Here is a 72,089-nt window from a genome sequence, read left to right as displayed (position 1 = left end):
GTCTACTCTGGAGTTCCCCAAGGAAGTTATTTAGGCCCTATTCTTTTCAATATCTTCATTTCTGACCTCTCTCAGTGTTTGGCGGGTGCTCCGCATCTGATTTATGCTGATGATCTGAAAATGTATCATATTGTAAAGGATATTTCTGACACTAATTATCTCCAATTAAAGTTAGAACATCTAAATTCTTGGTGCGAAACGAATAAATTAGATCTTAACGTTAAAAAATGTTATGTTATTAGTTTTTCACGTAAGCGTTCAAACCTCTTTCAAGAATATTCACTTCAAAACTCCACTTTAGAACGCGTTGACCATATTACTGATCTAGGTATTATTATGGACAGTAAACTCAATTTCAATTTTCATTATGATTCTATTGTTTCTAAAGCAAGCAAAATGTTAGGTTTCATTAAGAGGAGAGCCAGAGAATTCAACAATACTGAAGTAACTAAATCGCTCTATTGCTCCCTTGTTCGTTCTGTTCTTGAATATGACAGTATTATTTGGGATCCGGCATTTTCTGTACACAGAAATAAAATTGAGTCGGTTCAAAAACGATTTTTATTATTTATTTGCTTTGAGAAGCCAATATAACCCCAATGACTTCCACAATATTCCTTCATATAAAATTAGACTTCAATCCCTGAATATGTTGAGTATGGAGTCACGCCGGCCTTTGTTGTCTTCTTGCTTTACCTATGATGTCCTAACAGGAAAAATAGACGTGGACTTCATTAGAGACAAAATTATTATCAACAACGACGTCAGACCTACCAGACATACTAAATTCTTAAAAGAATATACGCATAGGACTGAATATGCTAAAAATGAACCAATAAATAGATGTTGTACTGTATTCAATCGTTTTAGTCATCTTTTTTCACCAGCACTTACAAAATACACCTTCAAAAAAAAAATTCATAATTCACTACTGACCTAGTAAAATATCATATGATAATTATATGATCTAATTATACAATTATTAAATCATATTAATATTAAATACCTACTCAGCATAAATGATAACATAATAAAATTCTTTCTTTTTATCTATTATTTATCTATTATTTTTATATGTATCATACGAGTATTACATTTGTGTAATAAATTCATTTAATGTTTTGTTAGTGTAGTAATTCAATTTAGTTTATAAGTATGTATAATGTATATTTTTGTTAATTTTTGTAAACTATGTAAATTTTTGTAATTATGTAGCATCTTGTTTGGTGCAAATTAAAATAAAATAAAATAAAAATTATTTTGAATTCTTTTATTATTTTAATTTAAATTTTTTTTAGCTCTTTTGTTGTTAAGAAATCGCTGTCAGTGGTATTTTCATATTGTTTTCTCATTATTTTTGTAGAAAAACTTTGTAGAAAATCGAACGAATTTCTATGATTTATTTCATGAAGTATGTGCTGATTTTCTGAACTATCTATCGTGCTTAATAATACGGTTGACTTCTTTTCTTCTGTCTCTGTGGTTATCTGGTATGTTATTGATCTTTCAGGCCATGCTTTTCTTGTAATTGCGAAAAACTTTTGCTCCAAAACTATAATTCAGAATATTTGAGTTCTTCTGCAATCATTCCCCTATAAATTATATCAGCGGGATTTTGTTTTGTGCTTACATAATTTCACTGATTTCGTTCTGTATTTTCCAAATTAGATATCAAACGATGATCTACATATGCTTTAAACAATACTGGATCTCCCTTTATCCAAGACAAAACTATTTGCGAATCAGTCCGTAGGTATGTTTCATCCAACTGTATTTTACGAACATCTTTTAGCTTTGTGTTTAACTCGGCTGCTAAAGCTGCCGCGCATAATTCTATTCTAGGAAAACTTAAAATTTTCATTGGAACAATTTTTGATTTTGAACAAAGCATCTTATGATTTTATTATAATTGTCAACTGATCTTATATATGCTACTGTTCCATACGCCTTTTCGCTTGTGTCAGGAAATATATGTAAGTAGTTAAATTCTTATTGGGCTTTCGTCACTAAATATTCTACATTGAATTTATAATTTTTGAATAGAACATAATCTATCTTTGAGCGTTCTCCATTCATCTTGCAAATCGGCACTTAATATGTCATCCCAGTCATACTGTAATCGCCATAATTTTTGAATAAACCTTTGCAATGAGAACTATAGGATTCACTAATCCAAGTGGATGAAACAGTCTAGCTGTTTTAGAAACTATTTCACGTTTAGTTAATGCATTATCTTCTTGTGATTCTAGAGTGCTAAAGAAAAAGATATCCTGCTGTGGATTCCAAGCTAATCTTAAAGTTTTGATGTAACTGTCTTCTTCACCTTCAAAGGTCTTTTCTATCTCTCTTAATCCTTCTGGAATATCGTGTAGTACTAGTTTTTTACTAGAAGCCCATTTGTGTAGGAAAAACTTTGCAAATTTTAACATGTTTGTTAGCTGTTCTTTTATTTGTATCAACTCTGTTGTTGAATTACAGCCGGTAATAATATCATCTGCGTAAAAGTCTTGAATTGCTTTGATACCTAATGAATATTTGATACTTTCTTCTTCAGCCAACTTTGTTAAATATCTAGTCTTTGTTAACATCGTTTGTTTATTTCTTCCACTTCCCAAAACTTCATTAATTGATTATCTATATCTTGATTAGTTCTTCCAATAAAATTTTCTTAATGAGTCTGAACTTTTATAGCACCAATTACGATCTATCCAAACACTGACAACTGCAAGATTGGTAGTTGTGTTCCTAATTTTATTTGTTTGGACCTTATTATCTCGCTGTATAATTCTTGACCCAATAATAAGTCTATCGCTGTAAGTTGGGATCTGCTAGTTTTGTGTTGGGAGGCATGTTCCAATTAGAAATGTCAATAAACTTCTGTGAATGTTTATTGGTAATTTTTTTGATTTGATGACATGTGCTTCTATGTCTGCTTCATAAAAGCACATGTCATTTTGATTTGATTGTAATATTCACTTTATTAGTAGACATTTTTTTTAAGTTACCTACTGCATGAATATTCATCTGGTTAATTTTTTTATTCAATTTAAACGATTTTGTAATCTTTCTGTAATTTACTATCCTATCTGTTCATTATTTTTTTCACAATCGCTGCTATTAACTTTCTTAATATTACATATTTTTCTTCCTTCTCATCGTTTGAATAATCAGAATTCACACTTTAGTTGTTTTCAATTCAAATGCTCATTGGAATATTTATAAAAATGCCCTTTTCTCAAACAGTTACTCCGAAGAGCCAATCTTTTTACTTCCAGCTGCCTTTCTTCTGATCTTGCATTTCTAAGTTTTTGACATTGATATTTCATGTGATTTTCTTCACGTATTATACATTTTATTATATTACTGTTAGACATCACCATACTAATTTTTTTTTGTTTTTTCTTGTTTTACTCCCAACGCTTCTAACAATTGAAATCTTGATACAATAAATGCAAAAAATTCCGCTACAAATAATAATTCCCTGGGTTTCTGCAGACTTGGTTCAAAAAGAGCATGTGTTTCCTTGTCTATTTTCTTTATCAAAATATGATCCCATTATCTAAAAACTTCTATGTTTATGTTTTCTAACATCAAGATACTATCCTTTATTATGCCAAAAAATTATTTTAGTGATTTAGCTGAACCCGTTATAACTGTTGGTTGGTTTAGCATCTTTTCCAATATGTTTGACACCAATAATCGCGTGTTATTATCTCTGTCACTTAATATTTGCCAGGCTATTTTATAGTTCGATTTTGTTGCTGGCAGATGTTTTATTAATCGCTCTGATTCCCCACTTAAATTGGAGTTAAAATACCACAGTTTTTCTGTTATTGGAACTTGCTTCATTCCAATCACTTGCATAAATAGCTCTTTGAATTGTAGCTATTTATTGCAGTCCCCATCAAACTTGGAATTTGAATTTGTGGTAGTTTTGCCGTTAGATTATCTTTAATTCTTGTATTTAGTTTACCATCATCATTTTTGTTTTCGTTCAACATACGTTTCATTCGTATTTCATCGTCATACTCATTATATTCACTTCATAACCATCTTCATCTGGATTTTCGATGGCTAAAAATATTTCTTCATCGTCATCTTTAAGTTTCTTCCATTTTAGCTAATTAAAATTCCTAGAATTGAACTATCGTTTTATTGTTTTACAATTAACAAAAAAAATATCGCTTCGGATTTTAGTTATTACTTTAAAATTCTTAGAATTGAAATATCGTTTTGAATTTCTGTTTAATAATTTTATTGCTGTGTTAACATAGTCTTTCAAGTTTTAATTTATATATTTAGAACAGGGTTCGAAGAATGAAAAATATGATATATTCGCGAATGATAAATTAGACAAAGAATTGCATTTTATTTTTCATTCACGAATTTTATTTTTTTTTGTTCATGAATGCAAATCAAAAACTCATGGATGACAAAAAAAAATGAGAATTAAATTTTTTCATGATTTTATCATGATTTTATTTCATTCATGATTTTATCAAAAATTAATAATTCAGATTAAATTTTGTTATTTTTTTTCAGTTTTATTAGAAACTATTTTATAGACTTAGAATTTCATACAAAAAAACGTGAACGTTTTATTTTTCTACTTTTCAGCTTTTTAAATTCTGCTTGTCTGTTTTTTTGGAAAGGAAATTTTCACATTTCAGCTTTTAAGAAAAATATGCTGAAAATTATAAAAAAGTATAGATATTTGTTTTTTATGAACAAAATAGAAATAGGGAGATACCTAAGACTTTACTTTTACGGAAGTAAGTTTCTAGTAAAGATCCATTTATATGATATGAAATTTCAGTTTCTTTCTTTAAGGGTGTAGAAGTTTCGAAAACGGGAACATGAAAAGAGGGAAACCATAAGCACTTATTTTTAAAATTTTTGAAGAGCGATACAAAAATTTAACGAAAATAAATGAAAGACAAAATGATCAACATCATAAGCATCAAATTCATCAACATCATTTTTAAAATTATTTGAATACTTTTTAAATCCTCAAAACATCAAAATTTCAATTTTTTTTTATTCTTTTTTTACGTTTTGTTTTTAATTTTTATTTAAAAAGTCACTTTTTAATTTTTATAAAGTAAAAGAAGTAAAGTAAAATAGTTTTTAATTATTTGATTTATAAAGTAAAAGAAATTTCACAAAATAATTTTATTTCTATTTAATAACAAAAAAAATATTCTGTCAAAATTTTAGATTTATCGATTATCCTCATCAAAATTAATTTGTTCAAAAATTTCACTATTAAATGTCATTGATTGTTGTTGATTTAGTTCTGTGTTTTGTGACTATATACTTGCGAGTGCAATAAAGGCATGTTCTACATTTATCGTAACTTACATATTTAGATATATAAAAGCTGGTCATGGGCAGTATCGCTCATTTCATTGATTCGTTTTGAACGTTCAATCGTTCATTTCGTTCACTTCTCTTCTGTATATATAATTGCATGTTTTTTTATTATAATTATGGCTAATGTCTTTATATCTAACAAGTCCCAATACTCAATATTTTTTACGAAATATTACGAATTTTTGGCTTTGTTCCTGTTTTTTTCTTTAAATGCTACTGATCGTGTCATATTTCTTATTACTTTTTTCTTTTTTTTACGTAAAAAAGAGTTTAATATTTTAAAAAATCTCAGGATATTATACACTTTTTTTAAAAATCTTCCCATTCTATTGCACGAAAAAGAAAGAAAGGTAGGAGGAAGAAAAAATGATAAAAAATTTGAAATTCATATTTCAGTATGGTTTCAAATGTTAATGAGGAAGGATGTATGATTTTTCAAGCACATTTTGTATTTCCCAATAAGGTAAATTGAGTAGTGTCGGCTAACAAAAATGTTAGTAAAAGTAATATAGGTTGATACATTTCAACAATTTGAATTATCTCATTTCGGTTATTTATACGTTAATTATAAAATTGTTTCAAATAATTTCAGTTAGTTTTTAAGTTATTAAAAATAAATATGTATGAATCTTAATAGTAAACGCAAACGGACAAAAATTTACATACTAATGTAAATTAGTATGTAAGTTAGTATGTACTAACCTACTACCTGTCATTTTACAATCGGAGTTTTTGAGTCATTTGCTGAGATAATATTTATTTCAAAAATAAAAAAGATATTCGAATCCGGTCATAAAAATATATTATTGTCTTTTCCAAAACCTTTTCAATATTTTTTTAATCAGGTAATATATTAAGTTTTAAAAATTTTTCTCACAAATAGAGGTAAAATTTAGAAATGTATAAAAATTTGTATTTAAAAAATAATATTTGATTGTATTTTAGATATTATTTTCTAATTCCCTCTTCAAATTTTTTTTAATTATATTTTCAACTTGATACCACAGTTACTTCAAATATCTTGAGTTAACTTACCCTATGAGAAAAAAAAACTGTTCACTTAAAAATAATGAAATGCTTTCAGTAACATATAAAACATTGAAGGCGAAGGTTGTACTTGTTGTTTTTTAATTAAACCTTACGCTAAGCGCTCACATACTAGAGTACATTATGATAAAATGTATAAAATAGCCATTTATAAGTTAGCTGAGAAAAATATTAATGAAGTTGATGAATTAATTCATATTACACAGGATCCTGAAGAAAATAGTAACCCAACTCATATACAATAAGGTCAAGAAGCAACACGAAGGTCACACCTAATATTATTAACAAAATTAGAAATTAGGCGCTCTTTATATGAGGCACGTAAAAAGAATCCTAATAGCACAGTTAAAAAAAATAAGTATTTAAAAATGAAAAAGGAATTAAATAAACTGATTATTCAAGTAAAGAGAAGTCATATTACACAATAATAAATAAATTACACAATAAAAAATAAAGAGGATGAAAAAGAAGAATGTATTAAACCAAACGATAATGTTACAACCACTGACTTAGAAACTGAAAGTATTCTAAACAAATATTTAAATGAAATTGGAGAACATATTGTAAAAGAAAATAGTCCTAATATTGTGCAAAATTCTGTACGAAATATAATAATTCAAAAAATAGTATTTTTCATACCAGTTACAGAGCATGAAATTGTTGAAATTGCTCTGAGTCTCAACAAAAATACTGCAAAAATAAAGGGGATGATGAAATAACAGTTAACGATATTCAACAGCGAATAAATATTATTAAGAAGCCTTTATTTAATATGGTAAATTCATGTCTCACTAATGTAATTTACCTAGAATGCTTAAGAAAGGCTGTAATTTTACTAATTTACAAAGATGGGACATAAAACGGAATATGGTAATTATAGACCAATACCACTTCTTAATTCAATTAGTAAAACATATGAGAAAGCTATCAATAAACTAATTCGAGCTTTTTGCGGAATCAATATGGTTTTGAAGGAAGTGGTACTGATTCTGCTGTGAGGGTAATACTAGATCACATTTATGATGTTGTGGATGAAAGGTCATATGTTGCGGGAGTATTTATTGATCTCATTAAAGCGATATAGTAAATGACAGCCGACTACGGGATGTTCTTGAAGATTTGGGTATTCGAGGAACAGCAATTAGTTTTTTTAGAAGTTATCTATCAAATAGAGTATATCGCGTACGAATACGTACGAAGTGGTACTTCAATGTTCTCTACTAGGACCACTTTTATACGTATTATATGTTACGAATCTCTCCAATTGTAACATACAATCAAAATACACAATATATGCAGACTAGACAAACTTAATAGCAACAGCAAAACCATTGATGAATTGGAACACGTTTTGAATAAAAGTCTTAAAAATACTTACATCGAATGGTTTAACGGAAATGGACTCAGCATAAATGCTCAAAAACCTAAAAAAAGAACCATAACGTTAATATAAAGGTGAGTAATACTATAACACAAAGAGTGGAACATGTAAAACATCTTGGTATCAACAAAGATGAACATCTGAAATGGGACAAACATATAAAACAGTTAAAAAAAAAACATTATTCCGATAACTATGGCTAGTAACAGCATAGCAGCAAAAGCAGCCAAATTGATATATAATGGGCATATATCGTCGAAAATTCACTACAACATATGCAGCTGGAGTCATTGTACAAAATTTCATATCGATCAAATGGATATAGTTATGAAGAAAGCGTTAAAAAAGCTTTATAATTTGAATCAGAGGTTAAGAACAAGGGAATTATACATAAGAACAAGTGAGCTGAATATAAGTCAACTCATCTATTTTGAGAAGTGCAAATATGTGTTCAAAATTATAATAAAGTTGGGTCAAACCAATGGTTTGTATTGTAGCACTTTTCCCTTCAACAAGTGAAAATACTGCTTTTAAAAACAGTCAATGTATATCTACCACACTATTAAAATTATTTTCATTTATAAACGAAACTATTTCTAGGATTGCATATATTTAGGATGAACGATTTATGCAGTCTTTGAAATAAAGCAAAAATTAATATAAGCAGGGGTTAACATAATGCTCGATTTTAAGATTTAATTGTGTGAGTTAAGAAAAATAATTATATTTTTTAATGTCATGGAATTTACCGTTAACTTTTTGCGTTTATAGAAATTTGAAAAAACTTGCGGTTTCAGGAATATAAGGTGTCAAAAATGCAAATTTTACAAATTTCAAGAGGCCATAACTTGAGAGGGGGTGGAGATGGAAAAAAGTTTTCTTCTAACGAAATGAACTACTTGTTAATGTCTAAAAGCCCCTAAAATTTTAAGCTTCTATAGGCTGGGGTCTAGAAAAAAAACAACATCAAAAATTTGGAAAAAAAGGACTTTAGATAACGGTAAATTTGAACGGCCATTTTGTTTTTCTAAAATTTAACTTTAGTATACCGCGATAGGGGAAGCAAGCCAGTGCCTTTCTGCGTTTGCAAAATTTCAAAAATGCTTATGGTTTCATTGCAACAAATAGTTAAAATAGGCCATTTTTAGTGCTTTGGGGGGGTATAACTTCTAGAGGGGGGGAGATAGGTAAGAATTTTGTTGTACGAAAATAAGTTTCTAGTAAAGATCTATGTACGTATTAAATTTCAGCTTTCTATCTTTAAGAATGTAGAAGTTTTGTAAACAGACACACGGACAGACGGACGGACGGACGGACAGAGTGAAACTAATTAGCACTTTTTTTCAAAAAATTTTTGGAAAAGTGCTAAAAAAGAATCATCGTTATCAATCACAACAAACCGTGCATAGCACAAAGGGCATTTATTGGCCCAGAGCGATTTCAAATATGAAATTAAATGGTTTAAAATGCAGTGCAATAAGATTGTACAACAACTTACCAAATTTAATAAAATATTATAAAAAATTAAATGACTTCAAAATTAGGCTTAAAAAATATTTAAAAAAATTAATATTATTATGCAGAATAAAAATAAAATAAAAAATAAACAAAAATAAATAAGCGAGAATATGTTTTGTAAATGAACGTGAGTTTTAGTTTTTTTTTTTTTTTTTTAAATCAACATTTTATTTTTATTTTATTTGCAATACGAGTACAATGCGCTTACAATTTCAGACTCTATTTGTATTGTGTTATAAACAATTATATTGAATATTAATCAATGTTTCAAAAGATAAATTACATTCTAAGATTTAATTTATATTTAGGGAATTCAATTTTTTACATAACCCCGATGCAATGATAAAAAAAAACAAAATAAAATAAAAAACTTATTGAATTTAAAATTTTAATTTTAAAGTTATTTACAAAATTTGAAGTTTTTTTTTCCCGTTTTTTTCTTCTTTTTCTTCTTTTTTTCTTTTTTTCTTTTCTTTCCTTCTTATTTTTTTTTTTAAATTGAACAAACAAAAATAAACAAAAAAAAAACAAAAAAGAAAAGAATTATTCCAGCAAGGCTTGAATCAATGGATTTGAAGATATTTCACAAGAGTTTATAAAAATTTCTTATCTGCAACGTATTATCTCCTGGAGCGTTTGCATTCCACTTATTTCGTGTAGCCTACTTGTACTATAGCAAAATGGTTTATGATAAATTAATTTCAAACATTTATTCTGTTGTATTTGTAATTTATTCAAATGTGTAGCAGCACAAGCTCCCCAACCCTGGCAGCCGTATAGTATAATCGGTAAAATAATTGTTTTGTATAATAACAGCTTTTTTTGTAGTATTAACACTGAATTTCTGCTAAGAAGTGGATATAAAAGTTTGATAAAATGCCTAATTTTCGTAATTGTTTTATTTGTATGCTGTTTAAATGTTAGACGTCGATTTAAAACAACACCGAGGTATTTAATATCATTTTGCCAAAAAATCTCTGTATTTCCCAAAAGCAAATTTCGCTGAGGTAGAAATCAAAAAGCTCTTTTACGTGTAAAGAAAATTGCTTGAGTTTTAAATTCATTAATTTGAATTTTCCATTTTTTAAAATAACTTCTGACAATATTATAGCCATTTTCTAAAGTTAATAGGGCATCATTTGCCAGTAAAGCAGAAGTAAAAATTGCAGTGTCATCTGTAAAACTTGCAATATTGCAATTATTTGGCTCATGAATGTCCGATAAAAATATTGAAAATAATGTTGGGCTCAAGCAAGAGCCTTGCGGCACACCAGCTAATACTTCGAACTGCTCTGAGTGAGTTTTAGTAAAATTAGTTCTTAAGATTAGTTTGTAGATCTTAATTTCTTATACACAATTTTATACAAATTGTCTGAAATTAAATAAATAAATAAATACCTATTTTTTAAAGCTCCTAACAAAACTAAAATTCAAAACTGTGGATGAACACATAAAATTAAATTTTGCAAATAACGAAAAGGTTTAAGCAAGAAGAAAATAATTTTATTTTAATATACATATGTTTGTAAATACGTATGTATTAGAATTTAGCAAGTTAGGAGTTTTCACTCGAACAATAAGAAATGAAATTTGAAGCATATACGTACATAAATTGTGTATAGATATTTTTTTAAAAATTTGCTGACGAAACACTGTGGCAAAAAGGAATAATCGCTAAAATCGATTATTCCTAATTTACATAGGAACAGAAATAAAAATTTCCGTAATTTTTTGTCTTCTTTTTTTTAATTTCTACGAGTTATTAATAAGATTAAGGTTCAAAAGTGGTTGGTTAGATTGCAGAACTAACTTCTACTTATGATTGTAAATTTTATTTTTTATTTTTGTCTATTTTGTAGAATTTAAACGACTTTAGCCTTTATTCCAAAATTTTTTTATGTTTATTTAAGAGCTAATACCAAGCTTGTTGCTTTTTCCAAATTGTTTCGAACAAGTTCAAAATACTAAAGTTTATTTAAGTTTTTGTTCCAAAGTTTTATTTTTAACTAAGCTAGACTTAAGCGACTAGGACGAAATAATGTTAAGTCTATTAGAAAACTCTCACTTCTTTTAAAATAGTATTTTTAATAAGGCGCAATTATGACCAAATTAAAATATATAAAAGATGATTACAAATAGAATATACATTATTACAAATTATATTTTACAATATTTACAAGTTATAGTTCTTTTATAACTATAAGTCTTCAGCGTTCCATAAGATCCTTGTACTTTTCATTACTAATACTTAACGGCTGATTATTAGCTGCTTGTAATTCGCAAAAGTCAACAGTTTTTATTCCTCTTTTTTCAATATTAATTTTCTTGAAAGGTTTTGGTCTTTTAGCGTTGTTTTATATAAAATTTTTCCTATATCGTCCTTCGTGAATCGTAGCCATTTTACATTTTTCCAAACAAATTTTTCAAATGTTCGTCATTTCTATTTCTCCACATTAATTTTGTTTTTAGAATTGACGAAAAATTTACAAAATCTGGCTGTTTCATTTCAACCACTTGGAAAGGCTTTTTGCTTCCAGCAGCCAACAAAACCAATCCTGAGGATGATGGATTTTGGCCGTCGCCACTTTTTTCTTTTTCTCAATAAGGGCATGATCACTATCACACTCCATATGAGTGTACCCAGGAACTAAAAATTTGTGATCAATTTGTGTTATGCTTTTGCTATTTTGAATAAAAATTTGAAACATTATTGAGACAAAAGAATTTTTATTTTGTCCTGGGCACGAATCGCTATAAAAAGTAACAGTTTTTACGTTAGAATTTTGATATAAATTGTTTAGATGTTAAGATTCTCCTTTCTTTCTTTTTCTTTTTGTTACGTGTTTGCTTTCTTGTTCAATAAATAATTCATCATTTTCATTGATGTCAATAAAATATATTTCCTCTTCTGACTCTAAAACAAAATCAGGATCCTGTATAGAGTCATCTGAATCAAAATCATTTAGCGAATGAGAATTATTTTGTTTATTTTTCCTTTTATACGCTTTTCGTAAATGAGGCATAGAATCTGGATTTAAAAAACAGAAACTAGTGAAAATTTCTGAACGAACAGGAGGATCGTAGAAATTTTTAATAAAAAATAGATCACCATATGAATTTTGAATTGGCATATCGTTATTATCTAAAGAAATTTAACACAAAAATATTATTCTATTGTTTCAACATTATGATGGAAAACCAAATAAATTACATTTTTTGGGCCAATGCTCAAGATTATCGGATGTATTTAAATTATTCTTCTTTAAATTTTTTAAAATTGGTTCCAAGAATTCGAATCTCGTATTTTCTATTAACTTTTCTAAAGATTTTATATTGTATTAATTCTTATTTTAACTTTTCAAAAGAATTCAAAATAAAATTTGACTTACGAGCTTCTGATGATTTTTTATTTTCCTCAGCTTTAATTATTTCTAACATACGGCTTCCACGAGAATAATTTTATACTTAAAAAACTTTTACTTTTAAATAATATCAAAAATACAAAACGCTAAACTCAACATATACTTCACTATATCACTGGTAAAAATGGCTAATATCTACTTTGGTTTAACAAAATTTTAATTGATAATTTACAATAAAAGCTAAACCTACTTTGATTTTTATTTTTCAAAAATTTTACATATAGGAATACCAACCTAAGTTTATATTAGCGAATAGTTTTTAAATTTTGCAATTTGGAATAAAAACTAAAGTAATTTTTGTCTGTTGTTCTTTAAGTATCTAAGCAACAATTTTGAATAAAATTTAATTTTGGAATAAACGCTTAAAAATAGTTTAGCTATTTTGACTAACTACGTTGTTAATATTTTAATGATAAAATATATATTAGCGGTTATTCCATATGTTATTATTTTCTTTTCAAACTTTAGCGATTAGGAAAATTTTTAATAACTTGGCTAAATTAAATTATAGAAATACCAAAATTTTTTGGAACATAGATTTGAATATGGAGAACATTATACCATAGTTATATCATTTTTCGCTAAAGTCGACTTTGGCGATTATTCCTTTTTGCCACAGTTTAATATTCAAAACAATAATAAAAAAGCATTGATATTCAGATGCAACAAAACATCTGATGTCTTTGAAAAAAGTTTACATTTATCTAAGCGTATTCCGATTTTTCGAACAAAAAATATGTGAGATCATTATATTTTTGAACATTGTTTTTTTTTTTTTTTGTGTTTCTAATAATATAAAGTACAAAAGAAAGACTTATTTTTGTTGTTCAAAAACTTTTACAGAAAATATTAAAATAGTAATACTATTTTGGGGATAACACCTTCCAATATCAGATTTTTCTGAGATTCTACACGTAAAACCCTATCTAATTCCTTTTTTTCCATGTCTCTAGCCCTTCTAGAAGTATCCGTACTTTTCTCGTACTACATTGTAAGTATTATGCCTATAGTTTTGAAATTATATTCCATTCTGTATGTGAAATTTTTAAGTATATTTTTACCGACCGTATTGTGTATACAATAGGTAAGTTATGTGATGGCAACAAATTTTGCATATCGAGTTTTCGGTGGGAATGCACTTCTCCATAGTAGAGAAGTGTAAGTAAACTATTTTTGGCAACCTGTCGGTCCGTCGGTCTGTCGGTCTGTCGGTCTGTCGGTCTGTGTGTGCACGCGTGTATCTCAAGTTCTGCTGAACCGATTTTGATGAAATTTTATATGTAAGTTTATTTCCACCAGGGCACGGATTGATCAACTTTTGGAATATATCAGGCCTCGGGAACTGCAGCTTTTAGCGGGCCTGTTTATCATTTTTGACCATTTTGAAGAAAATATTCAACTGATTTACTTTAAATTTCATATAGCAGCTTTGCTCGACCGTCTGCGAAAATTCCTATGTTTTGGAAGGAATCAGGCATTGGCAACTAGACGTTTACTACGGGCCAAATATACATTTTTGTGTATATAAAGAGAAATAATTGACCGATTTCATTGAAATTTAATATTTGAATTCCTCGTATTAAAACAATGAATATGTAAATTTTTTGGAAAGATCAGGGCTCGAAAACAGATTTACGGGCCGATTTTACATTTTTCGCTATATCTACGGAACGAATTGATAGAATTTCTTGACATTTGATATTTGAGTTCTGGTTATTACCGAAACCAACTGGTGGACATTTCAGGGAATTCAGGTAGCACAAAACGAAACTGTACTAAGAGCCAAATTTACATTTTTCTAGGTATGTAAACTATAGGCTTACTAATGTCCTAAAAATTGGAAAGAAGTATTTAACAGACATTTTTTTAATATTCTGTAGCACTTTCACTTAACTAGACAATGCACAATGCGGTCGGTTATGTGCTGACCACATCAGATTTTTTTTTCTTTAAAAACACACTCGTAATATAAAATTAGATGTTTTTTTTTCATATATAAAAACATGAAACTCAAAATACTAAAAGCTCTTCAATATAATTAGAAACAAGTAAAAACGTTTCAGTCGGTATAAACCGATTGAATTATACCCTGCACCTTTTGTTGTTGTATAGCAATTACTCAAACCTGTGAAACCATTATATAGAAACTTCACGGATATGTCTGACCAGTAACTGGACACACAACTGCCAAGTTTCATGAATCTGACTTTATTATTTTTCCAAATATTTAAAATTAGCTTTTGGAGTTGTATGGCAAGTACCCGAACCTCTAAAGCAATTCCACTAAAACTTCACAAATTTATCTGATCTATAATTGGACACACAATTGCCAAGTTCTGACTTTATTATTTTTCCAAATATTTAAAATAAGGTTTTGGACTTGTATGGGAGCTACTCGAACCTGTCAAGCAATTCCACTAAAATTTCAGAAATATATCTGACCTATCATTGGACACATGATTGCCAAGTTTCATGAATTTGACTTTATTATTTTGCCGAATATAAGAAATTTTCTTTTGAAATTGTATGACAGCCACCCGAACTGGTGCAGCTAATACAAAATTTTTAAAATTTTTAGAGCATATGTAGAATATAATTCGACACATATATACAAAATTTTATATTTATACGTTAATTAGTTTTTGAAATATTTAAAATACACTCTTTGAGTTGTATGGCAGCTACCCGAGCCCGTTGCCGAATTAGTCCAATTACAATAGGGTTCGTCCTTGGCACGAAACAGACAGCTTGTGAAAGTTTGGTGTCGATTGCATTATTCATTTTTGAGTTATCGTGCGATCGGACGGACGGACGGACATGTCTAAATCAACGCAGAATTTTACGCTGAGCAAGAATATATATATATGTTCATACCGCAGATGACTCCTTCAAGTAGTTACAAATTCCATACCGAAGTTAATATACCCTTCACAAAGTGCAGGGTATAAAATGTAGATAATTAAGCAAATGATTAGATTAGATCTAATATTTTTTGACTCCTTTTAGATCTAATATTTTTTGAGTAATTTATTTTAGAACCTAGCTTTGAGGTATGTCGCTTAAAATCGTAAATTACCGTAGACATTAAGCTCTTTAAATTATTAACTACTGCAAATATTTCGTTACTAATTAAATTCCATACACATATGTATGTATTTGACTTCTATACTGCATGCCAATAAAAAGCGTAAATGTATAATTAGTCAATACGAAAGACCATATTATTTAAAAGACAACCAATCTAGGATAAAATTGTTAATAAATAGTATAGTGTTTCCCCTTTTTTTAGCGACATTTACTGAGCTTAAATGAAGTATGTATAACAATTAACCAATTATTCTTAAAGAGGGAGTGGAAAGGAAGATGAAATCAAATATAAACAAAAGAAAGAAAAATTAACGAAGTAGTGAAATTTCTTTTTTTTTTAAGAATCTGGTTTTTATGTGACTTATCTTATGTTAAGACGACATTTGTCTACATCTGAATAAAAAGAAACTTATACATAGATATAATCAACAATGTGTTTGTAAATTTTGAACAACTTTGATTCTATTTCTTAACTTTCAATTAATGTCTTTATATCTAACAAGTCCCAATGCTCAGAGAGAAACTTGAAAGCACGACCTTATTTTATATGGGTTTTTTTAAATCGAAGTGGCTATTTTTTGAGAAGAAATATTAAAATAAATTCACACTTATTATAAAGCAAGTAAAATTTAGAAAATATATTTGAAAAATCAAAAAAATATATTAATATTTTCATTGATAATTATTTTAAAATTATAAAAAAAGCGGAAAAACAACAAGCACATCCTTCGCCTTCAACGTTTTATGTGTTACTGAAAGCATTTCATTACTTTTTAAGTGAACAGCTTTTTTTTCTCATAGGGTAAGTTAACTCAAGATATGGGAAGTAACTGTGATGTCAAGTTGAAAATATAATTAATGAAAGATAATTATTAAATATTGATATAAATACGTAATAAAGAAAAAATTTGAAGAGGGAATTAGAAAATAATATCTAAAATACAGTCAAATATTATTTATTAAATACAAGTTTTATATAAACTTCAAAATTTTACCTCTATTTTTATTTGAAAAAATATTAAAAACTTACTATCATTTATATCAATTACCTAAGAAAAAAAATATTTAAAATGTTTGGGAAAAACAATCATATATTTTTATGACCGGATTTGAATATTTTTTTATTTTCGAAATAAATGGTATTTTACCAAATGACTCAAAAATTCCGACTGTAAAATAACAGGTATTTTTGTTCTTTATGTAATATTCTTTCCGTTTAGAATTAAGATAGGTCATACATACACATGCAGGGACATTTTATAAATAGATTGCTCTTGTTTACCTGCTAATAAAATATGAAAAAAGAGAACAGCTAAAATAGTTTTAAAATAATTATTTAAAAAAAAAATTATTGGAAGTAGGTACATACATATTTATTTTTAATAACTTAAAAACTTACTGAAATTATTTGAAACAATTTTATAAGTAACGTATAAATAACTGAAATGAGATAATTCAAATTGTTGAAATGTATCAACCTATATTAATTTTACTAACATTTTTGTTAGCCGACACTACTCAACTTACCTTATTGGGAAATACAAAATGTGCATGAAAAATTATACATCCTTCCTCATTAACATTTGAAACCATACTAAAATATGAATTTGAAATTTTTTTTTCATTTTTTCTTTCCTCTTACCTTTCTTTCTTTTTCTGCAATAGAATTTAAATGGAAAGCTTTTTAAAAAATGTGTATAATATCCTGAGATTTTTTAAAGTATTAAACTCTTTACCTGCTATGAGTGATGCTCATTTGGGTGCCTGGGCCACTATGGCCTGGAACACTGTGCAATACAGGTCAAGGGTTGCATATACACGCGTGTCCGGGCGGACACCGTATACGCCCGAACCCACACCCGACTCCGTTTTGGACCCGTCCGCATACCACACGCTCGAACCCGACCTAAGTACCGGACCACCCCGATCCCTCGTCCATCGATCATGAAACAGAACCCTGTACTTGTGGTCGAATTTGTACCGCGGCAGACAGGTATCTGACATGGTTATCCTTAGAATCGGATCGCCCTCAGTGAAGTCTCTGTGAGTTCTGTGGGCCAACTTTAGCCCTGCCCCGTCCTCGCCAGAGAGAAGTCGGTAAGTCACCAGCCGAGCTTCCTTCAATATATGGAGGTGCAGTGGCGGCAATCCGATCATCACCTCCAATGCAGCGGTGGGAGCCGTTCGCATCGCCCCGGTCACTCCCAGGCAGGCCAGCCTCTGTAGCTTTTCCAGCTTGGCCCGCACACCCGCCTGCTGAGCCTTACGGCACCATACAATCGACGCATAGGTGACGATGGGCCTAGCAAGGGCCGTATATAGCCACAGTGCTATTCTGGGACTAATTCCCCAGGTCCCCCCGATAAAGCTCCTACACGACCACAAGGCCGCCGTAGCTCTCCCGATAACTCTATCGATATGGGTATTCCAAGAGAGACGATCATCCAGAAGGGGCGAAAGAACCCCGCCCTGCGAACATCCTTTTGCAGCGGAGATGAAGAGTATATCGTCAGCTATGGTAACCCATCTGCTAGTCGTCGCATCAATCCCTCGTTTGTGCAACGACTCACAGATGACATGATATGGGGTGTTGTCAAAAGCTCCCTCTATATCAAAGAAGCAGCCAACCTCCCGCACTTTCAGTGAGTTTTCAAGGACCCCCCCAGACTCTGCAGAGCGATTACAGTAGACCTTCCCGACTGATAGGCGTACTAACATTCATGCAAGGGATTGCTTCCCAGTGCACCGTCCCGTATAAATCTATCAATCACTTTTTCCATTGCTTTCAATAGAAAAGAAGTAAGGCTGATTGGACGGAAAGACCTTGGGTGGTTGCTTAGTCGCTTACCCACCTTCGGAACGTACGTCACTTTAGCCACCCTCCATGCCTGAGGGATGTAACCCCACGCATAGCTGGCACGAAAAATTTCCAACAGTGCTCTAGCGATATGTTGGCAACCCCTCTGCAAAAATGCAGGATATATCCCGTCATCACGTGGAGATTTGAAGGGCCTGAAAGAGAAAACAGCCCATCTAATCCTGCCCATCGTGAAGACTAGACGGGATCGTTGCCAGTCATCCCTCCTGGGCCAGGATGCCCTCGGTTCGATGACCGCATTTGAGTGATTCCGAAGAATCTCCGAGTCAGGAAAGTGCGTTGACGCCATAAGCTCCAACGTCTGCCTTCCGTTCTCAGTCATGGAGCCATCAGGACGTTCCATTAGGCCCAACCCGCTAGCATACTTTTTGGAAAGCACCCTGTGAAGACGCGCACTGCTGGGGAGTTCATCAATGCCCTTGCAGAACGCACTCCACGAGATTCTCTTCGCTTTCCTAATTTCTTTATTGTATTTTGTGAGTGAGTCCTTATACTCTTCCCACGAACCTGACGCCTTGGCCTTATTGAATAGCTTTCTGGTCTTTAGTCTAAGCCTTGAAAGCTCTTCATTCCACCACGGGCACTTCCTATTGCTCCGCCTCGGCTTAGCGCGGCAGCTCCCGTGATAGGCATTAGTAATAGCCGCCGTCAGGGCCTCGCTGCCCAGTTCGATATCCATCACCGTTCTGACAGAAGCAGGAACGGATCCAATCCCATCCATGAGGAGCGTTTCGAATTGACTCCAATCTGTGGATTGGGGCACCCGGTAAATTTCTTCTGCCAGGCCCCCGGAAACCATGATATCAAACCTAATCTGCCTATGATCGGACATGGATGTCTCATTTGAGACATGCCATCCACCAACCCTACTGCCGATAAATTCAGTGCAAAGGGTGATGTCAAGGACCTCTTCCCTAATTGCATTTATGAATGTCGGCCTATTGCCCTCATTCATAATCATTAATTTATTGCTATATATAAATTCAAGTAGGCACTCACCTCTTTTGTTTATATTGCTGCTTCCCCAGACGGTGTGGTGGGCATTGGCATCACTTCCTATTATGAGTTGGAAGTTCCTCCTTCCACAAAAGTCCACTAGATCCTTCAGTTGCTCGTCCGGGTGGGCACAGTCCCCCGGGAGGTAGGATGAGCACACAATGAACTCTGTCCAGCCCCCGCAGGACTTCACCTTCACCAACGCAGCTACTTGATACTTAGAACAGTAATCTGGAATGGGAAAATACGTTAGCCTTTTACTAAACAAAATGCAAGCCCTAGGCCTGCCCCCAGTTGTATTATCATACAATAGCTCACCTGTTAGGCCCTTAACCTGATCCTTCACTATGTAAGGCTCTTAGATAAGGGCGATATCGAGGTGATCCTTCATAAATCTATGGGCTAGAACATCAGTAGATGCCCTAGCATGCTGTAGATTTATTTGGATGCACCTCACAGCCATATTATTTCCTCCGGCTCTTGTTTATGTGCTTTGGCCCTTTACACAAAGGCTTTACATGAGACTTACCTCCCATTGCCGCCTTTTTACACATCTTGGTGGGCGCCCGCCCTGCCACAGCCTCTTTTGCCGTCACGCTAGCCCCTCCAACAGCAAATACCGAAGCGGTTCCGGGCTTCCCAATGGGCTTGAACCCTTTTGGTTCCCCCGGGACGCTTGTATTTGGCGTGCTGGTCGATGGTCCTTCCTTTTCCCTTGCCGCCATTTTCGGAGCGACTTCAGACTTTCCAATGAGTTTTGGCTCTTTTGGTTGGCCTGAAGTGCTCGTCGTTGTCGCGGTGGGCACTTGTTTTTTATTTTGTCCTGCCCTGCCGCCAGCACCTTGAGAGGATTTTCTTCCTTTAACCTGAACGGTAACACGGAAGAAATTCAGGAAAAGTCGGAACTCCGCTTTCCGTAGATCTTCCAATCCAGAATCATCCACGGAAAAGGTGATGGAGCAGCCCCCGTCCTTTTCCTTATCCATCCTCAGCACCCTCCAGGAACTTATCTTAAAGCTGGGATTTTGCTTCCCTATCCTACTTAGAAATTTGTCCCTGGAGAGACTGACGGTTGTCTCGTCCTTTGGTACGTAGGTGACGCAGACATGCTGTTTGGGCATGCCGTCGCCATCCAGTACCACGACATCGCAACCGTCCCAAGGCTTTATCTTCCTGCAGACACTGGTTCACTCCCTGGTGTTTTGATTGTTGCATGTTACGGATATCCATCCGTCCCTTTGCAACGCTGCAGTGAATTGTGGATGAGAGTCCACAACCCTATCCATTTCATCCATGATGGCTACTTTGATTTTCCCCATCTGGACCTTTCCTCTGGATGCAGTCTATGAGTGATGGCCACCTTGACCTGTGCTACTGCATCCCGATAAGAAGTCATTTTCGGGTTTTGTTGAGGAATGTTCCCAGGGACCTTTTCCTCAACATTGCCCTTCATCGACCTCTTCTTTGAGGGCCCTGCATCAGGGGTGTTGCTTTCCGACCTTTCCCTCTTTTAGGGATGGTCGGCCACAACACCCGATCCGCAGGCCTTCAGCTTTTCCAGCCGTTCCTTCTCATATCTGCGAGCTTCCTCTGGGGACATGCCATCCCTGATATAAGCCGCGATACGCCGCTTGAATGCACCAGAGAAATATTGTTTTTTTTCCCTGATGTCCAACCTTTTCAGGTCCTCCTCAGTTTTTTGGATAATAGGACCTATTATCCTCTTGGACCAAGAGGATCCTGATTATCCGTCTCCATCGGAGGCGCCGCCTTTTCCTCTACTGGCGTGAGAAAGAGTTCCTCCTGTGCGTCAGTCGAGAGAAGCTCTGGTTCCGCAGACCCTTGAGCACTAACTCTGTTTGTATTAATGTTGCCCTTAGTATTGTTGTTGTTGTTGTAATTGTCACCGTTGTTATTGTTGTTGTTGTTGTTGCAGTTGTTGTATTTGTCACAGTTGTTGTTCTTGTTGTTGTTGTTGTTATTATTGTTATTGTTTGCGTTCTCCATCTTGTTCCCACGAGTAGCGCGGGAAAGTATAGTCACCCATGGCAGAGTCCGGCATACCATGGGAAGGCTCGTTTAAAGTGGAAGGCGCCTGGTATCCAGAGTCCGCATACTAACGACTAAGCTCCCCCTTAGCCACGCAGTCATTGGCATATGCTGTTCCACCTTGACTTGGGACGCCTGTCGCCAGCTGACGTATAGATAAAGGGCTGAAACTCACAAAGCAAGAGGCTCGCCGCGAGACATGACCACGACACGAACGTAACTTTGATCATTTCAATCACCCCTTTATCCTCCGCCATTACCGGGGCCCACCACTAGGAGGTGACAGTGCGGTTTTGGGCCCCTACATTAGTACCTACTACCTGTCATTTTACAATCGGAGTTTTTGAGTCATTTGCTAAGATAATATTTATTTCAAAAATAAAAAAGATATTCGAATCCGATCATAAAAATATATTATTGTCTTTTCCAAAACTTTTTTACTTAGGTAATATATTAAGTTTTCAAAATTTTTCTCACAAATAGAGGTAAAATTTAGAACTTTATACAAAATTTGTATTTAAAAAATAATATTTGATTGTACTGTGTTCTTTACTACGTATATATCAATATTTAATAATTATCTTTCATTAATTATATTTTCACATTCATTTCATTTTGACACCACAGTTAGTTCCCATATCTTGAGTTAACTTACCCTATGAGAAAAAAAAGCTGTTCACTTAAAAATGATGAAATGCTTTCAGTAACATATAAAACATTGAAGGCGAAGGTTGTGCTTGTTGTTTTTCCGCTGTTTCAAGAATTTTAAAATAATTCTGGATGAAAATATCAATATATTTTCTTGATTTTTCAAATATATTTTTAGAATTTTACCTGCTTTATAATAAGTATAAACTTATTTTAATATTTCTTCTCAAAAAATAGTCACTTCGATTTAAAAAAACCCATATAAAATAAGGTTGGCTTTCAAGTTTCTCTCTGAGCATTGGGACTTGTTAGATATGAAGACATTAGCTTGATTTATAATTTCAATTCAGTACTACATAGTGGTAATTTTCCAAAGAAAAATATTATTATATTAGGATTTTGTAAGGTTTTGTAACTTTGTTAGAGAATTTCAAGTTTTGATTTTTAAACGAATGATTAATTTAGAAAAATATAATATTATTCTTTCTGAAAATTACATAATTTAAAAAATTAAGTAGAAATATAGAACATATTGCAAAGTTTCTGTTTTTGTTGTGAATTATGTATTCACAATAAAATTATGAAATATAATTGTGAATATAAGATCATAATTTTTTTTCTATAATTTTAGATACATATTATGTAAATGTGTAAAAATTTTTAACTGAGTTTTCAAAATGCTTTGAAAAAAAAAATACATACTACTGCAAAGTAGAATGGATGTGCGTTATGCATGCATAATTATGTACATATGTAAATACTAGCATTGTAACATATACTCATTGATATGTTACGAGCTTGATATATGGGTTGTTATCACTTTGTGTACATAAGGGTTGTTTTTTTTATGTACTTTCGAAAAGTAAAATCTTAAAAAATATGCGAACCAGAATATTGAGCATAGAAGCGAATGAAAATTCTTGTTTAGAATGTTAAGAACATACATATGTACTAAATATTCTATACATGCTAAGCACGCACATTTAACTATTCTTAATAATTTTTGTATTTTATTTCTACATTTTTATTCAATTTATATATGCATATACATACATGTGTATAATAATCAATTATCATATATGTACATATGTAAATACACAAAATAAATATGATTCAAAACCAGATTGTGCAAAAGGTTACCGCACGAAGGGAAAAAAATTGCCATTTACGTTTTGAAAAGTTACCTAGTTAAGAAACACAGTTAAAGTTTTTGTACTTTCGTCTGTTACACAGACGAACTCTTTTAACTAAGGGAATTTTTTGTATACTGTGTATAAATATTGGTGAGTGATTGCATTAGTGTGATGTAAACGGAGAGTCGAACTACTTGTTAGTAGATATAATTTGATTGAAGCTTCCATTTACAATATTTAACAACGACGTCTGCAAACAACACTTTTCTTTTTGTTTTAAAAAAGTAACAATAATTTAAGAATGTCAGTATCAAGAATTTAAGAGTTTAAGGAAAAGCTATCAAATTAATGTTAGATAGAAATCTACCATAGTGGCAACCCAGCTTTTCAACCAAATTTTCAGATGTATTTTTTTTAATGTTCTCATTTACCCTTGAAAATCAATATCAGCGAGTTTCCGCTCTAAATGTTTTTTTGAAAATAACCTATTTGTAAAACTTTCATACAATAAAATAACATTTTCTTATTAAATTTTGTTCTAAAAATATATTGCCAAGAAATTTAATGTACACTTATGTTTGGCTTACTAAAATACATAACTAAATGCCATTTCAAATTTCGAAACAATTTTCTTAATGTTCACTTCTTGCTATAACTACACCTACAAAATTAATTTATAATATTTATAATACCAAAAGCAAATAGAAATTATAAAAATTTCAATGTTTCAAAATATTTCGTTCTAAAATGTACACAATGTTTATTATATCTAAAAGTTTTTAAATCTACTTTAACTGTGGCAAAAAATTTTCGATTATTTCTCGTTGATATTTGATATAAATCCCAATATCATCTACAAAAACTCCAGATATAGGAAATAAAATTTTAAATTCTTCAACACCTTTGCAAATGGTTTGTGCAGCCATGTTTAACATTGCAACTTTTCCACCTTTCAATTTAAATCGAATTGTTCCCACGTTAGAGTAGGGACTATTTGTAAAATAATTAACTGCGTCGTAAATATATATATCTGATTTTAATTCTTTTTGTATATGATTCACAAGCCCCTCATGAATTTTCACTGTAGATTCCACAAAATCTTTATATAGACTTGAATTAATTAAATCGCAATTAACTGCTTTAAATTCACCCACTATCATCAACGTGAAGTACAAAATTAAAATACGTATTTGTAATTTAATTTGTTTCATTACTTTAACTGATAAGAATACAATTTTTGCAAAATATTTTAGTAAAATGTAAAATCAACTATGAAACGCTTTATTAGAAAACCGAATGATTAATGATTAAAATTTATTTTTTTAGGTATTTATACTATATGCAAGAATGCGATAATTTGAAGCGCTAAAATAAAGGGAAATACCCACAGTTTAATTTTAAAATTAACTTGAATTGAAAATCAGCAAAAATAATAATTTAAAAATCTTTTGAAAATACAAGTTAGCTGTAACTAACTACATGAAAACTTTTACTATTTGAATGCGCCATTTTATAAATATGTACATAATTATAAACATTTTACTAATTTTATATTTCAATAAATTTACTCACTCATGGTTAACCAAAAGGGCTTATCATCTATTTTACATAATAAAGTTTAAAGTACTTGTGTATATATAAATCAAATCCTTGTATTTAACGAGAAAAATAATAGAGTTGACCTTGTCAACTTTGTGATACCCGTACGAATTTGTTATCCTATGTGCGAATAACTAATGTGCCATAACTAACTATGGGGCAGACTATGACTTTAAGTTGCCGTATTACCATATTAATTTATGCAAAATTTCAGTACTATGTGTTATTCAAAATACTGGTTGTGCCAAACTACTACTGATGTTGTATGGCAGCAACCAGAAAGAGCCAAGAAATTTTAGCAAATTTTATCAAGCACATCGGCCGTACTAATATACTCACTTTTGTGAAATCTCAATATCACAGCTTTTATAGTTTCTGAGATATAGTCAAATAACTTTTGAAGTTGTATGGCAGGTACCAGAAGAAGCCAAGTAATTTCAACGACTTTTATGAGACACATTGGCCCTACTAATATATTCGTTTGTGTGAAATTTCAATACCATAGCTTTAATAGTTTCTGAAATATAGTCAAATAACTTTTGAAGTTGTATGGCAGGTACCAGAAGGAGCCAAGTAATTTCAACGACTTTTACCAGACACATCGGCCCTACTAATATATTCACTTGTGTGAAATCTCAATATCACAGCTTTTATAGTTTTTGAGATATAGCCAAATAAATTTTGAAGTTGTATGGCAGCTACCCGAACCGGTACCCCGATCATGTCCAATTTAAATAGGGTTCTGGCACTTACTACAATAAATCATTTGTGAAAATTTGGTGAACTTAGCTCAATTAGTTTTTGAGTTATCGTTCGGACGGACGGACGGACGGACGGACGGACGGACGGACAGACAAAGCTAAATCAACTCAGAATTTGACGCTGATCAAAAACATACACTTGAGTCTATATCTAACACCGTTATTTCTTAGCGTTACAAACGGTAAGGCAAATTTAGTATACCCTTCGAACATACATACGTTCGTACGGGTATAAAAAGGAGTCAGAAACTAGGGGATTTTCGATAATCCGATAATACAGTACAGACATATAAAGTTCTAAATTAAATATTTAGTCTTATCACACATACATACATAAGTGTATATGTACTTACAAATATATAGAAATTATTCTTCAATATCCAACATAATTTTTTTACTATATGCTCTTCTTTTAATTTATAATAATTTTGCAGTAGCTATAAAAAAACTTAAAGATTTCTTTAGAACTTAAATCACAACCGTCTTAAAATGCTATCTTTAGATTTAACGTTTTATTTTAAGGCCTAAGTTAGATCTGAATTATAGAAAAACCCCCTACATTTCTTTTTTTCTAAATTTGTTAAGCTTAGTAATTATTGTGAAATAGAAAAGGTACCCTACTTATATACATACATGGCAAATTTTCTTATAATTTTATTCAAAAGTGAAAATTCAGCCGAATTCTAATGAAATTTAGTTTCTTTGGCTAGATAATACGCTTTGTATTAAAAACCAAGTCTTCAAATAAAACTTGAAATCAAGCATCTGTACTTGATATCAATCTTGTAGTTATCGATTAAAAACGTCTGAACTTAAAATCAATTCTTTCTATAACAGTTTTCAGGCATTACTTAGTGTCTTGGAAGTAACTTCTTTCCAAGCTTTCCCTATATTGCCAATAGCATTTTTTCCATTAAAGTCGTTCGAAAAGTTTTTAACGAAATTTTCATTAATATTTTTATTATTATTTAATTTGCCAGCTCGTAGCAATTTAAAGTATGTATTCTATTAAAGCTAAAAATTACACCTTTATCCACTGTTTGGATTATAGACGAAAAATATTAGATAAAAGATTACAAATTCGTAACTAGAAATGTCGTATTCGGAGATATCATCGCATTCATATTAGTGTATATGCATATGCATCATATGCATATGTGGATGATTTCTACACACCCTTTATTATGTATCTACCAAAAATTTTTTTATATTTTATGCTTTTAATTGATAAATATAAATTTAATGAAAATTTTCCACCCACACATTTTTTATTAAGAAAAAAATACGCGCAAATAAATATATACATATTATCTACACTGGTATTTTAATTATGTGATCTAGTGTAAAGTTATTTTCCCACGTCTAAAAGAATTTTCCCTAAGCAAATACATATGCATGTAATATCAATTTTTATTAAAACACTACATGCATACATACATAATTAGTACGAATTTTTAAATCATATGGTTTGAACATTTAATGCTTGATAATGTTCCGCTAAGATGAGTATGTGTTGCTATTATGTATGCAGATTATATTTGTTTAACGTCAATGGAGTATGTATGTGTATATACGAAATATCGATATCGTTTCTAAATATCACCCCAAATATTTTTATTTCCCAATATTATGTACAAGCATATATACATACTTATACATAAGTTTACACATTGAAGACGCATGGATTGATAGAAAAGGGTCCAGGTCTTGATAATTTTCTTATGCCAAGGTATCAACACATCACATAATTTTATGACGCGGCAGTAAGTATGTGGGTAAATATACGTATGGATGTGTATGTAGGTACAGGTATTTCAATTAAATAAAATGAAAAAATTTCCAAATTTAACCTAAAAAAGTGGACATTTTCATTAAAAAAAATTTAAAGAAAACTCATTATTTTTATTCTTTTTGAATAAATTTATTTAATAAATTTCAAATATTTATAAGAATTTTAATATCACAATATTTTATAAGCCTCGAAAATAAACATATTTTGCTAAAAATTTTCTTATATTATCAGTTTTGTTTGACAATTTTTCTGAACAACTCTAAACAATACTAATAACAATAAATATACGAGTAAATACATATAAATTATGATGACTCTAAAACAATTTAATTTTTAACAAATTTTAATTAATATGATGGTTACTCATTGAAGTGGGTGGTAAGTTTTCGCATTCGTCTTTATTCATTAATTGAGCTTCAAAACAAAATATTTTAGAATTTAAATAATTTCCGCTAAAATTTTATTTTACTTACTGAATTCTATGACATCGGAACGTCTTCATATATTTTTTTGGTGACCAAATCTTCACTCTATAAAGCGAAATGTATTTCATTTCATCATTTCTTTTCATTATTTCTAGGAAAACTGTAATTGTACAAAAAAAATGTCATTTAAAATATTTTTTTGCATGCTACATTTTATTAAACAAACTCATTTTGGTGTAATGGTAAAACTAAATGGCGTAATAAAACTATTTGCTTTTGCAAATGTGAATAACAATTTAAAACTGTACTCCTTTTTCTTTTTCAACAAATTTTTTTCTTTTTTTTCACTTGTGTTAATAATTTTTTTATAAGTTTTTATAAAACAATATTCTTTTTTTAACACTTATTTAATAATATTTAATATTTTATGATTTTTTAATTACAAACTGCACTAATTTTATAAATAAAATAACAAAATCTTCTTCGTTTACTTTTTATATAGCGGCGCGTAATTTTCTGAAAAAAAAAACAACAACATATCCATGTAATGTTAATTTCAGTTTGACAAACAGCTCGGAACAAAGAGCAAGACTTAGCTGAAGTTCACTATGTGAACGAGATTTGGCTTCACTATATTTTTTTTCAAGATACGATTTTTTAGGGAATGTAAGCGAGATAAAAACAAAGATACTCCTTCCTTCAGTATTTTTAGTTCGTTGATTCAATCGCCTGTGAAACCAGCTCGTGACGATTACTCTTTGCCGCACGAGTCCGATCTTACAAGCATTTATTTATATGCAGAAAAAATCTGGTACCTTTTCACAAGGCTCGAAAAATAGTAAATCTGCACCCTTCCCCGCCCTCCTACACCCGCCAATACAATTTTTTCCTGGAAATTTATCAAGGAATCATCCGTGAAAGTAATTGTACCCTGTGTTATGGCATTAGGTTTGTCTGGGATAAAACTTGCAAAAACTTTAAAAATTCTCACTTAAAAAAAATAAACCAGACAGAAAACTTGAAAAAACCTTTAAAAACTTTATAAATAGATGATAAACGTCAAATTTCAAAGTATTTATCGAACATAAACAAATATTTTTTTGCTATACAAAAAAACCGAAAATTTTTATTTTGGATTATAAAAGTGTGCAACTTAGAAAAACCATTTGTGAACCCATTTTGGTCATTTTATTTTATTTTTCAATGAAAAGTTTTCAAAAAAAAAGTTATTGTTGATGAATAAATTTTTTTCCAAAATAAAACCTTTTGACATAATCAAGAAGAACATACATACATACGTTAGGTTTCGACAGCTGTAAGATTTGAAAAGTTTTTAAAACACTAAATTTTACTTTAAAAACTTGAAAAAAACTTTAAACATTGAGAAAATGAAAATGTTATCATTTTCTCTCATTTTGGTTCAAAAAATATTCAAAGTTTTTAAAATCTTTCTTATCCCAGACAGACCTATTATCTGACTACTTATGTAATTAAAACTTTGTGACATCCAGAAATTTTGGGTTTCACTTCTAAATTCTCCTCATGGTTGTAAATGTCAGATTCAACCAAGCAGTATTAGAATCCTAATTAATTAAGATCTTAGTCGTTCATCACGGGAATGGTATTGTTTCAAAGAAGACCAAAAATAGAGCTTTCCAAATTTTAAAATGATACTATTATAATAAAAAACTATTTATTTATACATGTCATGAAATTTTAATTAATAATTTTCTTCTACATACAATTATAATTTATTTATTTTATTGATTGAGATTGTATTTTCCCAATTCTAATAATAATTTTTTTCTAAATTTTGGTATAGGAATTTTACTCCAATAAAAAAATAAAAAGGATAAAAACTAAGACAATATTACATTAACATAAATGCACTAAAGCTTAAAAGTTAAAATAGAAACTGTATTCCCATCTAATATATACGCATACAGACATAGTATAAATAAGTTATTAAATTTTTTTTTAATAAAGTTAGAAAAATGTTCCTTTTGTTTTGTTTTTATCAAAATATTTAAAAATAGAAGTAAATGAAACTTGTTACAAAAGTGCCACCAGATTCTACAAGATACATACATATATGCAAATATTAATTTCATATACATACATATGTACACATAAACTATTTTTAAATAATAATAAAATAAGCTTAGATTTAAAACTATACTTTTATATGATTCGATATACATTTATACAGTTTAAAAAAATTGTAAGTATGTATATATATGTACGTGTATCTACACATATCCAAGAGTGAAAAATTATTATTATTTTGAAAAATATTATAAAGTTTTCACAAAAAATTAAATATCTCTCAAAAAGTTAAACACGAACTGAAAAGGTTTTAAAGTTATCTAACAAAATATTAAACATTATAAATTAATGAAAGCGACTCTAAAAATTAAGTATTTCTTCTATTAAAAGATTAATGTTTATTTGTTACGCAACAATTATAAAGCTATTTATGGAATAACGGTTTTTCTTTGTGAAGATCTGTTATTATTATTAATTTTTTAGTTTACTACTTTTTATATGTAATTTGATATAACACGTGATACGTTTCTTCCTTACACTTCATTAAGGATTTTAAAGAAGTGTGAAAGTCGTCATGTATGTACATTAACTAATCTTAACAGTTGTTAAGATTAGATTTAAAATTTGTAAATAAATTTCCTAATATTAGGTCTAGCAAAGCAACACTACCACATATCATATAAATAACTGTGCAGAGATCTTGACATGACAAAAATATTAAGACGTGGACGCTGGACCCTACCTTTTTCGTGTTAACACTGCGAATCCACTTATAGCAAAATGACATTTCTGAATCATCTTTTTTTTTGTTTTTTTAAAAAAATTATGAGTTTTGCTATTTTCATTTGGATTTTTTTATGAAAAAAATTAACTAGAACCCATTTTTATATTAAAATGAAATTTTTATATCAACTCAAATTTTTAACTAAAGTATATGTATGTATATATCAAGAAGTATTTCGACTCGTTCCATTCCATTATTTGTCATTTGCTTGTCATTTACAATTAGGCAAAACAGAAACAAAATATTCTAAACAATCGAGTGTATCAAAAATTAAATCAAGTTAGGTAAAAATTTTTTTATTTTTTTCATAACAACAAAATCTATTTTTCATATTTTATTTTTCATTTCATAAAAGTTAGGTAAAAACATTCGAATGTACTATGAAAGCAATATAAATTTAAAATTTCATACTCTGTTATACAGTACATACCTATTCAAGGTAGATACACAATATGATGTAGCAATATGTATGCTACATATGTTATATGGCTGCTTAAAGCTTATTATTATGTCTATATAAACGTTACTTGACTTGAAATCGGCTTTACTCGTAAATGTTAATAATGATTTAAAATTTAATAGCTAAACGTCGTTTTTGGGCTTTTAAGCTAACAATTAATAAGTTGCAATTTATAAAAGAAATGCGTATTACCGATACGTGTGTATGTACATATATGTACATATTCATGAGTAATATTTGTTTTAAATTTTTAAAGACAAAATTGAATTAAACATAAAAAATTTATAGTTTATATTTATTACAATAAATGTAATGATAATTACTAATTACAAATTTTATATTTTTTTTTAATAGCCAAATTTTGTTTTTAAATCGCTTTGCTTTTACAATATGGATACATCATTTCTGGTATCTTGTAGTGGAATAAAATACAGAGGGAAACTCTCCCAAAAATTTTTATGTGTATAAAAATGAAAATAAGAAGGTATTCTGCTTAACTCTTTAAGCTAAGGGAATTTTTTGTATACAAATTTTGGTGAGTGATGCCTTAATGTGATGTAAACGGAGAGTCGAACTACTTTGATTTTATCTATAATTTTGATTAACCGGCAACATACCTGACAGAATTGAAGGTAAAAAATGACAATACACTGAATAAAAAAAAATTTGGTGCTATAGTTTTTAGTCTAAAGAATACAGTCCACTATATAAAATTAAGTTAATAAAAATTTCATTTTTTGAAATGAAATATATTATAATAATTTTTTTTAAAAACTATTTTAAAAAATAGTTTACAATAATTTTTTTAAAATTAAAAAAAATTGTTTTTGAAAAATAAAACCTGCTGACATAATCTAGAAAAAAACATGTTTCGACTACTGTAGGATTAATGTCTTTATATTTAACAAGTCCCAATACTCAATTTTTTTTACGAAATATTATGAATTTTTGGCTTCGTTGTTGGTTTTTTCTTTAAATGCCACTGATCGTGTCATATTTTTTATTATTTTTTTCTTTTTTTTTAAGTAAAAAAGAGTTTAATATTTTAAAAAATCTCAGGATATTATACACATTTTTTAAAAATCTTCCCATTTAAATTCTATTGCACGAAAAAGAAAGAAAGGTAGGAGAAAAGAAAAAATGATAAAAAATTTGAAATTCATATTTCAGTATGGTTTCAAATGTTAATAAGGAAGGATGTATGATTTTTTATGCACATTTTGTATTTCCCAATAAGGTAAGTTGAGTAGTGTCGGCTAACAAAAATGTTATTAAAAGTAATATAGGTTGACACATTTCAACAATTTGAATTATCTCATTTCGGTTATTTATACGTTACTTATAAAATTGTTTCAAATAATTTCAGTAAGTTTTTAAGTTATTAAAAATAAATATGTATGTACCTACTTCCAATAAATTTTTTTTTAAATAATTATTTTAAAACTATTTCAAACATGTTATATTGGTGCTTCAAAAATTTTGCTGTGCTCTTTTTTCATATTTTATTAGCAGGTAAACAAGAGCAATCTATTTATAAAATGTCCCTGCATGTGTATGTATGACCTATCTTAATTCTAAACGGAAAGAATATTACATAAAGAACAAAAATACCTGTTATTTTACAGTCGGAATTTTTGAGTCATTTGGTAAAATACCATTTATTTCAAAAATAAAAAAATATTCAAATCCGGTCATAAAAATATATGATTGTTTTTTCCAAACATTTTAAATATTTTTTTTCTTAGGTAATTGATATAAATGATAGTAAGTTTTTAATATTTTTTCAAATAAAAATAGAGGTAAAATTTTGAAGTTTATATAAAATTTGTATTTAACAAATAATATTTGACTGTATTTTAGATATTATTTTCTAATTCCCTCTTCAAATTTTTTCTTTACTATGTATTTATATCAATATTTAAAAATTATCTTTCATTAAGTATATTTTCAACTTGACACCACAGTTAGTTGCCATATCTTGAGTTAACTTACCCTATGAGAAAAAAAACTGTTCACTTAAAAATAATGAAATGCTTTCAGTAACATAATATGGTTTGTCCCAATGCTCAGAGAGAAACTTGAAAGCACACCTTATTTTATATGGCCTTTTTTAAATCGAAGTGGCTATTTTTTGAGAAGAAATATTAAAATAAATTCACACTTATTATAAAGCAGGTAAAATTTGGAACATATATTTGAAAAATCAAAAAAATATATTAATATTTTCATTGATAATTATTTTAAAATTTAAAAAAAAGCGGAAAAACAACAAACAAAACCTTCGCCTTCAACGTTTTATTTGTTACTGAAAGCATTTCATTATTTTTAAGTGAACAGCTTTTTTTTCTCATAGGGTAAGTTAACGCAAGATATGGGAAGTACCTGTGGTGTCAAGTTGAAAATATAATTAATGAAAGATAATTCTTAAATATTGACATAAATACATAGTAAAGAAAAAATTTGAAGAGGGAATTAGAAAATAATATCTAAAATACAATCAAATATTATTTGTTAAATACAAATTTTATATAAACTTCAAAATTTTACCTCTATTTTTATTTGAAAAAATATTAAAAACTTACTATCATTTATATCAATTACCTAAGAAAAAAAAAATATTTAAAATGTTTGGAAAAAACAATCATATATTTTTATGACCGGATTTGAATATTTTTCTATTTTTGAAATAAATGGTATTTTACCAAATGACTCGAAAATTCCGACTGTAAAATAACAGGTATTTTAAAATTTTTGTTCAGGTATTTTAAAATTCTTTCCGTTTAGAATTAAGATAGGTCATACATACACATGCAGGAACATTTTATAAATAGATTGCTCTTGTTTACCTGCTAATAAAATATGAAAAAAGAGCACAGCAAAATTTTTGAAGCACCAATATAACATGCTTGAAATAGTTTTAAAATAATTATTTAAAAAAAAATTTATTGGAAGTAGGTACATACATATTTATTTTTAATAACTTAAAAACTTACTGAAATTATTTGAAACAATTTTATAAGTAACGTATAAATAACCGAAATGAGATAATTCAAATTGTTGAAATGTGTCAACCTACATATATTACTTTTAATAACATTTTTGTTAGCCGACACTACTCAACTTACCTTATTGGGAAATACAAAATGTGCATAAAAAATCATACATCCTTCCTCATTAACATTTGAAACCATACTGAAATATGAATTTCAAATTTTTTATCATTTTTTCTTTCCTCCTACCTTTCTTTCTTTTTCGTGCAATAGAATTTAAATGGGAAGATTTTTAAAAAATGTGTATAATATCCTGAGATTTTTTAAAATATTAAACTCTTTTTTACTTAAAAAAAAAGAAAAAAATAATAAAAAATATGACACGATCAGTGGCATTTAAAGAAAAAACCAACAACGAGGCCAAAAATTCGTAACATTTCGTAAAAAAAATTGAGTATTGGGACTTGTTAGATATAAAGACATTACCCAGACGCTTTACACGCAAAATTCTATATAAAGTTCTTGGAAGTTTTATAAAAACTTTCTTATACACCTGAGTTTTATTTTAAATTGTTTTTTTTTAAATTGAAATAAAATTCATGTACTCATTTTGTGTTGAATGTATTGCAGAGTTTTTTCAGTTGGTGATTTTAGAACCAACTAAAATTTTTTGTGAATTTTAGTTTTAAAATCAAACTCATTCAAGAATAAAAATTATGTGAGAATTGTTTTTGAGTAATAGAATAAAAAAATTGCACGGTTTTAGTTAATAATCAAAACAAAAATCTTCTCCAAGGCATTATAGATCAATTATTAAATTTCAACACATTTAAATAAAAATTATTTAGAGTCGCAGTGTAAGATATTTAGGTTTTGTGCTTTAATGCAGTGTAAACAATTTTTCTATAAATACAATTTATAAGAAAAGTTTATTATGTATATATGTATTTAAAAAATAATGGGAGCAAGAAGTGCTCCCATGTGGTTGATAAAAAAATTGAGAAAAGCAAAAAGTAAATTCATCGTAAATTAATGTATGTTTAATATATTGTATATATTTTAATAAAATTTTAAAAAGACAATCATCTAAATCACGACTAACAGAAATATGTCAAGATCTAAATACAAAAAATACAATGTTGTTATGTTTAAATACAATACATAATATATGTATATCTCATGTGATTTGTACATTACACATAAAATGCTTAAAAATATATTTGATGCTCAAACTTTTTTAACTTGCAAAAAGGTTTTGCTCTTACAAATTATTTGCCTGAATATTACGTTCTTTTGTAATTATTTAATTTTGTTACCTTCGATTTACTGGTATGAACGAACCATATTCAAACAACTTTTGTTACAAATTTACTTTGGCGCGTTGTTCTTGTATGTGCTTTTGTTGTTTTTGTATGGCGCGTTGTTTTTGTACTCACGAGATTTTTCGCACTAGATTAGAAAAAAGTGATTGCAGGAAATTTTATAATGGTAATTTGAAACGAAAAACAAAAAATATGATAAAGTATCCCGTTTTGGCGAAAAATATGTAAAATTTATCTATTATTTAATATTTCTGTTTTTAATTGAGAAGTTTAGTGAAATGGTCCACCAAAATTAATCTTTTCAGAAGCTAAAATATCAGTATTCTAATTTAAAGGTGAAAATCAGTATTCTAATTGAAAGAAAAATGAGATACAATTTCATGGAAATTAACGAAAAATTTTTCTTAATTCAACTAGAATCCTTTTATAGCTCCATTTCCTTTTGTATTTTTTTTTAATATATTTATATAACGAATCAATTCTGTATGTAAAATTGATTATTTTTACAAGTTTAATACCATTGTTATGATCGGCGAAGCGAATGGCTAGGCGAGTCGAGTGGACTAGACGAATCGAATAATATTTTAAATTATAATCGGCGAATGCTTTCATTCGCCAGATCCAAAATGTTGCTATTGCAAGATATCAGAAAATCTCCCGAAAATAATAAGGTTAACACAATAACACCACACATAAGTACATTATTTTTGCTTTTTTGCAAAAACAATTGAATTTTTCTATCTTTTGGTAATGACGGGGTTTTTGTCCATTAATTTATTTAAATGCTCAAATTGTTTTAGTTCGTTTTTTACGCTTAAATTAATATTAAACAATCAATATTTTTTAAGATAGTTTAGATTCTCCATTACATCAATATAAATGCTATAATATCAAATAAAAAAAAACAGTTATTATTTTAATTTTTGGTTTCATTCGGCAAGCTTGTCACACAGCATTTTCATTCGTTATAAATATCCTAAAATTTATTCGAATTCGCTTTCATCATACCAAAAATTCATATTCGCCAAAAATTCCATTCGCTTCGCCGATCATAATAAAGGCCTAAATATGTAATTGAACATTTTTTTCTATATTAATATTTTCGTTTGAAAATTCCATTTTCTTAGTGCATGTAATTCATAGCAATATGACAAATAGTTCAAAATATTAGTTTGAAATTGAGATTACAAATTTTATTAGTTACACATATTTACATTTATAATATGATGACTTATTTACAGAGTTGTAAGTGAAGGATTACATACTATTGATGCTGCAAATATAAATTTAAATGAATTTGTGTTTTAGTTAAATTTTGATTATACCTGTAAAAGTGTAAAGATATCAAAATTCGTTCGAATAATTAGAAAAAGATATACATAGTATTTCATAAACTGCTTTTGTTTGTAAATTGCGTAAGGTAATACAAAATTTGTTTTTACTTAAAGGCTCGAAATGGAATTCGTTTTATAAAATAGTATCAAATTTATATGAGATATTTTAAATATTTGAAAAGTATTTTTGAATTTGATACCTAGGAAAATGATAAATTTTATTTTTAACTAAATGAAGTTCATATGTCACATTGAATAATATTATTAAAAATATTTGACTTTTAAATGGTCAATATACATTATTATATAAATATTAAATACCTATAAATTTATTCGCAGTATAATTTAAAACTTTATTGAATTTATTTAATAAGAATGAAGATTTCAATATAAAAAACAACACAAAAAAAACTGAAAATGGTACTTTTTTTAGAAAAAAAAAACTGACAATTCATAGTTTCATTAGATGTAGAAGAAAAAATGGTCAAATAAGAAAAATGAAGTAGTTCAAAAAGGAAATTTTAAATATTTAACATTTCAATATTTAGCGAAGATGTTAAGGCGGTGTTGCTAGTATGATAAAGAGAGGGTAACGCGATTATTATATATATGTATATTGTAAATATAAAGTTACAATCAATTTCTCAACATTACGTTGACAAATTACCAACACTACTACAATATTTTGTGAATATTCGCCACACGAAAATTCACGTTTTATAATTTTATTAATTTTCTTGTCAAAATATAGAAAATATTTCAAAACATATCTAAAATTTGTATTATCGAATTTTATTATAATAATTATAATTAAAATGTTATTTCTAGCCAAAAATGGGTGAAAAAGCATACAAAATTTTTAGTTGTGATAAAATTGCAAAACGAAGAGAAATTCTGCAAGGGCAAAAATTAAAAACAAAAATTTTGTTTTCTCAAATATAAAAAGAAATCATCAAAAGAAAGGAAACTAAATTTCCCAAAGTAAACTGAACAAAGGAAGAAATACAAAAGCAACTTCTTAATTTATTTTCCACTTATAAAAGAATTTTTCGTGTTTACTATTTTTAAAATTTTAATATTTCTTCAAATTAGCATGAATTTTCTTCTATTAGGTGGTTAATTAAGATTTGTATTAATGTTTTTAAAAAATAACGTTAATTGGAAATCAGATTAAAACATCCACCATTTTCAAACAAATACAAGAAATAATGAAATATGCACAAAAGATCTCAAAAATTCAACACTGCGCTACCGCAACAGTTAAGCATCGTAACATGATATTACAGTCTTACAACGACACCACAGCTAAACTTACGCAGTGGCCTATTTTTTGTTTAGATTTTGATTATATTCAAGTACACAACAGAATCCAAAAATAATTTTTCAAAACATTTTTTTAAAAAAGCTTTTAAAGTTTTAAGAATTAGTATCAAAATAAGTACATATGTAAGTATATTCAAATTCGCTATTTGGATTCAAGGAATAATTTAAAACAAAATGAAACTAGTTTTATTACTTTAATATTAATTTCTAGTCCTGCGAAATATGTTTAACAAAAATTATAAGTAATTTTTGGTTTAAAAAATTTAACGCAATAAGTTATTTTTAGCTTGTCTTTATAATAAATGCATTCATAATAATTTTTTACTTGAAATATGTTTTAAAGTTTAACTTCTTTATGAAACTTTGACTTATTTATGATGACTAAAACTATTATAAATAAAAAATGAGAAATAAATGAAATAAATTAACAAGCAAGAATTAATGTCGGTTAGCAATTGAGACCCATTTTTACGAGTACAAAAAATAGTAAGGGGACGATTATAATTAGCAGACGAATAAACAAGAAATACTACTTAATATAAATGTAATAAACTTGAAAAAATTTTAATGTTATATAAATATTTAATATAAAAATTATAAGTAGAAGTTGGTAAGATCTTAATCAATATTAAATTTTTCAATTTAGTTGTTAATTAGTTATTACTGGTTTTCAAAATAAATTTAAAAATACATTTTATTAACTTAATTTCCCATATTTTTTTGATTGTATTTACACATAAAAAAAATTTTTTTTGTGTTTAAAACTAAACATACTATTTTGTATTAAATTTCTTATATAAATTATAATATTAGAGATGAAATTTGTTTTATTTAGTTTTAAAATTTAAAATTATTTTTTACATCTTTTACTAATTATCATTTATAATAACTTTTTATATCATATTTAATAACTTTTGAATATCTTTTCCTTTTTTTCTTAAAGATTTTTATTTTAATAAATTCCAGAACTGTTCATTTATTGTTTTTTATTTCATCATGCTATATATATACACACATATATATATATATATATATATATATATATATATATATATATATATATATATATATATATATATATATATATATATATATATATATATATATATATATATATATATATATATATATTACATATATATATATATGTATGTATATATATATATATATATATTTATATATATATTATATATATATATTATATATATATATTCGAATAAATATTTTGCTACTTACTACCTAGATAATTAACACATTTTAATAAAATTATCTTACAATGTCATTTCCTTAACATTTAGTTTATTGTTGCAATACTTTTTTATTTTAAGAAGATGCATTCATATTATCGAATTTTCAAATGAAAATTATCAAAAATTTATACAACAAAGGCATGATTATGTTTTCGTCAGCTATAATGCAAACAGGAAATTGATGAAAATTAAATTAAGATAAATAATCCAAATAATTTCAAACGCAATATCTTGATCAAATTAATTGATCAAATTAAAACGCAATATCTTAACGCAATAATTAAAAAACAATTATTTAACCTCTTCAATGTTTTACAATACATATTTTCAAATTTTAAAAGAATATTTTTTCTATTTGTGGAATTCAAAAAATTTGAATATGATATACGCAGCCACATTAACATATTATGTTAGAATTTTTTTATTATTGAGAGACTAAATATGCAATTAATCTTCATAGGAAACGAAATTTTTTTTATAGATATGTATAAATATGGTATGCATCATGTTTTAGAGTCACGCTTTAATATTTATACAAGTATCCTTAGCATATGTTCAACATATATTATGATATTTGCACAAAATGTTTGGGTTTTTTAAGGCCCAATTTGATCCAAATTCCGACAATTATTTTCCACAAATAAAAGTATCTAAATATTATCAAAGATAATTTATATAAAATATATTGCCTTCCATAAAACATAACATAATATGCAAATAATTTTCATCGAAGTTTCAATAATGTTCATAAAAATAGAATGTTTTTCTCTTTACAAAATTCACTGTGATATAACATATTTGTCTGATACACTGTGAAGTAAAATTCTACTGTATTATTCTTTTAATTAAGTTAAGTCATATTTTAGTATTATCCATAGTAGAATTTGTTTAGTGATCAATTGATGCTGAACGTAATGAGCCATAACATTGCTGGCATACTCGAACTGGTTTTAAAATTTTTAATCTCGATATTTCTGACTCAAAGCGACTACATTTATTACAAAAAACTTGTCCACAATTCCGACAATGATGCTTGCGTTCATATAAATTAAATCTAAAATGAATATGATTAAAGTTTTTTTTTTTTCTAAATAAAGTATATTACTTGACGCGACATTTCACACATTGATCAGCACCTTCATCTTTCAACCAATGATCAGCTACCCCACGCCCAGGCTGTTCGCTAACACTCCAAGAAAATATTCTACCTCGAGCGTCACCTAAATTAAAAAAAGATTTTATTAGAAATTTTTGTTTATTTTAATAATATAGGAGTGTTTTAAGTAACAGCATTTTAAAATTAAAAAAAAATAAATGGAACGTTGTTCAGATATTTCGAAAAATATAGAATGCTTTTTATATTATTAAAACTAATTTTTTAGAATTATTTTTATTGTACATTATAATTATTAATATATAATAAAAATCATTCTTTATATACTATTATCATTGAACATGTATGTATAATATACAACCGTTCTTATAAACCTTTCACAAATAAAAAAAAGTTACATTAAAATCGAACTTCATAATTAAGACAAAGTAATTAAGACAAAGAGCCACGCAGACACAAAAAGAATGTTAATCAACAGGTGATTCAAAGCAACATGGACATTTGCTGTTAATAAATTCCTAAGAATATGTCGGAAATTAATACTCGTAGCTTACGAAACACACTATTCCGTAAAAATTTCGGATTATCTTTGAACTTTTTGCTTACCTACATATATAATTTTATGATCTTTAGATACTGTAAGAGCAGTGATACTTGCTGGCTCGGCATTATCTTTACGATCATAGGCTGTGTGCATTGTTAGTTTAGAACGGAATACTAGTTGCTGTTGCCATTTAAACCCTGAAAAATTTGTAAAACATTCTTATAGTCAAGAAGTCGTAAAATATTCTGTCCTACCTTTTCTTAATAAATTTTCGGTTTTATTTTTGCCATCATTATCAATAACAACAAAGGATTCTGTCAAACTGGTATCTGATTTACTTGGTCTAATAGTTCTTTCTTCTACAGCAGATATTTTGTCCACTGAATATGTATTTTGATTTAAAAATGATTTTTAAATAGACAATAAAATTAAAGTTTTATAAATTCACCTAAGCTGCCCGTTTTATCCAGAACTCGACGTTCATCAACTACACTTACAGATTTCAGCTCATGTAACGACTTCGTACCCGCAATACTACTTTTTCTCCTTTCTGAATCTGCCATTAACGGACTAAGTCCTTCTTCATTATCATCTTCATCTCTCTTTTCAGATTCAATTGATTTGAGGGATTTATCAGAAGCATCACATGCTTCTGATAAACTGCTTTCAGAAGCTGACTTAACAATTTCTTTAAAATATTATAATATGTTGGTTTATTTCGTAATAAAGTTATTAAACGGAATGTTACCATTTTCTTCCCCAGATAAACTTTTAATTTTATTAAAAAGATTAATTTTTTTAGACTTTTCTGTGATTTCTGCATCCTGTCCTTTCTCAAGTGATTCCTTTTCTGCGGAACATAGCTCTTCGCACCTCTTTAATTTTTTCTCAAAGATAGGGACTTGAACATATTCCATCGACCACATCTAAAAAAAAAAGAATATATCTTGTATGATGTACCCATATTTTTTTATGAATTAGGCCAAAATAGCTAAATTTTGTTTACTAACTCTAACAACACCATCAGTAGAACCTGTTATAATCACATTTTGCTGATCCCATTCTCTTGTTTCGGAAAATGAAACACATAATATTTGTTGCATTCTATCTGCACTACCAACACTCGTATTAACATTTGCTAAAGCGTCTCCGTTTATAGACCAAACATGCAGCCATGTTGCTGAACAAGTAGCAATGTCTCCACTTAAATCATTGATAGCGACAGCTGCAACAACTCCAACGTGACCTCTAAGTTGTCGGACAAAAGTAAACCTTGACATATCCCAAACTATAGCGGTCCCATCTCTCGAGCCACTTACAATTACATTGTAAGCTGGGCTAGCTGCTAAGCAAGTTACTGCATCAGTGTGTCCATGTAAATTATGCCGTACTGTTAATGTTTTTTTATTTACATCGAATTTCCAAATAGTCACTACAGAACTTGTGCCTGCCGTTACAATCATTTTCGAATTTGGACAAGCACATGCTAATATTTCACCCGAATTTTGTGCCGCAGCTTCACAAACGAACAAAGCTTTATCAGAATCATATATTCCAACACGCAACGAATGATCAGCAAAGCCCCAAGCAATATATCTAGTATAGGCTTGTGGCATCATTATTTTATTTTGTTCCACAGCTAAGACTGTTTTGTCGGGTTGCAAAATTTGCCCAACAGGACCTTTCAGTTCCTTTATTGGTTGTAAAGATGGCTTTAGATTATCTAAATTATGAAAAAATAGTTTATCTGTTTGATTTAATTGTGGTACATTTATCAATGACGACGAATCAATCACAGAATGCCTCAATGTACCCATTTTTTTTGCCGGGTGGTTTTTTTTAAATAATTGCTTTGGGATTTGCCCAAAATTATTTATAAATCCTATTGTGGCATTTTTTTTTAAGGGATCCTCGATGCTAAAATTTTAATCTGTCAAAACAAAATACAATATAAATAAAAATTTTGTAAGCTTACTTGTATATATCGACATTTCCTTCATAAAATAAATGATGAAAAACGTTCACAGCCTCAACAGCCGGAGGACCTTGCTGTTTGCAACCAAATATTAAATCAATCCACTAAAAAAAATGTTTCAAAGAATGGTTTATAAAATTATAAAGGGAGGTATTATATTACCAGATGTAAATTTTGACTAACATAATCACACTCTAAGGCATTACGATGCATTCGTATGAACTCACGTGTATCCTGTTTTGCCCATGGTGGTAGCACAACATGATTTAATGTATCTCCGTTTTGTTTAGTCCCCAAATCAAAATTGTTTGAATTTGTCAGAAACTCGGGAAGATAAAAAAATTCTGGAATTAATTCCTTTACATCCGCCATATTAAATTTGCTTGCTGAAAGCCAAGCTTCCTTGATACTGTGAAACATACGATCTGCTAAATCAAAGTGACCACCTTGAAGGCGAAGAAAATGTTGAGTAAATGGTTCTAGTCGAACTAAGTAAGAACAAACTATCATAGCTGAACTGTAATGGGTACCATAATGATAAGGTGGAGTTTCACCATGTGGATCATCCCATTCCTAAAGTAATATATTAAAAAAAGATTTGTTGTTTTAATAACCAACCGCAAATAATATAGATTTCCAAACCTTATATCTCTTTTGAAATTGTTCCAAACGTTCTTCAGACTGCGCTCCCATTGGCTTTGAAAAATCTCGAAACGTTTTCGAATTAGCTAAGTCTAATTCTTCAGAATCATAATCTGCCAAGATCCAAGGAAAAACTGGATACTGCATTAGATCGTTGTATGATCTTCCAGCTAAAGTATTCAAGTGCATCAAATATTGAAAATTTGATATTTCACCACGCTGAAATTTGGAATATTTTAAACGCATTTTTTTAAAAGCTTAAATTTACTTACCACCCATCTCTGTGTCACGGAAGTTTCTCCTATTAAGCTGCTGAATATTCCTGAACTTTGTTCTACGCTCGCAGTACGTTTTTGTCCCGCCACTGACTGTTGTGCATTATCATTAATTGCGGTTGCATGTGCTAAAAACCTCTGATATACTTTATTTCGAACTTTTCTTGGAAAACTTAGTAAATAATTTCGACCATCTTCAGAAAAAACCTCCAAGGCAATTGGTTGCAATAAATATCTTCTTTTGTGTACCTCACGAATTTCTTCATAAGAGAATTTAGAACATTGCCTCATTTTTTGTGCACAGCGAGAAGTACCACCAGAATTCGGTATTATAGGTTCATATGCCCCAGGTGGAAGCGTATCTATATCTCGAATATCTCGATTTTTTAATAATGTAAAACCATCTACTATATAACAATGTTCTTTTCCGAATAACAATAAACCTTCGGTTGTATCCAAACCTTGTATTCTTGCACATCGAAACATGTAAGAAATTTTTTCTTGCTCTTCCAGCAGACGTAAAAATGTTTGGTTATCAGCGACCATTGACATGTCTTCCTCTTCCTCTTCTTCAGCATCTTCATGAACACCATCTATAGTTTTTTGTACTGTATTTTCATTATTAGCGTCTGTTGGACTTTGTGGTGGTGTATTACTTTCGCTAGATTGTTTATTTGTTATCTTAGAAGTAATATTCTCAAAAGAAGGTTGCAGATATGGAAATTGATGATCGGTTTCACAAAGTATACGGGGTTGTTGGTGACAATAAGTAAAATAAATTTTACTATCAAGACTGGTTGCTACTTTATATTTTAATTGACGCTAAAAGATATAAACGAAATAAATTCTTTCCTTTTATTATTTCAAAACCAATACTTACATTGTCAGGTAATTCAATTTCAGGCCGATAAGGATACTGCAAATAAAATATATCATTTTTCATAGTTTTTTTTCGCATTCTATGTGGACCTTCTGTTGAGTCTAACATCCATTTATCAAGAGGGGGGGTTTTAACTGAACCCCAGAGGCCTCGCTCTCGGGTTAATTCAGTCTCCGACAGTATCCAATCTTGATAGACGTATCTCTGGGTATGTTGGAGCATTTGCATGTGTTGTTTAACCCGCATCTCCCAAAGATCTTTTATTAATTGAACATGAATTCCTGTATATCCAAATGCTTCCCCCTTACTCATAGTAGATTTTACACGGACTAATTCTTCTTTTTTTACTTTTGTTCGACTTGCTAATCTTGTTAGCCCGCCGGTTACTTTTTGAATTTTTGACTGAATTTGGTTATGTATCTCCCACGGAATTCTATATGAAGCTTTTCTCTCGGCATCCACATAATTAAACCAAAGTTTAGAAGCTAGTTCCATTACCTGTTCCCTGGTTGTTTGCAAATCTGGAGCTTTGAAATTGTTTATTGGGACAGTGAGTGAAACTTTAAAAACCTCTTCAATAGCGGGTTTTTTACATACGTACAACTCTTCCCAAACCCGAAATGATGCACCAACAATCAAATTTCGACCTTGCAGTTGGTTTAGTTGATCATCTCTTGGTTCAATATCTTCATTCTGTGGATTAACATGCCATGTTGTTGCTCTATTAATTGAAGGTTCTAAAACAATTTTCATGTCAGAAGTCAATTGCATTAAACAATACGTTAAGCAGGCAATAAACTCCAATTCATGATTGCCTGCTCCAAAGATTAACAAACGATTTGTAATAATTTTATGTAAAGCTTCTAAAACTGATGTCTGGTCTGTAATAGAATCTGTGGGTCTAGACAGTAAATATAAAATTGTTCGATTTAACGAATGATGTAACTGTTCTAAAGAAAGAGCAGAAGACCGTTTTTTTGCTTGAGCAATTAATTTAATAATAAAGTCAAAAACTTCATGCGGGTTTTTTGTTAAACATCCTTGCCACATCTTATCAACTACTCTCGCAGTGAAGTAAAATACGTTTGGTGCAATATTTTGTACGTGAGATTGCAGTAAAGGTACAATTGGAAGAGCTGCCTGTTCACCGACCAAGACGTCGGCCGCCAATAAATGTTCCATTAAAGCAGTTACAATTTCAGTTTGAAATTCTATTTGTTGATATATTTCTGCAGATTCTGGAGAGGCATCTAAAACCAAATCAATTACTGGGGTACTTTTACCGTGCATTGACAAACTTAACGAATCAACGACAATCACCCTTAAGAAATCAATTACAAATTTTCTCACTGAGTGTTGGGTTAGTTGGGACGTGTAAGAAACGGAAACATTATGACTGCGTATTAAAACGCAATTTCCACTATTAGTATCGTCCGGAGTCGAGGTTCCACTATTAAGCGCGGATTCTTCTTCACTTATAGTTCTATTCTTTGGAAATGGAAAGAGAACTGCAACTAAAGAGGTAATAACATCTCCTGACATCATGGTAGGCATAAAATCGGGTAAGTTGTGATATAAAGAAAATAATACTTGAATTATAGTTTCTGGATGATTATACAACCATTCAATGGTTTCACTAATATGTACAATAGCACGAACCATACCAAGAAGCACACAAACAGCCTCAGGACAGACATTAACTTTAACAGAAGATGCTGATGCATGAGATACGGGGGCGCCCCATAAGAATGCCCAAACTCGATCTAGATCAAACTTTGTATGCTCTGAAGCTAATAATTTAACCGGCTGACCCATTATTAAAGCGGTTATCAAAAAATATAACTCTGGAACATCTAAATGATGCTGAAGCAACCATTCAAGCATCTGAAATCCTGAAAATTTTAAAACACGAAGGTTCAATTTAAAATTATTAACGTTTTAAATTTCTAAACAAGTTACCTGGAATATGTAAAACGGATGTTTTAACCTCGCCAGCAATTTGAGACGGTAAGTGAGATAAATTTGCTTGCATAACCCCATTGGAAGCTGGCCCACCGCTTAATTGTGTTGCTCCGAGACAAATACTTTTTTTTTGTGAAATAAGTTCAGTGAATTTTAAATAGCCACCATTATGAGTTGCATCCCTAAATCTAACCATAAAGCTCTCGTTTGCACAAACAACTACCAATATTCTAACAGCTATAATAACTGTTGTAAAGTGAACCTGTGGTTGCATGAAGAGTAGCAACCAATCCATTCCAAGAATTTTTGAAATATCATCACATATCACATAATTTACGGTATTTCTTGGAGTAAACAGTAGTCCATGCAATAAGGAAAGACAACGGTTTCTTAAGTAAACGTTTTGTCCTATAATATCATTTTGATCTAAGGAACCTTTATCTTTTTTTATCATAACAGGCACATTTATTGCTCTCTCAGAACAGTTTGTTCTTGGTAGTTTTGCAGCTATATATTGTCCAAATAGCAACAAGTCATTATGTTTCGGCTGCTGGCCTAATAAGGTTTCGATCAAGTTAAATAAAATTTCTCTCGTAGAATGATCATTTATATCTACTATAATATGTAAAAGTTTACTAACAAGCTGTAATTCTCTCATTATTTTTATGTTCTGGCGTTTTTCATTCGACTCAATTGCCAACTCTAATAAATGCTCTAATAGTGATCTAAGTAATCCATTTGGAGCACCATGCCATATTTCTAAATCACACAACAAATCTTGGAATGCTGTTATATTTGGAATAGCAGACATTTCTTGACCACTGTTAACAGTTCCAACTAGTCCAAAAGTTAAATGAAGGATATGTGAATTTAAAAGGTTTTTTTTTTTCTTAAAAAACATTCCCAAGGTTTGATAACTTCTTTTCCGATCCATTTCATTTTGAGCTGCCCGGTTTGACTTTACAACGCAAGTTAAAGCTTTTACCCCTGCATACAAACTTTCTACATCTTTTGCCATAGCTATTATGCCCAAAAGCACATTGCAGCCGCCAACGGTATCAATCATAGCAGAAACTGGGTGTGGGCTAAATACTCTTACACCCAAATAACCAACAACCACTCCTCCTAGGCATCGCCCTGGACCGGCAAGATGGCCAGCTGAATTATGTAGTATTCTGAAAACAAAATCAATATTTAGTAAAGATAATTGTACAATAAGTGCGTTGTCACAATAATTTACTTAATAGGTGTAGCGTTTTCATGTGAATTCATTCCAAGTTGCTTCGCAATAGATTTATTGTCGGTTCGACTGTACACTTTCCGAATTTTTGCTAATGTCATCTGCGTCATTGCTTTTGCATTCAAACCTAAAAGCACTCTTTCTTCTGGAGCCAAAGGCGGTAACGGTTCCGCATGTTTTCCTAATTGTGGAGCTTGCAAGGAGCCCATATAATGAGGGCCTAAAGCATATACCGTTTGAACAGTTTGTTGATTTAAAACATCTTCTACTAAATGGCATACGCCTTGTTTCCAACACAAACGCGAATACCTTCTCCATATAGGAGGAGTTCCCACGTAACCATACACCTGACTGGCAATAGCTAAATTTACAGATCCGGCTCCAGGATTTTGTGATATGTAATGAAGTTTCTGTGTATGCATCGGCTGAAAATATGAATCAACTTAAAAATAGTACTTCTTATAAAATTACTTTGAAACTCACAGCTCCATCCAAGTATAACGATAAACTTGAATTCTTTAGTACGGCTCTATTAAGAACTACCACTAGATTATGCCACTGTCCTTCGTGAAGATCTGGGCACCAAATTCTAGCGTTACAGTCATCGGAGCCTTCTGGTTCCCAATCTCCAATATCTAAAAAAAAAACTTTTTACAACTTTTAAAATGTTTTATTCTAAATGTACTTTTCCCTGGTGTAACTAAAGTCTCTTGGGTCGACACCACAATCGCTTTATCAGCTGCTGATAATAAGATCGATAAGCAAACTAAATTTTCCTCTCTTGGGTTATTAATTGTTCGTACAAGAGTTAATAATCGAACACAATGGGGATCAATTTTTGGATCTGAAAATTTCTCAACGCAAAACCACGTTGTATATGATAGTCCAGTTTGAGGAGGAAATATTCTGTCGCCCGTTCCAATTCCTCCTATTGTATTAGCATCTATAGTTCCACCTGTATTTGGAGCCTGAGGTGCTAAGCTTGGCAAATAGATACACCCGAAGCCTTCAACAGACATGTCAAGTTCTACAAAAGGGGGCAGAGTGCTAGAGCCATGAGCGCGAAAATCTCTGGGTGTGGTCATTGAAACAAGGGTTTTTATTCGAGTCAAAGGAACAGGATCTCCCAATTTATAAGGCTTGGTTAAATTGATATCAGCGCAAGATAGAGGATCACCTAGTCTCAAAAATTCTCTTAATTCAGTAGGTTGCAACGCCTGAGCGGCGAGCCTTTCTAGTATATACTGTAATGGGACATGCAAAGCATTTTTTTCTTCTGCTAGAGCTTTCTTTCCTATTTTCAGCAAACAACCAGCTAATCCATAATCACACATTATCTGCTGGTTTCTTTCGCTTCTAACAAGACTTTTAATAATTTCTGCTAAATACAATTGCAAATTCAAACCCTTTTCAGAGTCTTCATGTTTTATTGATGGCAAAAGTTGAAGCATACTTATTACAACTCCAGGATGCACTATTCTCGGATCTGGCATTTGTTGACCAAAATTAATGTGGTTCGAATTAACAACACTTCCAGGTGGAAATTCTGTACTAGGTGACCTTATATGTTGATCTGGAAACAAACTAATTGCTCCATTTAAATTTGGTTTTTCAAAATTATCTAAAGATATATTATAGAGCAATCTATAAACAATACAAGCGTAAGATAATGATTTTGGTATGCTTTCGTTAAATTCTGAATTTATAATTTCTCCAGTGAATAACTCATGAAAATATCGTAAGCATTGATCATCATGTTTAAAATTCTCTACAAACGCTTCTCCTAATTCTTTTCCTTCTGTAAAACATCCTAGAAGCTTCAATGTGTCAACTAGTGATGCATTGCAAATTTCATGGTGAAAAAATTTTGCGTTTGCTGGTTCAAAACGCATTGCTGTGACTAAAGTTTGACATACCATTTGTAATAACAGAAGAAGATCATATTGATTTATTTCGTTATATTTTTTGTTTTTGTTATTACCTAAAATTCAAAAATTTTTAAAAATTAAACCTCTATTTTAATTTGCCGTGACTTACCATCATTAAGTTTCCCATCTAAAGAAACAAAAACGCTGGTTAAGTAAACAAAACCACCAACTTTTCTGAACACGGTTCTCGTTCTATGACTATCTTTCAAACAACCCAATAACATATTTAATATTTGGATTTTAAATTCAACTTGATATGCTGGAACCGAATGCATTTGACTTAAAATAGATAGCATATCGTCATCGCCCCCAGTTGACAAAATTAACTCTCTAATAATACCTAGTGCTTGAGGTCGACAGTGTTTAAATTTCACTAATTCATGTATACACTTTGCTCCCCCACTTTCTCTAAATATGTTCGCGTTATTGTTATTACCATTTAATAATACTTGAAGTGCCTCCAGTATATGCTTTCCTAAAATATCAGCTTGATCTTCTTGGGAATTCAGAACTTCTATCATTTCATTCAAATTAGTAATTTTTTTTACATGGTCTGAATATCGATCTAAACATGCCACAAATACTTCTAATAATCCTACTTCACGATATACTTCTTTGAAAACCGCATTATGTCTCAAGATATTTAATAAAGTTTTTAGACACAAAATACTACAACTATTTGAATGATTATTTTTCAAAAGCAGGGATAGTGATATTAGTTCTTTGCATGGCACAAAATTTAATTGAAATACTATAAATTCAAGTATATCAAAAAATTTTTCTTGAATTTGGTGGCCCTTTATATGAATTCTCTCAGTAAATTGACTCAATGTGTTTTCTGAATCCAAAATGAAATAATTTGCATTGTCTGAGTGATAAACACTTGATATAGCATCCAATATTGTGCAGCACAGCGCTGAGGATGTTGATTTTAGGAAAACAGTCTGTAAAACTTGAAAAGCATGTATGTTACGCACACACGTTTCACGTGAAGTTACTTGTGGCATTTGAAAATTTTGCATTTTAAAAAGTGTATTTGTTTGATTTTGAATCGGTCGTAATTCATTATATCCACACATACATAAAGATGATATCATTAATACCAAATTCCTTATGGCTGCTTGTACTTCAATTGAACGTTGCCGATCACTTTCTAGTCTAGAATTAGAAAAAGAAGAGCATCCGGAAGAGGATTGATTTTGAGATTTGTTTGCAGAATAATGGTGCTGTGGCTGTTGTTGTGCGTATACACTACTTCTTAAAGAATTTGAAGTTCTTTCATTTATAATTAGGACATTAAAAATAAAACAAAAAAGACAAACAAAAAAAAAATTTACATAACATACAAAATAATAAAAAAGCATTAGAAAAACTTTGATATGAAAGCAAAGAATAATTAATTTTAGTATTTCATTTTAACAAAAACGAATTTTAAAATCATGCTAAACTTTCGATTGAACATTATTATAAAATTAATGATAATATGACTTATTATCATAATCGTTTTTTAAGCATTTTAATATTATGTATAGGAAAATAAATTTGATTTACTTGAGCAAAAAATCACTTAAAAATACGTATCCTTGGGAAGCGCGAAAATCGTCTAATAAAACTTGTGATACTCGACTAGAGTCTTTCAGAAAACAAAAAACAGTAACAAACATTTCAACAACTTCCAACGGACTTGATTCTGGTGGCCGCTGCATATTTTCCACGCATAAGGCCATGCAACTCTTGGCTTAAACAAAATAAAATAAATGAAATAAAATTTTAATATAGAAAAATTTACTTACAATGAATATAATTAACTACTGGTTCTGTTAAACCATGTCTAGACAGCGTTGTCAATACTTCCGCAGCACTTTTTCTCCACATAGTATTATGAGATGAGCATTGAGATGTTATAGCTGAAAACAATAAGGTTAAATCATCCATCCTTGATAATTCTTCAGCTGGATATGGATATGAACATAATTTGACTAGAAGTTGCACAAAAACCTTTTGCAATAAGGTTCTTCGTTCAACTGGAGAAAATTCGTTTAAAGCTCCTGTATTTATAGCTGGAATATTATTATCACTTGATGTAGATGTGGTGATATTTGCAATTACGGAATCTTCAGTAGACTTTGGTTGATTTTCAATTTCAGGTAAATCAAAAAATAAATACAAACATTTAACTAAAGTTGACGGAACGGCAGCCGACGTCATTACCTATATTACATAATTTATGATTAAATATTAGAAAATTTGTTCATAAAAAGTTCTTATGCACTACCCTATTTTTACATTCTAAGTTGAAAATGGAATTTTTCAAGAAAGCATTTTAAAGATTTTTGCTTTTTGATATGTTGATTAAATGTGAAAAACAAATACAAGAAAATATATTGAAATTTTTACAAGAAAGGAATCTGAAACCGACTTACACTCTTAACCGACTTACCCGGTTAAGAGTACGAATTTCATTCGAAAAAAAAAAATAAAAATTAAGTTTTGCATAAACATAGTAACACTGTTAACATAAAATGCTTTAAAGTTTTACATAATAAAATCCTTTTTCTAACTTAATAATAAAAATGAATTATTAATTTAAATTAAAAATAAAAACAAAAAAAGGTCTAGCAAGTTAATTGATGAAAAATAAAATTCAACAAAGTTTTATTTGAAACAAACTCTCATTAACTACAATAGGAATTTATAAAAGATTTTCCACACAAATCGATTTATATTTGGTGACTTCATAGCCCATTATTAGGAAAGTCTATATTGTTCTAGAATTTTTGGCAAACATTCTAGTAAATTTTTGACAAATATTCTAATAAATTTTTATATTACAAAAACAAAGCTATGTATTAATTATACATCAATTACACATATACAAAAATCGTTAAAAGTATATCTCGTAAATTACTCACATTGGTTTGATTTGCTGTTATAAGAAAAAAATTTTTCTTCTAAATCTAAGTTTACTTGATTTTCACTAATCTCTTCTTTGTCACTTGTTTTATTTCTATTTTTCGTTTTTTTTAATTCATCTAGCTATTTGTCAACACATAAAAGACTGCAATGTGTATTGTCTAGATAAGTGAAAGTGTTACAGAATATTTTAAAAAAGCTTGTTAAATACTTCTTTACAATTTTTAAGCTTATTTCAATTTTTAAGGCATTAGCAGTTAGCTTCGGTAACAACCAGAACTCAAATATCAAAGATGAAATTGATGGAATTTCAAGAAATTCCATCAATTCTTTCCGTAGATATGGTAAAAAATATGAAATCGGCCCTCAGATCAGTTTCCGCGCCCTGATCGTTCCAAAAAACTTATATGTTCATTGTTTTAATTAAATTTCAATGAAGAGGAATTAAATATTAAATTTCAATGAAGTCGGTTATTTCTATTTACATACGCAAATATGTATATTTGGCCCGTAGTAGACGTCCAATTGCTAACATCTGATTTCTTTCAAAAGTTAAGAGGTTTCGCGGACGATCGAATAAAGCTTATATATGAAATTTCAAGTAAATCGGTTGAATATTTTCTTTAAAATGATGAAAAATGTAAAGCAGGCCCGCTAAAAATTACGGTTCCCGAGGCCTGATATATTCCAAAAGTTGATCAATGTGCCATAGTCAAAATAAACTTACATATAAAATTTCATCAAAATCGGTTCAGCCGAGCTTGAGATACACGCATGCACATACAGATAGACAGACCGACAGGTTGCTAAAAATGGTTTATTTACATTTATTTACATTTATTTCTCTACTCTGGAGAAGTGTGTTCCCACCGAAAACTCGATATACAAAATTTGTTGTCATCACATAACCTACCTATTGTATACACAATGCGGTTGGTAAAAAAAAGGAATTTAATAGCGTAGAGATATATAGTAGTTGAATTACTGAATGATAAAAACAAAAGGATCAAATTTGATTGGGAAACTATTTTATTTTGGATTTTTTTGCTGATTAATTTTATAAACTTTTCATGCTTTCATTATATGGGTGAAGATACAATTTTGTTTGGTCTTATTTTTTATTTAACTACAAATCTGTCAAATATTATTTCTCTACTTCTCTACTTGCTGGGAGAAATTGACCCTTTTTTATATAATTTTCACTGAATTTAACTATATTTTTTATTATTTAATCGAAACAAATAAAAATTAACATCTATACCAAAAAAAGTAGGAAACATCACTTAAGTTATGGATTAACATCAAATAGTTCGATGTAAAAGTCAATGTGTTATGAATTCAACCGCAAAATAAATTATAAAAACAAAAAAAAAATATAAAATATTTATTGATAAACAAAACTGATATGTATGTCTGAATTAATCTACTAATTTACTAAAAACAACTGCAAATTCATGTTGTTTTCTAGTTCAAAAAAAAAAAACAACGAATTCAAAAATCGACTATGTAAATATGGATTGGAACTTCTATGTTCTACAAATACAGTCGAATCCGTATTTGAGTAATTCGCATATAAACCAATCGTTTGCACATATACCAAAATTGATTTTACTTATTTTTTCAATTGTTCTTTCATAATTTCCATTTTCAACACGTTTATAAGCATATCAGTTAAAAGCAAATATTTGTTACATTTCATTCTTTTTATATCAATCCCTGTAAAAGCAAATGAAATATTTAAATAAAATATTTTTTGTTAGAATCTACAAAATCTTGACACTAAAAATCCCATAATTATGTATGACTTAATGAACTTAAGCGATACTATTTATCCCAAAACTTTTCAAATTTATATATTATACGTTAACACAAGCATTTGTAGAAAACTCGCTTGGAAACGAAACTTGTGCTTAAAAACGTGAATAGAAAAAGAGGAAATTGGAAACATATATGATGCAACGTTTTGATAAAATGAAAATCTAACTTAATGACGGTAATCATTATCCACATGTCAAATTTGAAATGGAAAAAATTTTACTGAGTCAAATTTATATGAAGAAAATGTTGTCAACGAAACTTCTTTACAAATTTCAGACTGATGGAATAATTTTAAAGGGTCTCTGTCGAATGTTTTAAAAAAACGTTTGTATACATAGATAACGGATGCCAGTTCCTGTAAGCCCATCATACCTAATTGATTAAAAGCTAACTCTCATCGTCTTCAAATTGATGTTAAATTAAAATTAATGACAGATAAAAAGACAAATAGAATTTCACTTTATAGAAAAATTTATATATTTCACGAGTTCGGAAGTTTGTCTATTTAGCATTTCAACACACACATTACCATACCCTCTGTAAAAACGGTAGTATAAGCACGGAAATGTAAACAAAAAGAAGTTATATGAAAATTATATTGAAAAATTATATTGAAGGAAGAAAAGAAAAATTATATAAAACGGGGATACACATTAGCATGTAATATTGAGGTATGTATATACAAATAAATTAATCAATGAGGTGATAAAATTAAAAAATTAAAAATGTTTAATAAACGTTATGATTATTTCAATAAAAATTCCAGTGATGAAAAATTCCTTGTAAAAATCCTGTTTAAACACATTTCTTTAAATTAAAGCAACACCCACATAAAAAGAAACTATAATTTTAATAAAATCAACTACGTTTTAAAAAAAATTTTAAAAACAAAAAAAACTTTTTCAAAAAATCAAAATTATTTTAAAAAAGAAATTTAAAATTTGCATACCATTCCAAATAAAAAAAAAATTCGTAAGTTTTTTTAATCAACTGAAAATGAAAAAAAGAAATGTATGAACAAAACAATAAGTGCATGTTTAAAAAGTTCAAATGATGTTAAATGATGATATTAGAAATAAGTAAGTAGGAAAGAAAAAGAGTATGTTAAAACAGGTAAATGACATTCAAACCTGAATCAGTGCAACATCACCGTTGGCCAAAATATTTAATGTTGATAACAGCATCCAACCACTGCTTGATTCTTCACAATTTTCGATTTCTAAAAATTTTACAATTGCTATGGAAGCTGCTTCGGTACTTTGATTGGATGCTCTTTTGCGTATTTCAGCTACCATTAATCTCGAAACTTGTTGGCAAAACGCTACGCAATCCCAAAACTTTTCACTCATATCTGAAGCAGGAGATGCACTAAACACCTAAAAAATAAATCATTTCATAAAATTATCCTTAAAAACGGCTGAAAAAATAAAACTACCTTGCAAAATAAGGGTAACATATTATACAACTTCATATCCCTTTCATGTTCGCTTAAAGCCTCTTTTGGATGTGTATATTCGTTAAATAATTTTTTTAAGTGCATTAAACTAAGGGAAGAATTGTTCCCACTAGAATCATCAATTATATTGATATTAGATAAACCACTGCTTCCGATATTGGAACCAGCAGCAATGTTACTTGGGCCAGTGCCTCCTCCGACTCCACGTAGTTTACGCATAACATTCATAATTACGTATATTTTTATACAAAATTATTTGCAGTCTCTATATATTTCTTTTCCTCAAGCTTTTAATTAGATTTATATTTTTCCTTAACATTTTATTTTTCTGAAATCGAAATAAGGAAAAAGAACTGCTTTAAAAAATGCAGGAAAGATTAGTTTTCTATGTGGGATTTACGTTAATTCTGTAAGAGATTTTACTTTGTCGATTAGATCGAATTTACTATTTATAAGAGTATATAATTTATTAAACTAGTAATACTAAGATAAATAATAAGTTTAAAAACATATTGAGTTATATCATTTTAAAAATGTAAAATATTGATACAAGTAATAGTTTATTAAAAAAAATTGCATACTCATTGTACCTCCAACAATGACATGGCATATTCAATAGTTGCAGCAATATTGGGTTGCCAAACTTAAATAATCTTGATTAGTGCTTACTTGGAACCAGACAAATATTGAAGTACTTAAATAAAAAAATATGTAAAAAATGAATGTACGAACAGCTACTTCAATTTTATATAACTATAGACTGAAAACAAAAAATAAAAAAATGAGCATGGTTCATTTTTATTTTCATGAATATAAAAATGCACATAATAATATCACAATTAATAATGATAATATTATATAACAATATTTTGTAAATTAACTTAATTAATTTATTCGCTCTTTCTGTTGATGTAACTGACTTGTAATTATCTTGTAGCTTCCTTGATATTTGCCAATATAACCAATTTATTTTTATGCACCTGTTTATTTTCCACTATGTTTTTTATGCACAATTTTTAGCGACCGCATTGTGTATACAATAAGGTAGGTTATGTGAAGGAAGTACAAGAATATTGATATGCAAAATTACAAAAGGATAAACAATAGAGTCAGAAAAATGATCAGGGAAGCAAAAAGTAAACAATGGCAACAGCAATGCAAAGAGATAGAAGATCTAGATAAGCAGCACAATTCCTTAATGTTACACAAAAAGGTGAAAATGGTAACAGGCACCAACAAAAAGAAGTTTTGTGGCAACTTAAAAGATAAAAATGGCAGTATAATAATGAGTGGTGCCGAAAGGCTAGAGAAATGGAAAAATTATATCGAAGAACTGCTTCACGATGAAAGGGGCGAAATGAACAAAAGAGACAATGCACAAGGTCCGGAAATTTTAGAAGATGAAGTAAGAAAAATTATAAAAAATGCAAAGGAAAATATAGCAAATGGACCAGATAGAATCGAAAACGAAATACTAAAATTGCTAGAATCTAATGGTGTAAAGGCCTTGACTCGTCTATTTAACAGAATTTACGATACAGGTGTTCTTCCTAACGAATGGTTGTCATCTACTTTCATCACGATACCAAAAAAAAGCAATGCAACAGAATGTAGCGATTATAGAACAATCAGCCTAATGTGTCACGCGCTGAAGCTATTCCTAAAGGTAATTCACAACAGAATTTATAACAAGCTGGAAGTGGATATAGGCGAAACGCAATTCGGAGAGGCTCTTTTCACTTTAAACACAATTATTCAGAGATGTAGAAGTGTAAATGCTGACGTACATGCTTGTTTTATTGACTACGAAAAAGCATTTGATAAAGTACTTCATAAAAAACTTAGCGATATCCTAATTAGCAAAAATCTAGATACCAAAGACATCAGAATAATAGAAAACTTATACTGGAAGCAGACTGCGGTTCTGAGAACTGGAGATGGAACAACTGAGGAAATCAAGATAAAAAGAGGAGTAAGACAAGGTTGCATCCTTTCGCCAACCTTATTCAATATTTACGCAGAAGAAATAGTAAAAGAAGCACTTGAGGATAGCGCATCTGGAATAAAAGTAAATGAAAAGGTAATAAATAATATAAGATATGCAGATGATGCTGTCATTATTGCGGATAAGAAAGCGGATTTGGAAAAAATGGTGAAAAAACTAAAAGACGTCAGCTCCCAATACGGCTTAAAAATGAATATATCTAAAACAAAATATATGATGTTTGGTAAAAAAAGAACCGAAGACTCTCCTCTAAGAATTGACAATTCCGAAATAGAAAAAGTGCAGAGAATCAAATATTTAGGTACAATAATCGATTCAAACACAGAGAACACAAGCGAAACAAAAACAAGGATTGAACTAGCCAGAAAGGCGTTTATCAACATGAAGAAAATATTCTGCAAAAATGAAATTAACTTAGCATTGAAAATGAGATTGCTGAAATGCTATGTGTGGTCAATTCTGTTATATGGCTGTGAGACATGGCTGTTAAAAAAATTCGAAATGAATAAAATTGACGCCTTTGAGATGTGGCTATATAGGAGAATATTAAAAGTATCGTAGACTGATCATATAACAAATGCAGAAATTTTAAGAAGAATGAGATCAAAAAAACAAATAATGAACACAATAATGTCTAGAAAATTGAGATACTTTGGTCATTTTATCCGAGATTCCAAATATGAGATACTTCAAGTGACAACGCAAGGAAAAATTCTTGGTAATAAAAGCAGAGGTAGACAGAGGAAAACATGGGTGCAAAACTTAGGCGAGCATTTTAATTTATCACCATCAGAACTTTTTAAACTGGCCAAAAACAAAACAAGAATTGAGCAGATAATATCCAACCTCCAAAGCGGAGACGGAACTTAAAGAAGAAGAAGATGTGATGGCACCAAATTTTGGATGTTGAATTTTCGTTGGGAATTTTCGTCCATGGTAGGGAAGTGATAAAAGTGCTAAACTATTTTTAGCAACCTGTCGGTATGTCGGTCTGCGTGTGCACGCGTGTATCTCAAGTTCGACTGAACCGATTTTGATGAAATTTTATATCTAAGTTTATTTCGACTATGGCATGGATTGATCACTTTTGGGATTATCAGGCCTCTGAACTTTTTAGCGAGCCAGTTTTACATTTTTGATCATTCGACCGTAGCTTCTTTCGACCGTACGCGAAACTTCCTAATTTTTGGAAGAAATCAGGTGTTAGCAATTGGACGTTTTCTACGGACCAAATATACATTTTTGCGTATATAAACAAAAATATGCAACCGATTTAATTGAAATTTAATATTTACATTCGAGGTGTTACAACAATGAATCTATAAATTTTTGGAAAGATCAGGGCTCGGCAACTGATCTGGGGGTTTTATGATCTGATTTTACAATTTTTATCATATCTACAGAACGAATTGATGGAATTTCTTGAAATTCAATACATATTTGAGTTCTGGTTGTTGCCAGAAGTTACTGACGAACTTTTCGTACAATTTGGACGGCACAAAATGTAACTCTACTAAGAACCAAATTCTCATTTTTCTAGGTATGTTAACTAAAAGCTTATTAGTGTTCAAAAAATTCTTCAATGGTTGATAATTTTTCCGAAATATAATTTTTTTTTTATTGGTATGAAAAGAAAACTTCCTTTTATTCGGAATAAAATACTTTTTTTTTTTTATTTTTGCTAAGTAATATATTTCGTGCGCTACATACGCAATTTATTAAAGCTGATTTTCTTCTTATCAATTAGAAGAAAATCAGCTTTGATTTGCTACATACACACTTATCAATAAAAATTTTTTTTATGTCGGCAAAAGGTGCTTTAATTTTCAATGTCCTTTTACAAATAGAAGGCTGTAAAAGAAAATCTAAAGGATACAATAAAAGCCAAAACTCTGAAGGTAATATTAAAAGTTCGTTACATCAAGAGTAAAACAATATTCGATTCACCTATAAGAGATTTTGAGAACTTGTAGAGCTAAAAAATGAAATATGCAAACTCAAAGCGTTATTAAGACAAAAATCAATTACGTTGTCATATACGAAACAGCTGTAGAAAAATTAACTAGAGAACCTTATTGCATTCTTAAAACCAAAACAAACTCCAAAGAAAAGTCAAAAGTTCATTAAAGATTAAACCGCAATTAGAACTGCATAGCGCTAAAATAAACAGATCTTCTCAAAGAAAAATTTATAACAAAAAACCCTTCGCTAATAATTAAATCAAAATAAATATGAATCAAGGAAAATATGATTAATTAAAAATAAATGCTAAGTAAATTTCAGATAATTAACTAAAATTGTAAATAAAGCCAAATTAAAAGGATATGCGTATAAAAATAAATTGCCTATCGTCAGGTGATCTTAAATGTGAATTATCGAACGTGCATTTAAATACTTATCTGTACGTATTACCAAATGAAATGTAGAAAACAAAAGAAATTGATGTAAATATTTAAGAAGTTGCCCTCTTTTCAGGTTGTCCTTCGATTATATAAAATATATAAAATAGAATATTTTCGTCACATGGGAGTGAAAACTGAGGTTCTTTGAAGTTATTAGTTCATTTTTTAATGAATCGGCCAGAGTATCGGACAGATACAAAAAATTTTGCGAAAGAGCAGACCTAAAAAAATTCGGGGTAATCGTGCAAAGACTCCAAAGAAGATCAATACTTTCATATCAAATAAAGTAAAAAATGGAGCTACATACTCAAAAGTACCAACCAAAACTACAGAAAATAATACAAAGAAATGAGCTAAGAAAATCAAAGAAATGGACAATAATATACTGCAAAAAATAAAAAAATTGACAATAACATAATACAAATGATGCAAGACACGCTATTAAACATTAACGAAATCTCAATGAGATTATAACTACAGTATAGAGGAAATATACTAAATTATATCAACCAACCCCGAAAAGATTTTTAAAAAAATGTTAGTAAATAAAATACGAATAGCTACGTGGAACGCTAATGACGCTTTAAGTAGAAAACATGAATTAGAGGTTTTTCTTAAAACTAAAATTTAATAAGAGAAAGTTCTTTGTGAAAAACACTAAGAGCCGACGAAACGAAACCTATATTGAAAAAAATAGATGAATCATGGTCAAAAGAAAAAACAATAAAGCTTAAATCAATACGTATAGCCCAATGCTTAAGACTCGCAAAAAAGTCATGAATGCAGCAGCAAACCTAAGGTCCTAATGCTTGAAAAGTGACGGAAGTAATTGCGAAGTAAGCCAATATTTCTGCTACCAAAGATATTGAAACTTTTTGTTGTTAAAAACGCTGACCCCTAGAATAAAAAATAAGAAATTAATATAACAGTTGACCAAATGCACAGAGTAGCAAATGTTGAAAAAAAGCGTTAGAAAAAAAGCAGCAAATATGTTCGAGAATATTGCTGTACGAGGGTTACTATTTATATTTCGGGTCCTGGCAATACTAGGTGCAATCTGACACTTCCATTGGAAAGTTTGACATTTTTTAGGACAACTTCACTCAGAACGTTTTGTCATTCGAGCGCGAATTGTTTTGTTTACAGTGACTTGAAAAATTCATCTCGGTCAAAAAATGAAATTGTCCCGTGAAAATTTTCGTGCGATGATTTTTTACGATTTTCGGCGCGGATTATCGAGACAAGAGTGTTTCGATCAACTTGTTTCGACTTTTGGTGATGAAGCACCATCAAAAACCACTGTAAATCGCTGGTACCAAGAGTTTGGTTTCGGACGCCGTTCGCTCCAGGATGAATTTCGTGAAGGTCGGCCAATTTCGGTCGTTTTGCCGGAAACCATCGATGCTGTGCGCGAAATGATAATGATGGACCGGCATGTGACATACTGTGAGATTGAGGCATCCTTGGGCATTAGTTCCACCAGCGTACATAAGATATTGCATGAACATCTTGCCGTGAAAAAGGTGTGTTGTCGATGGATCCCAAAAAATTTGACGATTGCACAAAAGAAGGCTCGTGTCGATTGGAGCAAAGAAATGTTGAAAAAATTCAATCGCGGTGCGTCAAAAGACGTTTATAAGATAGTCACAGGTGATGAATCATGGATCTATGCATATGAGCCCGAAACGAAACAGCAATCGACCGTATGGGTGTTCCAAGACGAGCCAAATCCAACAAAAGTTGTTCCTGGAAGAAACACATCGAAGCAAATAATCGCGTTTTTTTTTTGGTAAAACCGGTCATGTGGCCACAGTACCTTTAGTGGAACGTAGGACGGTCAATTCTGAATGGTACACCACCATCTGTTTGCCGAAAGTTTTCGAAGAAATAAGGAAAACAAACAAGCGCCGGCGAATCATTCTTCATCATGACAATGCAAGCTCTCACAAATCAGCTGAAACAATGGACTATTTGAGCACTCAAAATGTCGAATTGATGGGTCATCCGCCGTACAGTCCTGATTTAGCACCCAATGACTTCTTCTTATTCCCTCACATCAAAAAAAAATGCGTGGACAACGATTTTCAACACCTGAAGAAGCAGTCGATGCGTTCAAAAACCATGTTTTGGAGGTGTCTCAATCGGAGTGGAAAAAGTGCTACGAAAATTGGTTTCAGCGCATGCAAAAGTGTATTGATCTTCATGGGGAATATTTTGAAAAACAATAAAACCATTTCCAATGATAAATGTTTGTTTTTTATTGCTAGACTCGAAATATAAATAGTGACCCTCGTATGTTGCCCTGGTGTTTGATAACGTTTGGTGCGATTGTTTGTTATTTAAAATTAGAAATTAATACCTTTAAATTGAATTTAACATGAATAATATACTCGTATAAATCGACATGCATTTTCGAATTAAACAGGAAAAGAGTACTGTGATCGAGATTTGTCGATTTCAATATTTTTGTTCTAGTAGAAATGGTTCTAGTAGATTTTCATGTATTTTGAATTTTTTGCCAAACCCCTTGACTAAGTTCAAAAAGTCCATTGAGCAATATTTGTTGAGCCATTTTGCAGTACAAACTTTGGAGGTTTGGATGTCTTCGGATTTCAGCCTTTTATTTTCTATAATTAATTTAACTTTTTAACAATTTTAGCAAGAGCGACAGAATGAACTTAGACTTATATAATGATTTTTCTTAAATACTAAGGCTACAACTGTCCGCTGTGCTTTCACAAGTTGTACCCTTAATGATGCACTAAACAGGGGAAATAATTTTTCACAAGAAGTCCACCCTACCTTTGCACTATTTCATCTGCTATTAAATCGTAGTTTTGAGCATTATTATTTTTCAACACCTTGATTGTATCCTTTAAATGAGCTATTTTAATATTTGAGGTATAACGTCAATTATCTTTACCGAAGTTATATTTTCCGTAAAGTCTGTTTAGGCAAGATTTCACTCTGCTACAGTTATAGCTTCCTATTAGGAGTAGCCGTGGTCTCTTAACATTTTTGACCGCTTTCTATAACGGGTAGTCTCGGCCGATTTAAGAAGTTGGTTACAGAAACATTTGTTATTTCTTTTAAGAGTTTATGGTTGTCGGAAGTTGCGTAAGAGAGCCAAAGCTTTCTAGGGTTAGCGATTCTAAAATTGAATTGAAAAAGAAAAAGGAAAATGAGAAATTGGCGAATAAATTAAGAGAAATTGAACAACTAATGAAAAAGCGAGAAAAAGATAGGGATTCCCTTAAACAAGAAAACGAAGCTCTAAAAGTTGCACTTAATAATGAAATCAGCAAACCTAAAGACAACCCAAAAAGAAAAATGAGTCCTGATATTAGCATCAGTGAAGAGGAAGATGATTTATCTGGTTTCGAATCCAGCAGCTCAGGATGGACTGCTTACACTAGAAGACCTGTAAGTAAAAAGCATAGAAAAATCAAATTACTACATACAGCTACAGGAGATACAAACACAACAAATCAAAACACAAAACCAGGAGAAAATGAAAGGCCTATAAACCCAAGTACCAGCACTAGCCCTCGTAAAACAAACCATGAAAAGTAACAACATAAACAAAATTAAGAAAAATCAACCCACCTCAAATCAACAACTGAAAGATCATATGAACCTCCACCTGTAAATATGTATAATATTAGTAAATTTTATTAGGGATACTTATTGTTCAACAAATTACAAAAGAAAAGTGTAAGTTCACACTGATATCAAATAAAAAATGGAAAATAAATGTCCCCAATAGTGATATCTACAGAGCACTCACGGCAAAATTAAATGACTTGAAAATTGAATGGCACACATACGAAGGTAAAAATAATAGACCAATTAGAGTCATTGCAAGAGGACTTGACCATACTTGCAGTGAAAATGATATCATTGAAGATTTAAAGGAATACAAAGTCCTCTCGGCTAAAAACCTAATAAAAAGAGCTACACAGGTTTTAGAAAGTGGTATTCGAATAACGAAAAGATATCCAATGCCAATATTTCCATTAACGTTCGACAACAGTAGTAATGTTAGCGAAATATACAAAATCAACCAAATAATGGGAATTAAAGTTAGAATTGAGCCGTTACGTAATAATACAAAAGTGGTTCCTCAATGTAAAATATGCCAAATCTTTGGCCACACACAACGCTATTGTAACAGGGAATATACTTGCGTTAAATGTCCTGAAAATCACCCTACCGCAAAATGTCCAAAAAAAAAAGAAGACCTTGCAAAATGTGCAAACTGCCTAGGCGATCACCCAGCAAGCTACAGGGGATGTAAAATAGCAAAAAAATACCAGGAACAAAGAAAGTCAAAAGTGAACAACAAAAAAAGTCTGATCGTAGAGTAAGAGAAATAAGAAACAAAAAACAACATATCCGCTCCATCTGAAACACACAAACAAAATAAAATATCTGATACATATGCTGAAATAGTTAGAAATAGAAGACAGCAAAAAGAAGACAATATATTAGAACAGCTAAAAATTATGGCAGCCAAACTAGATGCCCAAGAAAAATGAATTAAATGAAATTAAAGAAAAAATTAAAAAAAATAAAAACATCAGAAAATGAATAGTAGAAAATAGTAATATGGAATGCAAATGGACTGCAGTCCCGCCTTAATGAATTAAAACTATTCCTGATCCAAGAAAATGTTGACATTTGTTTGATATCTGAGACTCATTTCCACAGGCAGTCTTTTGTATCAATTTATAATTATAAGTTTCATCATACACCACATCCTGAAAATAGGGCTAGAGGTGGTTCAGCTATATTAATAAGAAGTAATATTGATCACAATGAAGAACCAAAAATATCTTCTGCAAGTGTCCAAATGACTACGGTGCGTATTAATATTAAGAATAAAAATTTGAATATTGCTGCTATATATAGCCCTCCAAGATATAGCTTAAAAAGTGAAGATTTTATCGAGTTAATTAAAGACATTGGCGAAAATTTTATAGTTGGAGGAGATTTTAAATCAAAACATAGAACTGATCACACCAAAAGAGACTGATCACACCAAAAGGACGAGAGCTGTACAATGCAAGCAGAATAAAAAAAATGGACTACATTATCACCTCGCACACCCACGTATTGGCCTACTGATATTAATAAAACACCAGATATAATAGATTTTTTCGTCACAAAAGGAATTTCAAAGGACTTTGTAGATGTTAAAGCTGCGGAGGACCTGTCATCGGATCACTCATCTGTGATATTAACCTTAAGTGAAAAACCGTTGACTAAAAAGGAATTACCTTAGCTTACAAATAATAGAACTAATTGGGCTTTATTCAAAGAAAAAATCACAACATATATAAATTTGGATGACAATATTAACATTAATAACCAAAACACCTTAGACATAGTAGTTGAGCAGTTCACCGCAGACATTCAGCAAGCAGCATTGGAAAGTACATCACTTAGTATAACCAAATATAACCAACATAAAAGCTATCCACAGAAGGGGCTAAAGTTGATTAAAAAAAAAGAAAAACTAGACGAAAATGGCAACAAACCCGATTTCCAGACTACAAAACAAAATTAAACAAAAAAATTAAACGAACTCTAAATGAAATAAAAAATGAATCAATAGCCACATACCTCCAAGGTCTGATAGCTGAAAAAGAATCGGATTATTCCCTAAGGAAATCAATAAAAAATTTTAAAAGGCCGATAAATCAAGAAGCACCAATAAAAAGAGCAGACAACACCTGGGCAAAAACAGGGAAACAAAAGGCTGACCTGTTAGCGCAGCACTTAAAAAACGTTTTCACACCACTAGAAAAACAATCAAACAATGAAAACATTACTTTAATACAACATGATGACTATGTGGATATTCCCTACTGCACAATAGATGAGCTGCAAAGCATAATTGGAAACTCCATCTCAAATAAAAAATCACCAAGCTATGATCTTATTACTGGACGAATAATCCATGAATTACCACCAGTGGCAATTAAAAGGCTGAAAAACTCCATAAATGCCTGCTTCAAATTAAAATATGTACCCAAATTGTGGAAGATTGCAGAAGTAATTTTGATATTAAAACCTGGAAAAAATCCTAGTGAAGCAACGTCATATCGTCCAATTTCACTTTTGCCAACACTGTCAAAAGCTTTTGAAAAAACTCTTCATAAAAGATTATGTAACATTATACAAGAACGTAACTTGATCCCATCACATCAATTTGGATTTAGAAATAATCATTCTACGACATTATAGAAAAATCGCTTGAAGAAAAACAAGTTTGCACCGCTGTCTTCCTGGATATAGCGCAAGCATTTGATAAGGTTTGGCTGGAAGGATTAAAATACAAACTCCATAGGGACCTACCGATGCAACAATACGAGTATCAAATACTAAGTTCATATCTAACAGATAGAAAATTCAGGGATAGAATATTCCGAACTGGTTAACATAGGAGCAGGAGTACCCCAAGGAAGCGTGCTTGGGCCTACACTGTACCTTATTTATACAAGGGATATCCCTAAAGATAGCAGTGTATTAACGGCAACATTTGCTGACGACACCGCCCTCCTTTCCAGAAACGCAGACCCAAATGTTGCAGCCTGTAATCTACAAAAATCAATAAATAAAGTTGAAAATTGGGCGAGGATAAAGCTGAATGAGGCTAAATCTACACTTGTTAATTTCACGAATAGAAAAGTAATCCAATTACCCGAATAGGGGTTAATGATGCAATAATACCTTACTCAAATAGTGCCAAATACTTGGGAATGACTCTGGACGCCAAATTGAGGTGGAAGGAACATATAAAAATTAAAAAAAATGAACTTAACATAAAGTACAGAAAATTGCATTGGCTTTTAGGCAAGAACTCAGAATTGTCAATCAACAATAAAACTTTAATATACAAACAAGTGTTAAAACCTGTATGGCTACACGGCATACAACTTTGGGCGTGTGCAAAAAAGACTAACACTAACATTATACAAAGATTCCAGAACAAGGTGCTTGGAAACATGCACCTTGGTATGTGAGAAATTACGATATACATAAAGATTTAAGAATTGAATTGGTCGAAGACGAAATAACCAAATCGGCAATCAAACATAAAAATAGGATCTCCTCCCACAACAACATGGAAATCCAGAGAATAATTAACAATAATAGCAGTGACTAACGACGCTTGAAAAGGACGAAGCCCCTGTATCTGGCTGATCAAAACTTAGATTAAGAGGATTCAAGGAATCAGAGATTAATAAATCCTTAGTCAATTTGTAACATGAGTTGGTCGGTGTAATAAATAAAGATAATAAAAAAAAATTATAAAAAGTTGATGATAATAAATAAAGATTATAAAAAAAAAAAATTTAGAGTTTATTTCTTTTAAAAGCTTATAGTGAATTGCCATTATTTACGCTCTATTTCTCTTCAATCAGATTGCTTCCATTTACACTATGTTTTTATTTTATTTTAAATTTTGTACATTTGTTATGAATGTATCAAACTCATCTACAAATTAATATTTGTTTCTTCACAAAACATTTGCAATTATGTTGTTCCCATGCTTATGCAAATTTTTGAGGTCAAGTTTAAATTTTTTTACTTACAAAGCATTTCGATTAACAAAATTGTTTTCTTAATTAGAATTTATTTTGGTTTTGCAGTTTGGTAAGCAATAAGAAAGGTATTCCTGTAAATGCATTGAAAATTTAAATGATTTTTTTCTCAGAATATTTTTTTTTAATTCCAGAATTCAATTGGTTTTTTTTTGAAAGTGGTATAAGTCAATTTTTTAATATATTGAGATATTTAAGGGTTTGCGTTTGAATCAGTTTAAAAAAATTGGACATAACAACATAATTAATTTATTTTATGTCTAAATAGAACAATTATAATAATTAATCGAAATTACCATTAATTTAGTCTTTCAATTGAAAGTGGTATAAGTCCACTTTTTAAAAAGGTTAAGTTAATGGTAATTTTGTTAAGCTACAGACACCTTCTCTCCACAGTTACAATCATAATTTCCAAAACCAGTTCAATTTATATATAAGTATTTCATTTTAAAAAAAAATTACAATTGACGTTTTTACCGAAAATAATGATTCAAAACATAAAAATAAGCAGGAAACGTAAACCGATTTTAGCAACAGCACAACACTAAGTTTTATAGGTGGATAAAAACATTAAGTATGTATGTATGTAGGTAGGTACCTATTTAAATACAAAGAAAATCCGGATTATATTAAACGTTTTATTTGTGGCTCTTCTTTTTAATATTTATTTCCGTTTTGAACTTAAATAACTTCTTCACATTATGTCCTTTGAATCGCGAGAATTCCCTCAAAAAATTAATAATCATATTTTGTATTTCAAGTTTTAAACTCTTATTCAATATTTAGATTTGAGATAAATATACATACATATGTACGTACAAATTTCTCTAAAAATATACTAAAATCTTCATTAAAAATATTCATACAAATTGTTAAAATACCTTTTAAATACTTTTTATTTTTTATCATTTTTGTAAATATGTTAACATTTTTCGATCTTTATAGATGAAATTTCCTGTATATGGCAAATAACTGGAATAAAAATTACAAAAACCAAAAAAAAAGTGCGTCCTAAATAGTTCACAGCTAGAAAATTATCGATCGATTTCTACCTTTAAAATTTGTGTAAAAATACTCCGACAATTTCCGCACTTTTTTCGCATATTTTCTTTATATACACATATTTTTATCTTCTATTTATTAAATATTTTATTTTTGAATTGTTTGAAAAGTATTACTTTAGATATACTTAAAAATTAAAATTTATTTTTAATTATTTATTCCACCTTTTTATTTATATGAAAAAAAACCAGAGATATTCAATTTACTATTCAAACGTCAACCAACTGCAAATTACAATACATTATAAAATTCAAATGTCAAAAACCTTGTCTTGCCGTGTACTGATTATATTAATGGTGGCGTTGCCCGCTGATCTTAAAATTTATATTATATTACGAGTATTTTCAAGAATTTACTATATTGAAAAATCCACTTTCATAAAAAAATGTGTAATTCATTTCAATTAGCTGTCAAAATTTCGTCAGATTTCGCTTCAGAAGTAATCAGATTATGCATAATGACTTTGAAAATGAAATAAAGCAATTAATTTTTCGAGCAGCGACCAATTGATTTGATATTTGATTATAAAGTATACTTACTATTTTAATAGACTGCCTGTTAAAGAGTCTATCTTTTTTTTTTCTCTAACGGAATTTCCCAATAAATCATTTTCCGTAAAATTTTTTATAATATGTTATTTAATATGGGAACTCAGATGTTTTTGACAATCAATTAAGTAAAATCAGAAATAAGTTAGAGGTACTATTTTTTAATCATATTTTTTAGAAGCTGAAAATTGAAAAGGGACTTTTTTAATTTGGGCACAAAATAAACATAAAAACAATAAAAACAAAAAATAAAAAAAAAGTAAAAAAAAAATTTAAATATTAATATTTTGAGGATTTTAAAAACTTTTTGAATAATTTTAATTTTAGGGGGGCAAAAGTTGGCATGGGTCCTAGTCAGTCTCACATTTTCCTAGCAACTTACTTAGTAAGGCTGAGCAACTTACTTAGTAAGGCTGACGATAGCGGGTTAAAGCGAGTACTCGGCGCTTAATCCAGGTATCGTTGGTTAGGAAGCGCGCGGGCGGTAAATCCAGAAGGGTCTGACCTAGAATAGGCGGCTCTCTGATCTGCGTCTGATCCCTGAGGGACGGCAGTTTTTGAATCCTGGCAGTAGGTATAAAATGCAGAATTAAATCATTTGTGCAATGGACAAAACAAAAGGATTTAGTACCCCAGGTGGTAATTCAACTACGTGGGAGAATCCACCCTCTTCGGAGGTCGGCTCTACGGATTCTGGGGAGAGCCATTTATTGCATTTGATTGACGCCTACTCAACAGATGAGGAGGAACTCGCCAGAGAAACGGATTGGAGCCTACAGCAAAAGAGGTCCAGTAAAAAAAGAAAAGCGGAATCATCTCCGGAAGTGGTTCAGGTGACGACCAACGCTGAGAAAGCGGATATTCCTGATTCTAAAAGTCGAGGCAATGTCACGAAAAACTCTAGGCCGCCTCCAGTAGTCATAAGTAATGTGGTTGACTACAATAAAATAGAGTCAACATTAAAAAATAAGGACATCCATTATAAGGTTAAAATGATGAACAACAATCAATTTAAGCTTATTGTAAATTCCGAAATGGACTACAGGAATCTTACCAGGGCCATGAACGGATCTGGACTAGAATGGCATACCTATGAGAGCAAGCAGGCCGGACCAATAAAAGTCATGGTAAGAAATCTTCACCCCAGTTGTAAACCGGAAGACATAAAAGAAGACCTAAGCTCTAGGGGTTACAAGATCTTAGATGTAACCAAAAAAAATAAAAAAAATTAAAGAAAATGGGAAAAACATTATGGTGCCTCTACCGTTGTTTATGTTAACATTCTCAAATGAAGAGGAGATGAAAAAAATTTATGAAATCGATCACATAAACAGGATGAAAGTTAGGATAGAGGCACTTCGAAAGGATAGGACCATTTCGCAGTGTAAAAGGTGTCAAAGGTATGAGCATACACAAAAATTTTGCCAGAGAGAACCGAATTGTGTTAAATGTGCAGGCAGGCACTTAACATCAGATTGTAGTAAGCCAAAGAGTACTGCAGCAATATAGGGGATGCCTTGTAGCTAAGGAACTACAAAAACGTAGAAATAAGAACAACAACAACAACTTGAAGAATTCTGAACGGCCACCGAGGCAATTCACCTCGAGAATAGTCTCAAAAGATGTAACATATAAGGACGTTCTCTAAACGAAAACTGATGACGGTGGCACGAGCAATAAAGCAAGGGCCAGTGACGTGGATGTTTTGTATAAAATGCAAAATATGATGCAGAACATGCTAGATATGATGGACAAAATCTCTCAGATTTTGAGCATTTTAGAGAGCGAAGGGAAAAAATCGAATACCAAAAGACCTGGTAAATGATGGCACGAGGTAATTTTAAAATAGCAACATGGAATCATGGAATTGCAGTGGTATTGCAAATAAAAAGGACATGCTTGAAGTTTTTCTGCATACACAGAATATAGACGTGTGCCTCGTAACTGAAACACATATGACCTCAAGAAGCAGGATTCGGTTTCCAGGTTATAGAATTTATAACTCGGACCACCCTGGAAATATAGCGAAGGGCGGAACGGCGATAACAATAAAAGAAAATGTGGTGCATCGCGATCTGCACCAGATGCAAACCGAGG

General features: G+C 30.2%; 1 protein-coding gene across 3 annotated transcripts; it reads right to left on the bottom strand.

Moving 5' to 3' along the window:
- Positions 1 to 39,601: 39,601 nt before the first annotated feature.
- On the bottom strand, positions 39,602 to 69,631 carry LOC129615488 (WD repeat and FYVE domain-containing protein 3). 3 transcript variants are annotated; one of them, XM_055530736.1, is made up of 23 exons: positions 69,435 to 69,631; positions 69,264 to 69,354; positions 56,345 to 56,693; positions 56,040 to 56,285; positions 51,972 to 52,389; positions 51,730 to 51,916; positions 50,288 to 51,453; positions 48,936 to 50,231; positions 48,734 to 48,885; positions 48,251 to 48,675; positions 47,008 to 48,185; positions 45,049 to 46,940; positions 44,166 to 44,990; positions 43,894 to 44,112; positions 43,414 to 43,824; positions 43,252 to 43,355; positions 42,287 to 43,193; positions 42,025 to 42,202; positions 41,725 to 41,964; positions 41,531 to 41,656; positions 41,339 to 41,473; positions 40,724 to 40,838; positions 39,602 to 40,672 (listed from the first exon to the last, which is right to left on the bottom strand). In XM_055530736.1, exons 3-23 carry the CDS (start codon positions 56,591 to 56,593, stop codon positions 40,507 to 40,509), a joined length of 10,635 nt encoding a protein of 3,544 aa, XP_055386711.1. In that variant the 5' UTR covers positions 56,594 to 56,693; positions 69,264 to 69,354; positions 69,435 to 69,631; the 3' UTR covers positions 39,602 to 40,506. The 3 variants fall into 3 exon arrangements, with proteins under 3 accessions (XP_055386711.1, XP_055386714.1, XP_055386713.1); XM_055530739.1 differs by having other exon boundaries at positions 50,288 to 51,336; positions 69,264 to 69,631; XM_055530738.1 differs by lacking the exons at positions 69,264 to 69,354; positions 69,435 to 69,631 and adding an exon at positions 56,956 to 56,997.
- Between the last annotated feature and the right edge of the window lie 2,458 nt (positions 69,632 to 72,089).

This window comes from Condylostylus longicornis, unplaced genomic scaffold (assembly GCF_029603195.1).
Source record: "Condylostylus longicornis isolate FDR11 unplaced genomic scaffold, ASM2960319v2 ptg000135l, whole genome shotgun sequence".
In the NCBI taxonomy this organism is placed as follows: domain Eukaryota; kingdom Metazoa; phylum Arthropoda; class Insecta; order Diptera; family Dolichopodidae; genus Condylostylus; species Condylostylus longicornis.
Note: the sequence above shows the minus strand (reverse complement) of the source record. Positions and strands in the feature narration are given on the sequence as shown.

Excerpts from the sequence above, each read along its gene's own strand:
- LOC129615488 (XM_055530736.1), bottom strand. The coding sequence starts at position 56,593 with ATGAATGTTATGCGTAAACTACGTGGAGTCGGAGGAGGCACTGGCCCA. Across the intron at positions 43,356-43,413 it reads TTAGTCAAAATTTACATCTG|TGGATTGATTTAATATTTGG; the intron begins GTAATATAATAC and ends CATTTTTTTTAG. Across the intron at positions 42,203-42,286 it reads CTACTGATGGTGTTGTTAGA|ATGTGGTCGATGGAATATGT; the intron begins GTTAGTAAACAA and ends TTTTTTTTTTAG.